The sequence below is a fragment of the Mustela lutreola genome, chromosome 1 (assembly GCF_030435805.1).
Source record: "Mustela lutreola isolate mMusLut2 chromosome 1, mMusLut2.pri, whole genome shotgun sequence".
Classification (NCBI taxonomy): domain Eukaryota; kingdom Metazoa; phylum Chordata; class Mammalia; order Carnivora; family Mustelidae; genus Mustela; species Mustela lutreola.
This window is the reverse complement of record NC_081290.1, coordinates 119,732,759-119,804,847: the sequence shown is the minus strand read 5'-3', so window position 1 is coordinate 119,804,847 and position 72,089 is coordinate 119,732,759. Positions and strand designations below refer to the sequence as shown.

Below are 72,089 nucleotides of genomic sequence, written 5' to 3'. Positions count from 1 at the left end.
GAAAAGCCCTTGACCCACCCTGTGACAATCTCCCCATTAGTGATGGAAAGTGTAAATGGCACTGGAGAATAACCTGATTTGAGGAAATCTGCCCCTGATATCCCAAGGTGAAACTCTGATGAACTCTTCTCATAGAGTTATCCTTCAACATGGCTGTCTGGTGCTACGTGCTATGAGAAGAGAATTTCACATATTATGGATCATTTCATACACACAAAAAAATACAAAGTATTCTAAGGTATTCATAGGAAAATGGCTCCTATTTTCCATCTTACAAATAAAACTTTGGTTCAAAACCCATATAGAACCAATATACAGAATATATATAATAACCACTGGTGTAAAAGCAATCATTTAAATGTTTACAATTTTTGCTTAGTTTTCAATTATATATATAAAAAAAATAACCCAGGTCACAGAACTATACTAACGATTCAATTCCTTAGCTGATATTCCTATATCAATGATATTAAGAAGACTCTTTGCCCCAATGTGAAGTACATCAAGCATTAAAGCCCCGTATAGTAATGATTTACTGACAAATCACAGCTGATAGGGTAAAACCAAGTACAGAACTAAAGATTACTTAAACAGACAGGTAAAGTTAGTTTTTTACCACTTAAAAAAGGAACAATTTTAAAAATAAAAGCCAGGGAATTGGTCTTAGTCAAACTATAACTGGACAGAAATGAAAACAAATATTTCACCTTCTAGTATGAGTAAAAAAGTTACACTCTTAGTTTTAATATTTATTAACTTTACCGCTTCATTAATTCCAGAAGCAATCACCAAAATGAAGACTGCTTTAATTTTGCTCAGCATTTTGGGAATGGCCTGTGCTTTCTCAGTAAGTTCTATATTAAAAACCTATAGTTATTTCCTTTTTTGCCATTTTATGTAAAAGATAGAGTATGTAATAATTAAATGTTCTTTCAAACAGATGAAAAATTTGCATCGAAGAGCCAAATTACAGGATTCTGAAGAAAATGGGGTAATTATGTTTAGCATACATTCTTGGTCTGACTATATTCTTCCTCTAGATTTATTATACATTAAACATGAATATGTCATTTATTTTGGTTATGCAGGTCTTTAAGTACCGGCCACGATATTCTCTTTACAAGCATGCCTACTTTTATCCTCCTCTAAAACGATTTCTAGCTCAGGTAAGCATAAAAAATAATTTTCTTTCCCACCCATTACAATTTAAAGGGGATCAAATTTAACTATAAAAGAACTAAATTCAATTCTCACTGAAGGTCAGCCAGAAAGATTTACTTATTATAAAAAGTTTGTTTTTAATACAATACAATAAAATTTATTCCTAAGTTCTCTTTTAAAGCAGAGATATACATATCATTTGGGCCCAATCTAGAATGATATAATAAAAGCAAACATCTTGGTACAGAGTCCAGGTATTCTGGTTAACACATTGATGAAATGAACACTTTATCTATTGTTGACAATTAATTAAGTCAGTGATGAGGTCACTAACTGTCATGTTATAGTTGAGACAATACTGTCATACAGCTGTTAACATCTGATAATTTAGAGCCCTTTAACTGGTAAGTTAAAGACTAACTTCATAAATAGCAGAGACCATTTTTTTTTAATTTTTTATTTTTTATAAACATATATTTTTATCCCCAGGGGTACAGGTCTATGAATCACCAGGTTTACACACTTCACAGCACTCACCAAAGCACATACCCTCCCCAATGTCCATAATCCCACCCCCTTCTCCCAAACCCCCTCCCCCCAGCAACCCTCAGTTTGTTTTGTGAGATTAAGAGTCACTTATGGTTTGTCTCCCTCCCAATCCCATCTTGTTTCATTTGGAGAGACCATTTTTAAAAACATTGCTGATAATCAGTGGTGATTGCTGAGGATTCTCTGAACCTCTGACCTGTGTTGGTCACGATAACAGAAGTGTGGCTCAGGAATTATAGAGGAGAGAGAGAAATTCATGAAGTGAATTATGAGAGTGTCTGTGAGAAAAACAAAACACCCTTAAAATTTGTAAACAAAAAAAGAAAATAACAAACACTAAAAATAAGAATTTGTGTTTTTACTAGGTTACTAGTGAAGAAAGCCTTTGAAAACTTGAGGGTGTGGTGTTGATTTAAAATACTCAACAAACCAGAACTGTGCTATTTTTACTACTATACAGTTTGGGTTCAGGGCACCAATTATGCACCATTTGACCTGGGACTCCTGAGATGCTAAAAGCAGTCAAGATGCTGAAAACGATGCCTCAGCACAGTGGCTTGGCAGAGCATCCTACCATATGTTGGGCTAACCCATTTCTAACTCATACAATGATAGGAAATGATAATCTTAAAGTATTTATAGCACCATAATAATTATGGGGAATGTGTGTGGCCACAGAAATATGAACATAGATGATACAAGAGTTGTGGGTTTTCAGAATTGTCTTCCATTCTTTGGTACACTTCAGACCCATAAATAAACAGTGCTCATTTGAATGTTTGCCTCATTCTCTTTCTTAAACTAAAGGGAAATGATAAAAATTTAAATTTCTGGCTAGCTCCACAATTTTTCTAAAATATCACATAGAGATATTCCCATCTGTAAATTTTTATAGATATATAAATGTGATCCAGTTAAAACAGCCATAGTGAAAAGATATTAGGAGATGTTATATTTTTTATTACTGATAAATTCAAAGTTCAAAAATCTCTGGTTTTTAATATACAATATTTAGAGAAATTATATGCAGACAAACTCATTTCAAGTAATATATAATTTGTTAGTAAGACAGTTGTATTTTAAAAATATCTGTGGGCAGGATGCCTGGGTGGCTCAGTCATTAAGCGTCTGCCTTCCACTGAGGTCATGATCCCAGGGTCCTAGGATTGAGCCCCCCCACAATCGGGCTCCCCTACTCAGCAGGGAGCCTGATTTTCCCTCTCCCCCTGCTTGTGCTCTCCTGCTTTCTGTCAAATAAATAAATTAAAATACTCAATAAAATATATGCCCCAATCCAACAGTCTGGTCTGACCTAGTATTGATGATTTATTCTCCTACTTTACAAAGCTTGATTTCCAGAATTTTTTCCCCTTATATGTCTACTTATATATTTCCCATAGCTCTGTATTATTTATTCTGCTAAATCTATCAAGTATTTGGTGCTCAGATTGTCACCCCAAAATGCATTAAGCTGTATTGGCTTTGAAATTTTTGTTTTATTCAAACAAATCTGTGTTTACATATAATATCTTTTTTCTTTTATTTTTTTAAGGTTTATTTATTTATTTTAGAGAGAATGTGCACAAGTAGGGAAAGGGGCAGAGGGAGAGGGAGAAAGAGAATCCTCAAGCTGATTCCTGCTGAACATGGAGCCCGACATGGGACTTGATTCCATGACCCTGAGATCATGACCCAAGAGGAAATCAAGAATTGGCCACTTAACAGATAGAGCCACCCAGGCACCCCTACATATAATCATTTCTAAAATACCAACTTCCATGAAATAAGTCATATCAATTATAAAGCTATAAACAGTCTACCTATAGCTTATCTATCTGCTTGGCTATAGAAATGGAAGCATAAATAAGCTTAACAACCTAAGCATTTTTAATTAAGGAAATGCCTTCTTTCAGGAAGCATATGTTGTTTGAATTGTATGTGAATTCTTTGAGGGCAGAAACTTTAAATTCCTTTCATTGTACTGATCTCATCTATCATAGTCTCTGATAGGGAAATTGTCCACGTTTCCATCTTTCTCTCTTGCTACCATCCTCATTCTCAAAATAATGCCTGAAACATATCTTTTGGGATTGAATAAATGGGAATGACAGAAGTTGAAAGGAGTAATGGTAAAATACATATACATACATATATGTGTGTGTAAGTGTATTTGACTTCCGGAAGAAAAATATGTCTTAGTTACAAATTGGCATAAATAAAAGAAAGGAAAAAAGAAAATGTTAAGGCTCCCGGGCATTTCATGAAGCTTTAAAATTGTTCTCACTGCAGACACTAATTGAAGAGTCATGTAGTTGGGACAGCAAGAAGGCTAGGGGTCAGGAAGCTTGTAAAAAGATTCAAACACTCCCACTGAGACAAAATACGTTGCAAAAATATGCTGTCCTCCACTGAGACAAAATACGTTGCAAAAATATGCTGTCCTCTCTATTAACTAACAAGGAAAAATAGTTTACTGTAATACCATGCTTTATTTACCCTCTAGGCTGGGAAATTATAACAATTAAGGTCATGGAAGTGGAAGAGCAGGTCTAATTATTCTCTATTCCACCCAAGGTTATTCTTGGCTCAAGGGGACAAGCATTCCCTTTTCTTGGGTGGATGGCATGGCCACTGAAGAATGAGCCCTACAGAACAGCCCTGGGCAGGACTGGAACATGAGTATTTCCTCATATCTGATCCCTAACCCTGAGGTTCTTCTGCAGCTATATTTTCTAAGACTCACAGAACTTAACTAGGTCACCAGAATCAAAGCCAAGATTTGTAGTGCAGAAAACAGCATCTTAAGTCAGGTACCCATTTATCTACCTGGTACCATTAGAGGTAGTTGCAGAAAGAAAAAGAAAATTTAATTTATCAAGATGAAAAATCTCCTATACTATCTTAAAGTTTCTGATAACAGGTGTTTAGACTTATATTTTCTTTTTAAAAAAAGCGAAGCTTGTTAACTTATATTTTTATATGCAGACTCCTTGGTTTAATATATTCTCATTCAATATTGAGCTCTTTAGAGGGATGATACTCTATAACTCTCCTAAATGAGTAAGTGAATTAATTTTGTTTTTATATAATTTTTACCTCATATATATATAAAATCTCATTTATATATATAGAGAGGCTTATTTTATGAAGCAGCTTTAATTAGACTGAAAGATACTAAAAATTATGTGTAAATCTAATTTCAAATCAAATTCTAAGTTAAATTCATCAAGAGCTCATTATTTAAAAGAATCGTTCTTTTATAAATAAATAAATCATTTATTTTACAATAAGCCTAATCATCATTTCCTTTATGTTTTATAAAGAAAATAGAATAATATGATCTATGTGCTAGTTCACTTGCTTTGAACGGGCTGGAGAAGTCACAACTGCTCTGGGCTTGATTCCTTCTCTATAAAATAAATTGAACCAGATAATCCTCTTGTTCTTAAAGAGTTAGATAATTCTGTGATTCATTGCTCTACAAAATGTTTCAACATATTTCCTGTGTATCTCATTTCATATCTTGATACCTAAAGATGCCTTTTTCTAACCTTATTTTATATATCCCTAATCTCCTTTTATCTCTCAGATTCATATGAGAACTGTTCTAATAAATCAATCAAGATGGTAATTATCATTAGGGTAAATATTTGTATGTATTTTATCTTAATTCAATCAGCAAGAAATTTTCCTTGGTGTTGGAAGTATGTGTACATAAATATGTACATAGATATCCATATATATATGAATTCACATATATATACACTTTTTTTTAGAGCAGTAGTGACTCATCTGAAGAAGATGGAAATGGTGACAGCTCAGAAGAGGAGGAAGAAGAGGAGGTAAGGAATTTCTGCAGGATTTTTCATAACAAACCAGGCACCATAAAAACAAATAGGAAACTGGTCTACTGTAGCCTGGACTCAGCAAACAGCCGTTGCCAGTTTACCAGCTACCCACAGTCTTCTATTTTGGACAAGGGGAATGTTATTGAATTAGAATCAACTAAATGACTTGTTTAAAATACTACTGCAATTTGACATTAAAGTAACCTGTAAGCTGTACACAAAACCAAAAATGTCTCCATTATAAGTGTAATTATAATTACATTATAATATCTCTGTTATAATGTAATTATAATTAACTTACAATAAATTATAATTATACTTTATAAATTCTGTTAAAAAGAAAAGAAAGTATTATTTATACTTAGGTGGACAGAACATGATGGTAAAAGACGAGTACCTAAACTCAGTGCAATACTTGTATTAAAAAGGATTAAATTTAAACTCAATTTACTAAGTGGGTAGTATATGAAAAGCTAATTTATATCCTCTACAATGATACTGCAATTCATTGGTCTTTCTTGACCCACAAAGTAGGGTTGTTCTTATGTGGTAATTATGTGGGAATGTTCTTATGTGGGAATTATACGGGAATTTCATGTTTTTTTGTCTAATAATAAAATTTGTGTTCTTATAGAAATCTGAATACTCAAGATGTCTAAATATATATAGCATTTTATAGTACTACAGATTCTACACATAGTACTGCCCAGTTCTCTATAGTACTACAAATTAGTAGAGTTCACAGTTAAAATTCATCTGTATATCGTGGAAATTGTGCTAACATGTTTATAACTGACACACTTGCTCAATATGCTAATTAGGTATATTTTCCTGGAGAGTAAATTATAGCTATCCACTTCTTTGGGGACCTTCTAAATTTGGGTATTCTTAAGTACTGCTTATGAATGGGCAGTGACAGTCAAAAATGGATCATATATAAATATCTGTTATCTTGAAAATAAAATAGTGTGGGAACTTAAAATGTGACAAATAATTAGTTTGATTTTTTTAACCATAAAAATCATTTTTATATGGTTTGATATGATATGATAGTTTTAAAAAGTATCATCTCCAGTACTATAATTTACCCTAATAGCATAAGGAAGACCTTACAAGAATATCAAGCCAGTACAGGGAAAATGCCACCTACAAAATCCCACAGAATTTTACCCAGAGTTCCATTTAGTAATCTTACACAACAACTAAGCTGAGGTAATCCATTTACTACAACTGTTAGCTGTACAGTGATCACAAAATTGCCTTGCCAACTGGATTTCCCAATTAGATTGCATACCTTTTGGCAAAGGTTCTTCATTTGCTATGACAGTGGTTGGGAATGGAGGAAGATTAGGACTCCTTTAAAACTGTGATAAAATCATGCACACTCAGAATGTTGCCAACAATCTCTGAACATTTATCATCTTCCCAAAAGTAATCTGAAACTTCTCATGACCCAGAGGACTAGAGACCATATGTTTCATCTCTGGTTTGGGGAGAAGCAGTGCTGTACTCTCCTTACACCTCCTCACATTACCTAGCACAGTTTCTTATACAATATATGGTATCCAAAAATATCTGGGAGTTTGGTTTTGAAAACTTCAGAGAATAAATACTCCAAACATCATTTATGGAAAGTGACCATAGGAAAGTGGTTAAATAAGCCTGGAGGCTTCTATCCTGAAGAGATTCTAGAACTTCCTTTTTCCCCATTTCCTCCCTAAAATTTCATTGTCAATTCAAGTTAAATACATAGAATCCCCAGGAATTATATTCATATGAGAGGATACTAGGGAATGTTTTCTATTTGGCAATCTAACATTTTTTTCCACTCCTAAACCCTCAGCCTCACTTTAAAAAAATTTATTTAAATATAATATACACAAGGGACGCCTGGGTGGCTCAGTTGGTTAAGCAGCTGCCTTCGGCTCAGGTCATGATCCCAGCGTCCTGGGATCGAGTCCCACATCGGGCTCGCTCGGCAGGGAGCCTGCTTCTCCCTCTGCCTCTGTCTGCCATTCTGTCTGCCTGTGCTCGCTTGCTCTCCCTCTCTCTCTCTCTGACAAATAAATAAAATCTTTAAAAAAAATTAAATATAATATACACAATTATCATGTGTATAGAGGTCACTGAAATTTCAGAAACTGAACACACAAGTGTAACCCATATAAAAAAGCAGCACATACACTGTGCTCCATTTCATTCATTAACCAAAACCGTCAAGTGTAACTGCTATTTTAAGTCCTAACAAGATACTGGCTTTGCCTATTTTTGTTTATTATGTAAATGGAATCACACATTGTACATTATTTTGTGTGTTTTCTCTTCTACTCTCAACTTCAAAGGCTGATCTGAATTGTTCTACGACTGTATATCATTCATTCTCACTGTCAGTATCTCATGAAGTGAATGTACCAAAATGTATTACTCTCCTGTTGATGGGCATTTGGGTAGTTTCCAAGTTTGGGCTATTGTGAACATTCTACTACTCCTTCTAGTGAACATATGCATTTATTTCTGGAGGCCATTTTACTTAGAGGTTAAACTTCTAAGTCAAAAAGTATGCTTATGTTCAATCTTAGTAGAAATAACCAAAGCAGGTATACTGTGATCTCCCTCTATCAGTGTATCAGTTGCTTCACATTCTCACCAACACTTGTTTCTTTCAGTCATTTTAGTCATTCTAATAGGTTAATAATACTTTTTTTTTTTTTTTTTAAATTATTGCTGGGATGCCCGGGTGGCTCAGTTGGTTAGGCGGCTGCCTTCGGCTCAGATCATGATCCCAGCATCCTGGGATCAAGTCCCGAATAGGGCTCCTTGCTGGGCAGGGAGCCTGCTTCTCCCTCTGCCTCTGCTGCCACTTTGCCTGCCTGTGCTCACTCGCTCTCGCTCTCTCTCTCTCTCTCTCTGGCAGATAAATAAATAAAATCTTTTTAAAAAATCATTGCTAATTTTTCTATTCAAAAAGACATTTGATGCTTAATGCCCATTAATAGACTGACCTGTTTTCCTTTTTAATTCACTGTAACAGGATATCCTTAAATAAAGTATCTAATAAAGAAAGGGCTTTGTAGGAGAAAATACAGAAGTTCATGAGTTGAGAGTTTGGATCTTTAATCATGACCTCACCACTAATGAACTACCATCGATTTGATGGGTTTTTCATGTGTAATATGACAGTACAGAACCCTAATTGTATGTTCTAGTCTAAGAATCTTTCCTCTTTCTCCCCTGAAAGGTTTAGTCTGTTGGAATAAAGCATAAATGTGAAAAAATAAACAGCATGGTGTTTGTGGGTTATTTGACACAATTAGTTTAGAGACTGTTTTGGGGTGAATTCTAGCAGTCCCAAAAGTTTACTGGAACAGTGGAATTTACAAATTTGATGAAAAAAACATATTCTTCTTTAGTCACTTTGTTTTAGTAATAAGGCAGCGTGAATCTGGGTTGTGTTTATTTTTAAATTTTTATTCTTTATATAAACTCATTTTCTTCTTCTAGTATTTTGTTTTGGAATCTGTGGATTATCTTAAGTTTTTATTTGAATTCCAGTTAGTTAACATAAAGGTAATAAGAGCTTCAGGTATACAATACAGTGATTCATTTCTTTCAGTGAAAAGTGTTCATCACAAGTGCCCCCCTTAATCTCCATTGCTTATATAGCCCATCCTCCTACCTCCCTCACCGCTGGTAACCATCAGTTTGTTCTCTGTAGTTAAGAGTTTGTCTCTTGGTTTGCCCCTCTCTCTTTTTTTCCCTTTGCTTGTTTGTTTTATTTCTTAAATTCCACATATGAGTGAAATCATGTGGTACTGTCTTTCTCTAACTTATTTCATTAGCATAATACTCTCTAGCTCCATCTACATCATTGCAAATGGCAAGACTACATTCTTATTCATGGATGAATAGTAATCCATTATATATATGTATACATGTATGTATATGTATATGTGTATGCATCACATCCTCTTCATCCATGCATGTTTTAAAGTCTTGACTTTTAATATTAGCTATGAATCACATCAGACTAACTCCATTAACAAACAACTGCCTAACAACATAAAGGCCAAGAATACAATGTTAAATAAGATTATAGTAATATTATAAGATTATAATAAGCTTTGATTTGAGGAGTGTTAATTCTTTTAAAACATCTTTCTTCAATAACTTTATATACCACTAAAAATTTCTTGGAGTGTTTACTTTCTTCATTGCATGGTAAAATTGATTGTCAAATGCCTAAAGTTTTCTGAATATTGCATACAATACAGAACTAGCTTATATGTTGGCAGATGACTTCTGAATTAAATTTTTTTTTGTCTAGATACACTTGAAAGCATTATGAAAAATGCTCACTTTTTTTGCCAGTAAATAAGAATTCCATAAGAATTCCTTTCAGAAAAAATATCCTAGTTGTAGTGTGGACATTCATATAAATCCTCTTCTTCATCAAAAACATCACAGTGCATTACAAAGGGCTCAGCTTTTTAAATTAGAAAGATACAGCTTCATCACACATAAGAACTTAAGCAAGTTATTTAGCTTTTCTGAGCTCACCTTCCCTTTCTAAAGTGAATAATAATCCTACCTTGAAAAACAGGTCTAAGTTCTCAGCTGATTTGTCAGCAAATGTAAGAATCTATTTGCTACCATGTTTTAATAGTACTGATAAGACCTTAAGAGCCTTGGGGTGCCTAGGTGGTTCAGTCATTAAGCATTTGCCTTCAGCTCAGGTCATGGTCCCATGGATCTGGGATGGAGCCTCACATCTGGCTCCCCGTTCAGCGTGAAGCCTGCTTCTCCCTCTCCCACTCCCCCTGCTTGTATTCCCTCTCTGACTGTGTGTGTGTGTGTGTGTGTATCTCTCTCTCTGTCAAATAAATATATACAAAATCTTAAAAAAAAAAAAAAAAGACTTTAAGAGCCTAAGGCATCCAGGATATAATATGAGGATATCGTCAGTTATGCTGAAATTATTATAAAAGCATATTTTCTTGGTTAAATAGAATACAGAAATGTCTAAAACAGACTACAGTGAGATAAGCAGAAAGAGATAACTGAGTTGAGTTCTAATAAGTGAGAAGTGTAAATGGCACAAGAGGAAGAAACTGTTAGCATTAGGTGATGAGCTGCCGGAGGAATACAATGTTTTTCTCAATTGTGGCTCATGACATCAACAAATTTTGAGTTCTCTTCCAACCAAAATAACTTCTTTTGCTCTGGATATTTTCACCAGGAGACTTCAAATGAAGAAGAAAACAATGAAGAGAATGCAAATTCTGATGAAAACGAAGATGAAGATGAGGCTGAGAATACCACCCTTTCTACCACACCTGGCTATGGAGAGACCACACCTGGAACAGGGTATATAGGTTTAGCTGCAATCCAACTTCCCAAGAAGGTAATCATTCCTCAAAAATTTAAATCTGATTTCACTTCTTTACTGAAATCAAAGGTTATTTAGACACCAAACAGGATGTTTTACATTATCTTCATTAACTCATTGGAAAAGCAAGAGCAGGGGCACCTAGGTGGCTCAGTGGATGAAGCCTCTGCCTCCAGCTCAGGTCATGATCTCAGGGTCCTGGGATGGAGCCCTGAATTTCTGCTCAGCGGGGAGCCTGCTTCCCCCCCCTCTCTCTGCCTGCCTCTCTCCCCGCCTCTCTGCCCACTTGCGATCTCTGTCAAATAAACAAATACAATCTTTAAAAAAAAAAAAAGAAAGAAAAGAAAAAGCAAGAGCAGACTCAATATCTCTGTTTATAAATAAGGAAAGCTCTTTTCCCACGCAAGTTCTCATCCCAGGTTATTACACTGACTTCCTACATTATAGCAGAAAACTAAGGACAAGCAAGCATCTTAGCAATGAATAAAAGGTCCTGCAAGATGCCACTGTATTTCAGGGAAGAGGGCTCTAAGACAAAGTCAAGAGCAAAGCTATAAGAAGCATCTCCCACAGAGAAGACTTATTTATCAAGTACATTCTTCTCCGTCAAAACCCAATTTCAGAGGTACTAATCCTGAATTCTTAAAACACCCACCGAAGGTGTTTTTGAATTTTTAAAACACCCACTAATTCTTTTATAAATTAAGCTAGCTTCAATTCAAAAATATATCTAGAATAAGGCCTTAGTATAGCCTGAGTTGAATGAAGTTAATTGTTTTAGGTTTTTACATTTTCACACCTAGATCTGGATTCTTTCAAACTTTTCCTTACAGGCTGGGGATAAAGGACACAAGGCTACAGAAGAGGAGGAAAGTGATGAAGAAGAAGAGGAAGATGAAGAAAATGAAGAAAATGAAGCAGAAGTGGATGAAAATGGGCAAGGCATAAATGGCACCAGTAGTAACAGCACAGAGGCAGAAAATGGTAATGGCAGCAGTGATGGAGATAATGGAGAAGAAGGTGAAGAACAAAGTGTCACTGAAGCCCAGGCAGAAGGAACCACAGTGGCTAGAAAGCAGGACAATGGTGACTCTAAGACAACAACCTCACCAGATGGTGGATTTGAACCTACAACTCCGCCACCAGAGTTCTATGGGACTACCACCCGACAGTCTGGGGAAGCCACTCCCACCGGATATGAGGAAGAGTATGAACAAACAGGCACTAATGAATATGACAATGGATATGAAGTCTATGAAAATGAAAATGGGGAACCTCGTGGGGATAATTACCGAGCCTATGAGGATGAGTACAGCTACTATAAAGGGCGTAGCTATGATGGCTATGATGGTCAAGATTATTACTACCGCCATCAGTGAAGGCCCAGCCTGGGATGAATTCCTCCATTCTGGCATTTCATGTGGCTACCATTTTCAAAGTTCAACTCAGGAAGGTGCAATATAACAAATGTGCATATTATAATGTAGAATGGTGCTACTGTTCCAAAGTAATTTTCTGTAATTGCTTCTGCAAGTAATGGGCTTCTTACTGCTTTTCCCTGGTTTATTATTGAAAGGTTATTGTAAATTAGGGCCATTTAAACCAATCCATGAGATGGAGTTTGATTACCTGTTTTGAGGTTGTAGTTCTATAAATAGTATTTTTAACATGTTTGTACTATTATTAACTGCTAAAACTACTCTTCATGCAAGACATGCTTCTATGAATTAACATTAATGACACTATATATAAAATATGTGTAGTTCTTTAATCACCTACCTACCCAACACTGTATATTATGTTTAATTATCAGCTTCATGTATTTTTATGTGATCTTTATGTATATTCTATCCATGGGTTGTATCACAAATAAAAATGCAGTCTTTCAAATATGTTATAATTTTTAAAAAGAGAGAGAGAGAGATTCAGAATTGAAAACGATGAATCCAATGGGGAACAACTAAGCTAAACGAAAAAGCTTATTTCCAGTATGGTTTAAAACTCAGAAGAACTGTAAGTATTTTGTCATGGATAAATCAATATAACTAAGATTTTGGCATGTTTGTGGGCAGGGTCAACCATATATATCAGGAGAATAAATGGCTCTTATTAGAGTTGCCAGGTTTAACAAAACTATAGAATGCCTAGTTAAACTTAAATTTCAGATAACAATGAAAAACTTCTTAGTTTAAGTATGTTCCATGCACTACTTGGCCTCTGTGAATTATTTGGGACATATTTATACTAAATAAATCATTCTTATTTATATAAAATTCAAATTTAATGGAGCATCCTATTTTGTATCTGGCAACCCTACTCTGATTTGATCTGGTTTTAGGTGGGGTAGGGAGAAGGATGAAGTAGAAAACTCACACACACACACACACACACCATTATAGAGTGGTTGCAAACATCATGACATCATAATGCTTCACCCCTATATACTTCAGTATTTAGTATAAAAACAAGAAATTCTCCTAAATTGCTACAATACCATTCTCATTCTCATTCTAAAGAAACTAAACATTGCTATGATAGTATTTTATAATATACGGATCATATTCACATTTTTCCAATTATTCTAATAATTCATTCAATCTTTACAGAACTCTATTAGGTAGTTATTTTTGTCATCCCCCATTCTATTGATGAAGGAACTGAGTCAGACACAAAGAGATACACAGCTTGCAAAAGGTCACAAGTGGCAAAGCTAAGGGTAAAACAAAGGCAGACTGGTTTTAGGATCTGTGCTCCTTACCATATATTCTATTCGTTAGTGTATATTTGTCAGTAATGGATGTCGAGCCATAAGTGAGCAGGAAATCTTTAATGATGGGAACACTGGTGAAAAGAAAGCTTGCCCTATATCACAATTTTCTTAGCCAGGTTTAATGACTTGAGCCCTAAAGAATATTTTCTTTTTCTTTCTTTTTTTTTTTTTTTTAAAGATTTTATTTACTTGTCAGAGAGAGAGAGAGCGGGCACACAAGCCAGCAGAGTGGCAGAGGCAGAGAGAAGCAGGCTCCCTACTGAGCAAGGAAGGAGCCCCATGTAGGACTTGATCCCAGGACCCTGGGATCATGACCTTAAGGCAGTGGCTTAACCGACAGAGCCACCCAGGCATCCCGAAAGAGTATTTTCAAACCAAGGGTCTTCTCATATTTTGGCATATGTTTTTACATATTGTGCAAAGTGCATGAACTCTCAAGTTAGATGGGCTTGAGTAATGGTATTATTGAAAGTAAATATCCTCCTCTAATCCTCATCACCTCATCTCTTACATGTGGTGTGTACTCTGTAGTTGCTGTTTAGAGCCCAACATGTTAATGAGGTGCTCAGGATCGTCATCTCTCTCCTCTCCACTCCCCTTCCTTTCTCCATCTTAACACTTGGGTGCATCCAATTGTTGTATAATTACCTGGTCCTTCCGAAACTCAAAGAACATGTTTTTTCTTGCCCTAATGCATCTTTGTAAACAAAAGCTTTTGATGAGATTGAGGCCTTGGGTATAGTCATCTGATCAGCAGCATCAGAAATGCAAATTGTGGAGCACCACCCAAGACCTACTCAATGAGAAACTAGGAGTGGACAGGTGATTCTTGTGCACCTTAAAGTCTGAGTGCCATGATTTTCTTTTTTTTTTTTTTTTAATATTTTATTTATTTATTTGACAGAGAAACAACAAAAGAGGGAGCACAAGCAGGGAAAGTGGGGAGAGGGAGAAGCAGGCTTCCCGCTGAGCAGGGAGCCTGATGCAGGACTTGATCCCAGGACCCTGGAATCATGACCTGAGCTAAAGGCAGAAGCTTAACGAATGAGCCACCCAGGTGCCCCGAGTACCATGATTTTCATTGATATAGGAGCTAATGCTTATTATACACCTACTGTGTGCCACTTCTATTCTAAGCATTTTACATATATTACCTCATTTTTACATACATTACCACATTCTCAACAAATACTATAAGTCTACCACATTTTACAGGTAAGGAAACTGAGTTACAGAGACATTTAGTAACTTGCCTGAGATGATGCAGCTATGAAGTGGAGAAAAACAATCTGCTCCAAAGTCCACATCCCATATATCTCTCACAGCTTCTTTCTTTATAGAGAAAAGTCACCTTTTAAAATGGGTGAACTTAACTGGGAATCAAAAGAGGAAATTTTGGATAAGAGCACATGCAGCAACCCTATCTATGTTTTTACTTCTTTGTCCTTTGGTATTAATAAAAAGATATAATTTTACAGGTTTCATGTTCTGCTCAGATGATCAAAAAAGGATCTTTTTTTTTTTTTTTAAAGGTTTTATTTACTTATTTGACAGACAGAGATCACAAGTAGGCAGAGAGGCAGGCAGAGAGAGAGGAGGAAGCAGGCTCCCTGCTGAGCAGAGAGCCTGATGCGGGGCTGGATCCCAGGACCCTGGGATCATGACCGGAGCTGAAGGCAGAGGCTTTAACTCACTGAGCCACCCAGGTGCCCCCAAAAAAGGATCTTTTTGAGAACAGAGACTGTGAGTAAACAAGGAAAATATCCCTTAATGCTGTTGTCAAAATAGGACAAAACTGTCAAGCACTGCCCAAAAGGCAGTGTGATGTGTAACAGGGCCCTAAGGATCTCAACTGCAGCTGCTAGGTTTGCATGTCATAACCACTGATTCAGCCAGCAGGGAGATACCAAGCTCAAATGAAGTTAAACAGTTTGTTACTTTCACAGAGAACAAAAGCAGGATCAGCATGGTGTCAGCTCTCTGGGCCCAGAGGATGATCACTGAGCCAAAAGGTCCAGATGACAGATAGCACAGGGAAGTAGGTCATTCCACTGTGGAGGAGCCAGCTCTCACATATGGCTAAGTAGAGAGACTTCCAAGGAAATCTGCAGTGGAGCCTTAAAGGGGAAGAGGCTGAAAGTCTTATGATCAACGGAAACCAGGGAGATGGATGAGAAATAGCTTCGTGACCAACTCCCAGAAGATGGAGAGGTGGGAGAGCAACTGTCTCTGGAATTTCTGCTCAGGGCTGCTTATCCCTCCTTGCTCCAGAAGGAATCACAGGGTACTTGGCCAAGCCTCAGGTCAGACTATAGTCAACCTTTGCCCATGTGGTCCATATGGAGACATGCCAGGTTCTCAGGAAGTGGCGATAGAGTTCTTCACCTACACATCTCTTCCAGATCCCAAAGTCTGGGAGGTTTATAAGTTTCTTGGATCACATAAAGAAGGCTGGCCACATAAAGGAGTTTGGGTAAATTAAGATAGGTCTTAAGACATGAGGAGGAATACTTCTACAAGATGAGCAAACATGCGGGCCCTCACCAGGCAACGGTAAACTAAGTCTTCTCAGCATAGGCCATACTGTGGGGGTGCATGGTCTTGGTTATTAGGGTGGCCACAGGGCAGAGAGGGACTCTGTCCCTCTCTCTGTGGTCACTCTAGGTCCCATCTCCTCATTTCAAGCCCTTCCTATCTCCTTCAACATGATGCCTCTCAATCAATATACTCCCTGGATGGCAGTCAGGTAACCCACATTTAATCAGTGGAGAACACTAAATATCACCCTGCCCCGCTTTTCAATTTACTATTGTGACATATTCTACACCCTGCTTCTTTCATGACTAACCCTGATGATTTTCTATTACCCTTTCTGAACCGAAAAACCAAACTTTAACTTTCCATTTGGATTTCTTTCATTAAAAATACAAACAACAAACAAAACCCAGTCTATCTCTAGGTAAGTGAATCCCTCTGAATGACCAAGAGAAGAAATAATGAAAGTGGGGAAAAAAGCAGAAAAATATAAAAACACTTTGTTGGAAAGGATAATATAATGTCGGGAAATATGAGTCTCACTTTAAAAAAAAGAATCAATACTAGTTAAAGGGAAACCATGAAGCAATCACTCAGACTTTTGTTTAACCAAGTGCAAATATTTGTAAATATTTCTGCCCTTGTTTAAACTATTCAGTGGGTTATGAACTCATTAACTGGACTTGTTGGTTTAATTGTAAAAGTTCCCATGCAAATTACTCTGGTCTTTCTCAGGTCTCCCTTCTTCAATTTTATGACTGCTAGAGTACCAAAAAGATAAGACCTGTATCAAACGACAGATGTTGGCAAAGATACAGAGAAAGGGGAACCCTCCTACACTGTTGGTGGGAATGCAAGCTGGTACAGCCACTCTGGAAAAACAGTATGGAGGTTCCTCAAAACGTTGAAAATAGAGCTACCCTATGACCCAGCAACTGCACTACTGGGTATTGACCCTAAAAATACAAATGTAGTGATCCAAAGGGGCACATGCACCCCAATGTTTATAGCTGCAATGTCCACAATAGCCAAACTATGGAAAGAATCTAGATGTCCATCAACAGATGAATGGATAAAGAAGATGCAGCGTGTGTGTGTGTATCACACACACACACACACACACACAATGGAATGCAGCCATCAAAAAAACTAAAATCTTGCCATTTGCAACTAAGGGTATTATGCTGAGCAAAATAAGGCAGTCAGAGAAAGATAATTAGCATATGATCTCTCTGATAGGAAGAAGTTAAGAGGTAGGGTGGGGGGTTGTGGGGGCTAGGGAGGAAAAAAATGAAACAAGATGGGATTGGGAGCAAGATAAAGCATAAGAGACTCTTAGTCTCAGGAAACAAACTGAGGCTTGCTGGGGAGTGGGGGGAGGGATAAGGTGGCTGGGTTATGGACATTGGGGAGGGTAGGTGCTATGGTGAGTGCTATGAAATGTGTAAGCCTGATGATTCACAGACCTGTACCCCTGGGGCAAGTAATACATTATATGTTAATAGAAATAAAAGATAAGACATGCATCAGAGTGAGAACATGTCATCTCTTTTTAAAATACAAATTTAACCCTCACTATTTTACTCAGGGGTCACCAAACCTTTCTGTAAAGCAAAAGTCAGTAAACTTTTTCTTTAAAGGATCAGTTAGTAAGCATTTTTGGCTATGCAGTTCACATGGATTCTGTCACAACGACTCCAATCTGTCATTGTAGCAACAACAGCCATTGATGTATGTGAACAAACAGATACAGCTGTGTTCCAATAAAACTTTGTGATGATGGAACGGATTTGGTCCACAGCCCATAGATTACTGATTCCTATTTTAGATGATTATATAAAGTCATAACCATGATAAACTGTTTAATTTGGGGACACTTGGGTGGCTCAGTGGGTTAAGCCTCTGCCTTCTGGTCCTAGGATCAAGCTCCGCATCAGGCTCTCTGCTCAGCTGGGAGCCTGCTTCCCCCTCTCTCTCTGCCTGCCTCTCTGCCTACTTGTGATCTCTGTCTGTCAAATAAATAAATAAAATCTTTAAAAAAAACATTTAATTTTAAAATTTAGCTGCTTTTATCACTTAGGATATAAACAAACTATTAGTAAATTGATGATCTTTTCTTTTTTTTTAACTTGAAGTTTGGCCCTTTATTTCCAACTGTACTTTAAAATTCAGTAAAATTTCTGGTGTTTGATACAGCAATTCTGAGTCAACAGAGGTGTCCGAATGAAATATTATCTCTAAGTAAAACTCAGTAAGATTAGCACTTGAATATGTGGACTTAGTAGGTTGTCCCTTTCAATTGGTAGGCATCATCCAACCCACTTAGGGCCAGAATAAAACAAAAAGTAGAAGGAGGAATTTGCAGTTTTTGGTTCCTACCTGGCTGCTTGAACTAAGAAATCTGTCTTCTCCTGCCCCTAGAGTGGGTTTTATGCCATCTGTTCCCCTGACTCAGACTGGATTTATATCACTGGCTTTCCTAGGTTTCCAGGTTGCAGATGGCAAACTATGGGACTTCAGCCTCCATAATCATGTGAGCATATATGGAAATAAACAAACAAACAAACACACACGCACACATGCAGACACATACATACATATATGGGCTCACATTCATATGAATAAATATATATCTCCTATATGGTCCTGTTTCTCTGGGGAACCCTCACTAACACAGGTATACCAAACATTCTGAATTGAATGCCTTTTGAAAGCTCAATACCTGCACTGTATTCAGAGATTGACTTGGGCACACTGTAGTCTCCAAAAATGATTCCTATGGTATCCCCATTCTACAAGCTCTTCGGCAATGGGACACTGTCACTTCTCTACATCAAGGCATGGAAAAACTACTTCCGCAATCCTCTGGATCTGATGACTTTGACCAACATAATGATAATGACTCCATAACAATTCCAGGCTTAACTCACAAAACTGGCTTAACAACTTCTTCTGTCTGGTTGAGACCTGGAATTCATGAAATAAAAGAGGAGCCCATCTGAGAAAGAACAGAATATGATAGAATGTTATTTGCATGGGAATTTTTATTAAGCCAACAAATCCAGTTAATGAGCTTTTAGCCCACTGAATATTTTAAAGTACTGAGCCACCATGTAAGAAGTCCAGTCTGTTCTACCAGAGAGAGAAGAGGTCATATGGAGAGGTCATATGGAGAAGGCACCATCTTGGATGGACAGTTCAGTCAAGTCTTGGATAACTTTGAATAAGACTTTGTGCTTTCTCCTCTCTGAATATTCCAAATGAAAGATCCCAAGTGAGGATCTCATAGCTAAACCAAATCACACTACAGAACCTTGAGAGAATATAATATATTGGTTTTTGGTTTTTTTTTTTAAGATTTTATTTGTTTATTTGACACAGAGAGAGAGAGAGATTACAAGCCAGAAGAGCAGGAGACAGAGAGAAAGAAGCAGGCTCCCTGCTGGGCAGAAAGCCCGACATGGAGCTGAATCCCAGGACTCTGAGGTTATGACCTGAGCCACAGGTAGTTGCTAAACTGACTGAGCCACACAGGCAGCCCTATATTGGTATGTTAAAGACCAATAGATAACCAACAAATAACTGGAACAGGAGTTGACAAGCATAGAGAAAATCTGGGTTCATGAGAAGTAAGAAAGTCATGAGAGAAGAGCTAAAATGAAATACTAACACTGAAAACTAAAAACTGAGAAGAGGGCATATGCTCCAATTTGGTAAGAAAATATTAGTATGTGCCCAATGCAATGAATAACTAGCTGGTAAATGTTGTCATATTCTGTCTCCTAAGGACAAGATTCTCAGTCCTGAAAAACAAAACGGCAACCTCTGAAAAACACTATTTTGAGAATGAAAGACATTTCCCCTCCTTGAGGTAACAACAAAGTTTTACAGCCACTTCCAGCAATGTCACCATGTCCTGAAGGAAAAGACTGGTATCATTATAATTATATTTTAACTACATCCTCTGAGTTACATTTTAAGGTGTAATAAGACATCTTTCTAATATAAAAATAAAAGTAAATTATATTGACATGTCTTCTCTTTGCTACTAATAGCTGAATGAATAAACAAATAGCCTAGAGAAATGAACACAGCTAGCTTCATGCTGCTCTGTGACCCTCCATGTTTCCCTATCTGGCTGAAATTTTTATGTACTTCTGTTGAAATTCTCAAATACTGAAAGGAAAAAAAATAAAAACTAAAAATAAAAATAATTTTAGGGTAGATGAGAAAATTGGTTGCAAGTGATATTTTAGAAAAAGTGGCATTTTTCTGTAATTTAGGATGAATATTGATATACACATGAATTAACATATTTAAAACAAAAACCTTTTCTTCTCTAAACACAGGATAAGACTCCCAGCACACCCATTCTGGACTCCATTCTGAAGATTAAGGGGGAATAAATACTTCTATGAAAAGCCTAAAGCCTTGACAAATCTTTAAAATGTCTTCTTATAGACATTTATAGGTAAAAAGGAAATAACTCAACACCGCCCCTATTTTCTAATCACAACACTGTACTGATACCCCACTGAGTCTGGAGAGGAAATGTACATGTGCTGTGTAAGTAAATTAGAAAAAAGGAATTACTATATATATATTTATATACTATATAATTTCTCCCTCTCCCTCTCTCTGTGTGTAATAATATGTTTACCTCTAATTGCCTAAGATGATACAGAGAAATGTGTTGCAGAATAGTGTTAAAAATAAGTTAGGGAAAAAAATAAGTTGGGGATCAAGATACCAGAAGATAAAATCATTTCCTGTAATATTTTTTTAAAAATATCTATCAAAGCAATTGGGCTTAGAGCACAAGTACAGGGAAGATGGGTGGAACATTCCAGAAATAGATGGGAACACAAGACAAAACAACTAAAACCTTACTCCCAGATGAGGGTCCAATAGCTGGAACTGATAGTGTAGGTTCCCAGTTAACTAACATTTTATATGACTGCACTCACTCAAGTGAAGGGTAAGAAATGAAAAAGCCACCACAAAATGCAACATTGACATGGGCTCCTTTCATCTTAAAATCTCTTCGAGGAGCGACTCTGGGTCAGTGTGACCCAGGAAAGCCAGGCTAGGTATATAATCTGTGGAGGTGTCGTCCATTCTTCAACTGTCAGCCAAACACCAGAAGAAAATCCAAGCGTCCATTTCTTGCCTTCTCTACTGCTTCCTAGTTTTGTGTTGTTTTCCAGTTAAATAGGGATGGTGTGAGAATAATTTTTTTTTTTTTTAATAGAACACTGCTCTTTATCTCTGGTTATTTATTCCTAGCAAATGTTATAGCAAAACTGTTCATGACACAAAAACGTCTAGAAAACTTACGCTGAATTTTTGTAGTTTAAGCTTAACTCGGGGCAAGTCAAGAGGGTAGAAGTAACAACTCCACCTCAGAAAACTTTAGCAAATGATCGCTCTTGGTTGTCCCCCACCCCCACCCCCCGCCGCTGCAGTTTCTTCTCTGCAACCTTAAAACCGGAATAGGCTCTTTTTTTTTTTTTTTTCTTTTGTCAATTGTAGGTTCTAAATTTAAGGCCCAAGTTGATTTTTTTTTTTCCCCCCTGAAGCTCTGAATTCATTTTAACTTTGGGAGCATATATATTTAGCTACTGCCAGTTTACTCCTTGTTAGGACTAGTAGCTAAGCAATTTTTTTCTCTTAAAATTCAAAGAATTTTCTCTTATTAAACACGATACATCTAGATAGAAGTAAACATTTTCCCGTCAGTGACATATAGGAGAAATACCTCACAGGTTCTAGGCAGCTTCACCCGGAACATCTCCGCGGCAAGCATGTCCACCGCAAGCATTTTCCTCGCATTCCTAACTGACCGTAAAGCAACTTTGCCGTAAAAGATACAATCACGAAAAATAAAAGGGGCATTCATTAGAGGGGGCATAATGAAACATGAAAAATGAATAACAACATTAAAAACACTTTGCTCCAAAATATTAAATATTGAGTACATTCAAAATGTATAGTGCAGATTTGGGCTAATATTGCACAAATAACTGATTTTATTCTATAGATTATATCTAGGCCCGTGTTATCAAAACGTCTTCCATTCATAGAATTATATATATATATATATATATATATATATATATATATATTTTTTTGGCCTGAAGATTCATCTCATTGGCATCACATCTTTTCTTTTTTCACTAAAATTTTTTCCTCCATTAAGAGAAGTATAAGGGGTTGGGGGGCCTGGGTGGCTCAGTGGGTTAAGCCTCTGCCTTCGGCTCAGGTCATGATCTCAGAGTCCTGGGATCGAGCCCCGCATCGGGCTCTCTGCTCAGCAGGGAGCCTGCTTCCTCCTCTCTCTCTGCCTGCCTCTCTGCCTGCTTGTGATCTCTGTCAAATAAATAAATAAAATCTTTAAAAAAAAAAAAAAAGAGAGAAGTATAAGGGGGCCTGGATGGCTCAGTTAAGCATCCTAGTCCTTTTTCTTTTTCTTTTTTTTCTTTGTTTGAGTTTGGAGTGGTTTATTATGAGGTACTGCTGTAACAAAACGGATAGATACATGTTTGTAATACTAAACATGGAACCGTCAACAAGCATCCAATCAACTGTAAAAAAAAGATTGATTTAAGTAAATCATTACTGTCATCACAATACTGATAATTGTGTTCCCTTTTATTTTTTAAACTTTTACTTTTCTAAATGAGAAGATGATATTCATAAAAAAATTTTTTTCAGAAGATACTCAGATTTGTTTTCACATCAGAAACTAGTGATTTGAAAACCAACACTTCAGTGCAGCTGTTCCATATCATATGAAACATCTGAGTCTTGATTTTGGCTCAGGTCATGATCTCAGGGTGTGAGAAGGAACACTCCCCCTCACCAGCTCCATTCTCAGGGGGAGTCTGGTTGAGATTCTCTCTCTCCCTCTCCTTCCACTCCTCCCTGCTGTGCTTGCCTATGCGCATGCACTCCTACTCTCTCACTTTCAAATAAATAAATAAATAAATAAATCTTAATATCAGTTTCCAAATACTAGGATGCATATTATAACTAAACTTTGTGTCCCCTTGTGAAATCCTTCTACACTGTTGTTTGTTTTTGGCATATTGTCACATGTCTGGTGGTAAATGTCTATTAAGTTCTGTGGGAAATGTAGGTTCAAAACTCTTCACCATTGTATAGACAATTATGAGGGTAAGGTTTAAATCATATAAAAATGAGAGTACTGTCATCAATGGAGAAATCAAACCAAATGTTTAAGCCAAACTGTCAAACAGTAATTATTTTTATCTTTTTTTTTTTTTTTACATTGTCTCTTCTTTTTTTTTTTTTTTTAATTTTTTATTTTTTATAAACATATATTTTTTATAAACATATATTTTTATCCCCAGGTCTGTGAATGACAAAATTGCCTTACAGCCAATTCCTTATGTGGTGAAAATGTTTTTAAGGACAATGCTCACAGCAAAGTTATCATTCAGTGAAAGTTTAGCTTGTGACTATGCTCCTCATTTTCAGATGAAGAAATGGAAGTTCAGAAAGATCCCATTTAGATGCTTAGGCAACTGAGCATAACAAACAGGTGGTAGAGTCAGTTCTTTTATTTTATTTTATTTTATTTTATTTTATTTTATTTATTTGACAGATCACAAGTAGGCAGAGAGAGAGGGGAAAGCAGGCACCCTGCTGAGCAGAGAGCCCAATCCCAGGACCCTGAGATCATGACCTGAGCCAAAGGCCGAGGCTTAACCCACTGAGCCACCCAGGCGCCTCTAGAGTCAGTTTTTGAACTCAGGTCTGTTTGACTCCAAATCTACTGGATCTAAATGTCTCTGTCATTAATGACAACCCTCAAATATTCTAATATCCATGGTTGAATGGTGAATCAACAATAGCTCCAGTCCAATAGCTCAAACTCTAGTCCTGGCGAGTGTTTTAAAAACCAGCTCCAGAACTCAAAAAGGATCTGCAGAATTTTGACAGAGCAAAAATAGGGATTCAGCCGGAACTAGAAAAGACACCATTCTCTCAGCTAAAGCTGTCCAAGGGTTGTTTTTTTGTTTTATTTTGGCTTTTTAAAAAATTTTTTTAAATTTATTTTCATCATAACAGTATTCATTGTTTTTGTACCACACCCAGTGCTCCATGCAATCTATGCCCTCTATAATACCCACCACCTGGTACCCCGACCTCCCACCTCCCACCCCTTCAAGACCCTCAGATTGTTTTTCAGAGTCCATAGTCTCTCATGGTTCACCTCCCCTTCCAATTACCCCCGACTCCCTTCTCCTCTCTATTTTGGCTTTTGTCTGTTTCAGAAGTTGGGAGAAATGGGAAGTTTACATTTAAATCTCATTATTTATTATTTATAGTTTGTTAAAATTGTGTTTAACCAATTCTTATCATTTGGTATGGATTAAATAATTCTTACATTATTGTACATTAATGCTTCATATTTAGTTCTAATGTAAATTATCCCTTCAGGTATTGTAGTATTTTTAACCCGAACTATTGCAATCATTATTTTGGCACACAGAATGGGCAAAAGAGGAGAGAGCAGGCAATTGCCCCAGAAAGGCTTATTCTAATATGGGTGTACTACCTGTTTCACTGAGAAAGTCAATGTCCTAAATTGACCATTCTGTAATATTCATATCCAAACCAAAACTCTCAATGTTTCTCCCCAAACCACTTCTTCTACAGTTTCCTCCATATCAATAAAAGACAAATTCTTCCTTCTGGTTGCTCAGAGGAAAAGACTTTGGAGTCACCCTTAATTCTTGATTTTCTCTCATACTCCACATCTGGTATGTCAACGAATCCTACTGGCTTTACTTTCAAAATATATCCAGAACTTGACCAGTTACCCAACCCCGTCTGTCATCACTCTGATTCCTAATCACCATTTGCCTGGATTACCTTGAGAGCTTCCTAGCCCATGTCTGCCTTTTCCTACCTCAATTACTCTACAGTTACTTCTCTGCCTAAAACGTCCAGGGGAACCTTCTCACTCAGGGTAAAGTCAAGAGCCTTGCAATGATCTATAGGCCCTATGTCATCTGCCATCTATGACCTTTTTTTACTACTACATTTCCTGCTACTCACTTCATTCAGTCTTTCTAACCAAAATGCCCTCTTCTCTATTTCTGGAACAAGTCAGCAGTCTTGTCTCTGGGGCTCTCATCTTTCCCTTCCTTCTACTTAGAATGTTCTTCCCCTAGATGCCATGTGTTTACATGGCTCAAAAGTCACCTTCTCAGTGAGGCCTTCTACTATTTCAACTCAGTGTCTCTATGTCCTGACCCACAGTGTTTGTCATCCCCTCTCCTTACAATACTTTCTCTTCTTAGAGTTTGTCTTTTTCACTATCTACACAATATATTTTACTTATTTTGTTTATTGTCAGTTTCCCCACCAGATTATTTTTTTCTGTCTGCTTTGTCACTGCTGTTTTCTCAGTGTCTGTCACATATTAGGTACCCAATACATATTTGTTAAGTGTTGCTGGGTTTAATACAGAAAAAATTGAAATTATAAACTTTCTACACAAAAGGATAGCTAAAATGTTTCCACTTACAAACTTGTTATTCAGAGAGTCCTAATTAATAGTTCTGAAATCAATTTGAATTATCTGACAACATCATACACCAAACTGAGGTATTTATATGTTCTGTTTATCCTACTTTCTGGAACATTTGATAGCAGCTTTTCACCACAAAAACATTTTTAGATTAAAATTACTTTGCCCCCTATGGTTATCTGTGGGCACTGGTAACAAATTGTTTGCTAGTGCTAAGTGAGTCTATGCTGATTGGCCATTGGGAACTCTAACAAACTTTAAATTTCAGCAAATTTTTCCCAGAGACTGCTAATCCTGTGGAAGAAGCCAGGTATTCTGAAGGTAAAAGATACCAGGTAATTTGGCTCTCTTGATATTCTTGATAGCAAATAGCTTTATAACATAGTTTACATTTTCAAGGTATATGGTATATGGTATATGGTATATGGTAGGGAGATTGCTTTTGAAAATGAATGTATATTGAAAGTATTCTCTGCTCAGCACAACTGTGTAATATTTAGTGCTTTGTTTTATGAAATATAAAATGTGTTGCCGAGTTCTGGAAATCATCAACTAAAACTGATAGCTTGATAGCAACTTCTTCTTTGATTAAGTCTTAGCATTATCAAGATTCACCATAATTTAAAGTTACTAATTTTACTCTCTACCTTCACTTACAAACCAGAATAAGGATAATGTGATCACACTCATAGTTTTAAACCTCATCTGTGCAGACATTTCTACTGAGCAACACTAAATCATTTGATAAATTATTTGTAATGTCCTTATCTCTAAAATACTTGGATGGCTAAATTACAGTTAAAATTAAGATCTTGAAAATTATATTCTTTAGAAGAGAGTAGACTAGAGCTTTAGAATATATTTAACAGTTACATTATTGCTTCAAATAAAAATTTTTACCTTGAAAAATTTCAAGATAGCAACAGTATTTAGATTATTGTCATTAAGAGCATTTTCCTCAGATAATCTCAAAGAGTGGTGTAAATTTTTTTATGCTCATATTGGTTGCTATATGTCTATGTGGTAAATGCTTAATATTACTCGAAACCATGAGATTAGTAATTCACAGTTATACTGACATTCTTTTTCTATAATGGCTACTTGACTTAAATGAGCTCACTAGGTCCTTTTAGAATATTCACCAAAGTATAAATATATACATTTATCCATAGCTAAATGTTAATGTTTACACCTAATTTTGTTGAGCTCAATATGAAATATTATTTGCCTTTAAATCAACTACATGTAGACTTTTCTGTAATAAGACGAAAGAATAAAAACTTATTCAAGATGGCATAGAGTCATCATTAAGACTACTGGCTCTGTAGTTAAATTGCTTGAATATTAATCCCAGTTCTGCCTCTTAATACGTGGGAGTTCTAGGGCAAGTTATTTGATTTTCTATCTATTTCATACTCTAAAACAGCCATCAAAAGAAATGAAATCTTGCCATTTGCGACGATGTAGATGGAACTAGAGGGTATCAAGCTTAGCGAAATAAGTCAATTGGAGAAAGACAACTATCATATGATCTCCCTGATATGAGGAAGTGGAGATGCAACAGCGGGGGTTAAGGGGATAGGAGAAGAATGAATGAAACAAGATGGGATTGGGAGGGAAACAAACCATAAGTGACTCTTAATCTCACAAAACAAACTGAGGGTTACTGAGGGGAGTGGGGTTGGAGAACGGGGGGGGGGGGGGGGGTTATGGACATTGGGGAGGGTATGTGCTATGGTGAGTGCTGTGAAGTGTGTAAACCTGGTGACTCACATACCTATACCTCGGGGGATAAAAATATATTATATGTTTATAAAAAATAAAAAACTAAAAAGAAAAAAAAAGGAAGAGTAATACCATCGAACTCATAGGGTTGTCATGAAGCTCAATAATTGAATATATGTAAAACTTTTAGCACAGAGGTATTTTAGTACTCAATAAATTTTAGCTATTAATATATGGATTACATAAATTGTTTCACTCTCCAGCCCATGGATGGTTACTAGCTCAGAATATAACGAATATAAGGACATATATTGGGGAACTATCCTGGTAGCAGATAAGACTTTATTCCTCACAGTGAGACCTGCTTTGCTGGCACCCATATAAAGAGTCTGTTATGAGTTGTTACATTAGATTAATATTATTATGAATTATAGAAATAATTAAATTAAATTATCTCTAAACACAAAAGGAAAAGTTTGGACTGATAATATAACAAGTAATTATATCTATAAAATTCATTTCTATCAACTGACCTCATTGTTTTAATAATATTCGCCAATTTTCACTTTCACATCAGAATAATTAGGCATACGAAGGCTCTTAAAGTATCTATACTTGGATATAAATTATACATGTTTTTTTTTAAACAAGGAAACGAACTACTGGGAGAAGGATGTTATTTATTCTTAGGAATATAGTTCAAACTTGACAATGCTTTAGGGTAAAATATTATTATCTTTTTTGCAGAGAGTCTCAAAGATGCAAATTGTCTGTTTGGGACTGCTTCTTTTCGGCGTGACCTGGGCAGCACCAGTAAGCATTTATAAACTCATTTATGCATCATATTATCTTCTGGTCTCTTTATTTTTTCTAAGCAATATTTTTTCTTTTTTTAATTAGTAACCCTTACCTAGTTCAGTTGCAATAAAGTACCAAACAAAAAGAAAGCATCCAGCACTTGATGCAAATGTCTATCACCAAGGAGGACCTCAATAAACATGTGCTGAATTATAAATGTCAACATATTGCCTTTTAAGAAATGCCAAAAAGTATATTTTTGGGAAAACTAGTCACAGTGTTTCAAATCAACTGTTAATGAGTAAATGCTCAGAGACCCAAATTTTAACACATCTAAAGAGATTCTCGATATTTTACTAAAAACTGAAAAAAATTTGACTTGGCAGTTTTACAGCTGGCCAACTAGATTTTGTAAATACGTTGGCAATAGAAAGAAACCAGACCTTTTCTCTTATTCTTGTAACCCACCAATACGGAAATCCTGCTAATGATTTTCTCTTCATGTGCAAGGCTAAAGATGGGAAGAAGGACCCCTAAGCTTAACATAAATTGAGTTGCAATTTCTTTTTTTTTTTTCTCCCTCTGATTCACCCAGATGAGTATTCAGGATGTGACTAAATTATCTTGTGAAAATGCTGAGTGTTACCGATATTTTCTGCTGTGCAGACACAGTGCTAATTAGACAATGTCTGAAAAGCATCCTAGCCTTTCAGAACAACCATTTCAGTTGGAGAGCATGGAAACAAGTAGTCATTCTGTTGCCGGAAGTGCTTAAATATAGGTCCTGAGCCAGTTGAGTGACCAGTTGGGAAACCCGGTGATGAGCATGAATGATGCCATCCAGTAAGGACAGCAGAAGTTGAGGAAAGTATGGCCCCTCTTAGCGCATATCCTTTGGCAGTCCTGCAGTGGGCCATAGTGCTTAAAAATAGACATCTGCCAGGCCCAATTCACACAACTCAGCTCAACCACGACCACAGGGGCATGTGCTTAAGCATGACAGAGGTTGAGTGGGTCTTGCTGACCCGGCTCAAACCCACCAGCTGAGGATGAATCTATTTTGAGCAACACATTCCAAGGAGCAGCTGAAGTGGCACCTTCTGACCATTTTCCAGTAACTGTTATGTCAATATCAATTCAGTGACCACTGGTCAAGAGAAAAAGCCAGCAGGCCACCCTCAAGCGTGGGAGAACAGAAAAGTGGGTGTGAGGGGTGGTGGGAGGGATGCATATTTCAGATGAAAAAGGCTCAGCAAGGACATACATAAAATTTTGAATTATGAATGACTAAATGTGATGTTTACCTAAATTGTTTATTAATAGATTGTGGTATCAGAAATTGGAATATATTGAGTCACTTACATCTGTTTTGGAATTATATTCTAAATTCAAACTGTAGGAGAAAAGAAGTTTTCCTCAATCCTCTTTGTGTTCATGGCTCTGTCAGAAAATTAAGCTGATAAGGACAGATTAACAGGAGAAAAAGCATACAAATGTTATTAAATTTCTACATGTGCATGGGAGCAGTCATGAGAATGAAGACCCAAAAAGGTAACCAAAGCAGGAAGCTTTTACACCTTTTAGACGAAGAAACAAATTTGTGAAAAATTGATAAGACAAAGGAATTTGGGCTAAAGGTAATCCAACCCGGTCTAGGTAGTCCTTATATTCCTTACTGAGAAAGATTAGGATTAGTTTCACAAGATTTGTGGATTCCTCCAGTGTCATCTCTGAACTGCTAAGAGCTGGCCACCAGTAACAAGACACTTTGTTTCCTACCTTTAGGCAGAAAAGGGGGAACTTTTTCTGCATTTATGACTTAACTGCCTTCAGTTCAAAATAATTCTTATGTTAAAGAAGCATATTTTGGGAGTTACATTCTGGTTTCCTTCAAAGACAAAATTTGGAAGTGGAAGAAAACAAAAGATGGAAATTGGGCCATTCAATTCAATTAATATTCATCAACATGCAATTAGACTACAAACACTGTTAAAATTTACTTTGTTGTAAGTTCATGACTTATTGCTGCCAGCTTCATTAAGGTACTCTATACTAACAAGTATGTTTTTAATTCATGGGTGTGTGTGTTCTATGAGAAGATGCTGAATATCCCAAACAATTGCTTTTTTCTTACTTAGTATCTAGTCATCTCATTTTTATGTTTTCTTTTTCCTATAACCCCATATTCAAAATTATTTTAACTGTTTTGATATTTTTGGGAAGTGATACAGTGATCTAAATTTACATGCATAAAAGAATAAAAAAAACAGCATAAGAAAAAAGTCAGTAATGGATAGAATTATAAAATATACCTTGAGGGGCCCCTGCCTTCGGCTCAGGTCATGATCTCAGGATCCTGGGATCGACCCCCGCATCCAGGTCTCTGCTCAGCGGGGAGCCTGTTCCCCCTCTCTCTCTCTGCCTGCCTCTCTGCCTACTTGGGATCTCTGTCTGTCAAATAAATAAATAAAAGCTTTAAAAAAATGTATACTTTGAAGGCACTTAATGTAAAATTCAGAAACATTTTCTCTTATTATTAATATTTTTTGGCAGGTAGCAAGCCATTTAAAAATTTATTATTTTAACCCTGGGAATTTGAGACAAAGGTTTTGGTTAAAATATCTCCTTTACTTCTATAACTGCTATTGCATGTTTAAGTGTAAATAATTTTGTTTATTCTACTGCCTAACTCATAGGGGTTATTATGGGAATCAGATGAGATTAGGTATACAAAAACAGCTTATAAACTGTAAAGTGCTGTGTAAACAAAAGGTGTTATTCACAAACTATTTTTGTTTCTAGGATGTAAGGGACTGTTAGGCAGGTCTGCCTTGGAGCCAAGCCAGTAGGGCACTTTTACTAAAGTAAATTTCATCAGTCAGGATCCAGTCAGGACAATAAAATAAAATTCCCATGACAGAAAGTTCAGTAGAGGGATTTTATTTGGAGAATAGTTATTAAGTATAGGACAAACAGAAAGAGCAAATCATGGGTAGTGAGGCAACCCAAAGATTAAAACTACTGTGCCACCCCTTGGGCTGAAGAAACAAGGAAGGAAGTGGTGTTCTCAGTGCCCTGAGTGGGGAAGGGACCCAGCAGAGAGGCAGGACCCCAAAAGAGATGTGTCCAGTCCTAGAGATGCAGCCCCAAACAGAGAGAGCAGGAAAAGACATACTTGTTCACTCTATCCTTCTACCCTCCAATCTCAGGCTAGGCCTTCTGTCAGCCAACCCAGACTGAAGCCAGATGGCAAAGTTGCTCAAGAAATGTAGTTTGTAGAGGTCATTCCTGAGAGAGCAGAAGCACAATATCTGAAAGGATAATTGCCTATATTTTATTGCAGAAAAACCCAGAACATTAAGGTTTATTCAGGAAGAATACTCTCTAGGTGATTAAGAACTTTTTCTTTCAGCTTTCCCTTGAGGGGTTCTCTCTCTTCTATGACTGATACCACCATGACTCCTGTTTCTACTTTAGCACGTGCATTTAAACACAAAGAAGTCCCACCCACTGGTTCCTCTTCCCAAATCTGAGATACACTAGGAATTTCAAAAATCAATAAGAAAATTGAAATACAGGAGTGCCTGGGTGGCTCAGTAGGTTAAGCCTCTGCCTTTGACTCAGGTCATGATCTCAGGGTCCTGTGATTGAGCCCCGCATCGGGCTCTCTGCTCAGCAGGGAGCCTGCTTCCCCCACCCCCACCGCCTGCCTCTCTGCCTACTTGTGATCTCTCTCTGTCAGAGAAATAAATAAAATCTTTTTTAAAAAAATTAAAATACTGGGAACAAAAGAATTGTTGTGTCTGTTCTTTTACAGCAAACTTGCTCCAAAATTCTCAGGTCATCTTCTGTGTGCTCTCCTGTGACACGAAAATTTTAGCCCAAAGACCTAGAACATGCAGTCTGGATCTATTCCTTCCTAGTTTCTGGCCTTTCTCCACCTCAATAGCTACCTCTCACCCCAGGTATTCTCAAGATCTTTGGACATGTCTGTTGCAGATCAAGAAGAGTATTTGTCCCAATCCGTAGGCCACTCCATTTTCCTTTCCCTGACAGAAATCTCTGCTCAGGTGACTGGCAACAACAAAGTCTCATCCTTGGACATGATCCTACACCTTATGGACAGAGCTATGGTTTTACTTTTGCTGGACCACCAGCAGCATCAAGTCTTTGCTTGTATAGCAAACTCTAAATTCATGCAATTTATGCAAACATAATTCTCATCACAGGACTCTGATTTTGGTTCATTGATACTAAACAATTTCCAATGTGTCAGTGAAAATTTATTTTTCAGTTGATATCAGCAACATCCAAGCTTCCACATCTGGAGTGACACCCCTCCCCAACTTGGCAATTCTGTGCATGAGTGTGGTTCTAATGCTTATGTCATTGTCTCCCTCTGGTGGACGAATGCTGGCACCCTGTTTTGTAAGACTAAAACAAATATTATTGTAATGTATCCATCTTCTTTGGTTGGAATGATTTTCCACATTGAATAATACAACCCAGTAAGAGAAAAATAAATGAGACATTTATTGTTGGCAGAAATGGACGAAAGAATGAATGTTTTGTGAAGTTGTATTTCTTGTTTCCTTCCAGACATTTCTGCCACAAACTGAGAAAACTAAGGAAGACTGTGTGGAAGAACAGAGGGTAAACAGAATTATTCTTCTCAGATAAATCTATTTCAACTCTTTTAAAGAAAAAACTCAGGAGAGGAAATTTTTAACTGTCAAAATATTCCTGTGCACTTAGAATGGAAATGCAAAATTACACCACATAATTTTAGCACTTAATTCAGACAATGTTTGATAGAAAAGAGAAACATTCTGAATGGGGATTTGTTTCTCTTCACTGTGATTTCTTTCTCCAGAAGAAGTGAATAAAAATCCTGGTGTATTATTAGCAAGCTATTTTCGCACACATATACACGAGAACAAAACAACAAATGAGGGAGGAAACAATGGAAAGGGAGTTAACGAATCTTAATGTGGAATTCCATATGCATGTAGAAAGTAAAACAACTATCCTCAGCTTTTCATGTCACCAAATTGCAGCCTACCATGGTTTCTCCTGGCAGCCTCAGAAATTCTGTTCTAGGACCTAACAATCTTCTGTTCTTTATCTCAGTTGAAAATTACAAAGGCAAAAAATGGCAAACAGCAGAGTCTGAATGATCATGCTGTGTCTTTCCAATTTGACATCAGACATGAATACTGTAAAACCCACATTTCTCCTTTCCTTACAGCCCCTCCCACCTGCAAATATCTCCACATGCTCCCTGTCCATTGAAATTTGTTAATAAAATTAATACGCCTTGGAAGAGAGAGCCATTGATAGTCATCCTTAGAGCAAACAGACTTACAGACATGTAGAAAAGAAAGGGACAAGGTTTATAGGTGCTCTTCTGTGATTATAAGAAGAACTACCATTTGTCAGAAGCAGAATTTGACTTCACTTAAGTTAAAGAATATCTTGTACAATCAAAAAGAGAGCCAGACAAGTTAATAAGATATAAACACATCTTAATACAATGTTATGTTTTTGTAGATAACGTACAAAGGCCACCATGAGAAACACGGGTATTATATTTTTAAGTATGTTTACACATCATCTGGGAGGAAAAATCAAAGTGACATAAAGGTAAGCTAAATCTCTGAGAGAAGATCCTTACCATGAGCCAAAATCTGGACTAACCACAGGGGAAAATGTAGAGGAGACAAATTTATTTTAATTACTCTGGGTTTCTGTCTGGTGGGTGCTTTTGCCCTTTTTCTATAGTCCCTGGCTTCTTAAACAACTTTGTTATAGAACTCACACAGATGGGCCACCCTACAGCTTAGCCCAAATCCTGCCCCGCTTCGGGACCTTCCCCAGCAGGTGTGATGCTGGTGGACCTCTAATGCCCGTGACCTTTGCTTATTGCTTCCAAGTAACGTTTGATCTTTTATAAGGAGGGTTTCTGAACATAATCTATCATGTGTTCTAATGATGAGGATTAGAAGACTAACAGAAGAAATCACTTTAGCCTAAAGAGTGACATGTTTTAGTGTCCCTTAAATTCATTCCACTGATGACTCCATTCTGGGTCAGAATGCTTGGAAGAGAAAGAATGAGGGCCTTGTCCCTGGAATAGGACAATAATTCTTTTCATTCAGCCCCTTTTTGCAGATTCATTGGCCGAAGAGCTGGAAACAGCTTAAAATGCCATCAGCAAAAGGACTATTTACTTTTTCCAAATCTGGCTTCATTTCCCATGAAAGTGGTAGCTTCTCTTCAGAATGTTATTTTGTTCTGCTCATTATTCTTTAGATGGCATCTCTAAGACTAACTGCCTGTTAAGCTAATTTGTTACATTAAGTAAGTTAAAACTTTTTGGTATAATAAATGTATGTTGAGCTCTTCCTATTGTGCAAGATACTATGTGAGATTAAATGATTGAGAAAACTTAATTCTTTCTCTCCAGGAACTTAGAGTTAGAAAAGAAAAAAAAATGCATTTATAAAATCATTATAAAACTCAAGACAGAATGTGCAAAGTGCTGTGAGGGTAGTACCCCCAAAAATATGATTTTAGGGGCTTAGAGTAGAAAAAGATTAGCTCTTAGTCTGGTGTTTAGGGAAAGCCTACATAATGGAAATAATTGAGCTGGGCCTTGGAGGCTGAGTACAATTTAAGCAAACAAGTGGATGAGAGAAATTTGAGCAAACAAGTAGAGGAGAGAGGCCATTCCAGACAAAAAGAATAATATGAACTAGGGCATGGAGATAGAAAGACAGAACACAGGAAATCAGACCAGCCAACTGATATAAGGACCACCATGCAGTTAGCGATGCAACCAGAAATCATTTAAAATAACAAATACAAAAAAGATTGACCATCACATTCCACAGTTTAAAAGTTGCTCCATGTTTTCATCTATAAAAGAGCTCTATTCAGTCCTTAGTGAAATGCACTTAATTCATTAGTATACATGATACTGTTTTTAAAGCAGTTGAAGCACCAGAAAGAAAACAAACTTTCCCACCGCAGAGTAAGGGGAGAAACAAAATTAAAAGGGATGATCCCAAACTACTGATTTGTTAACGCATCTGTTTAACTCAAAAGACTATATTCACAATGAGCAAATAAACTTGATTTCAAAAGAAAATATAAATGTCCACGTGAAACTTTCCAAGACTCAATGACTTAAAATAAGTCAAATGTTCAAAATACTTTTAATTCAGCAATAATTCACTATAAAGTTTGTTTCTATTATATTTTTCCCCACAGAAAAATCTTACTTATTTTCAGAACATTCTGCCACTATAAAAGATCAGGCAATATCATAATTCCCACAAATAAATAATTTCAAATTGTAACTTAAAGATATTACAAGTTCTAACTTTAGCATGCTGTATGTAAGCAGTTTCCTAAAGGTAGAAGGCATTTTCATAAGGTATTTTTAATCTTGAGATTCAAGAATGAGCTGATTCAACACTTTCCCCCCCGTTTGCAACAGTGAGATACATGTATGAAAACAAGCAGTCCTCCAGGTAAAATGGTATTCTTATTTTCAGACCAAAGAAAGAGATTAAAAGGAAGATCAAGCAAAATACATTTAGGATAGCATAGTCTCAGGGGTCGCAAGCTCGCAGAACCCTCCCAGAGGGTGATATTCAGGTAGTACATGGATAGAAGGGTCCAGAATTCATCCATCTCCATCTACCACCACAACAGTTAAGGAGGGACAGAGCCTGGGAAAACAGCTGTGCATCCAATAATCAAACCACTATCATTCCCATCACTCACAATAGGTAGGGAAGCAAATGGCCATTTGATAAAGGGTTGTATATGGTTCTGTATGAAATGATAGTTACCATCATTTATATAGAATTCATCTTACACATAGACATTATTTTAGATACTTTATACACATTATAACATTTCATAAAACCATTTAATTCTCCCAACAATCCTGAAAGACAACTATCATTTTTCTTATTTTCCTATTAAGAAAGCTGAGCCACAGAGAAGTAAAATAAGGTTTTTAAGGTCACATAGCTCATCAATGGCAGGGTCGGGCATCCAGTAACCGTGATCTTTCCATAGTACACCTACTTTCAATGAACCCTTGACTGATGGATCAAGAAAGACCATTTGACTCCTCCTGCCTCCTGTTCCACTAAATATGATTCCCCATTATCCTGACTTCCCTGAATGTGGGCTTTCCATCTCCTTTATCTTCCCTATACCCTCGCTGTGTGCGTGCAAGCCTCCAACCTGTCTCTACTTTCTTCCTCCATCTGGGAGCATTTATGTATTTGCACATATTTAATTAATACATTCAAGAAAATGTCTATATGTTCAATAGCAGCCAACAGACCAAAGTGGTGGCCAAAAAAAGTGGGACAAAATTAAGCTGTATTAGTAAAAATAGTTAAAAAAATTTGTAAAAATTAGTAAAAATAGGTGGTCAGGGCAAGGAAGCTACTAGAAGCTGTGTGCCCAGGCTACCCAGGCCACATCGGAGTCTGGGGCCATCTGGAACCCCACAAGCTAAAGGAAATCTGTAGTCAGATGACAGTCCTGAACATAGTGACCTAATAAAAGAGAACCACAAGTGTTAACTTGGAGAAGAGAAAGAAAGCATCCAGTGAGTTTAGAGAAAATCTTAACTTTTCCAGATATTAAAAAGATTGCATATGAAAGAGGAAATAACCTTAATTGTTGCATCAGTTACTAGGTGCAGGTTACAAAAAACTTGAAAAATAAAACACAATGAAAATTAGAATATAAATGAAAAGATCTCACATAAAACGTTACAAGCAATTTGCCTGTAAAGTCTTCAAGGAAGGAACAGCTGACCATAGGTCATGAAACTGGGAAGGACTTGCCCTGGGTGACCCTGTGAGGCTGGGATACCTGACCCTTTCTCTAACTAGGTATTGTTTTTTGAGCTCAGGTGCTACATTCTCACAGCATCAATCTGTCCGATATTAGAGTTGTTCTCTTTCTCTCTTGTCTTCATTTTTGCAGATCAATATTCCAGTCCATTTTAGTTATTAACCCACCTTCTGGCTGAACACCAGTAGAAGGGTTTTTTTTTTTTTCCTTTGTAGTGTTTTTCTCTGGCATAATCCAAATCCAAGCGATTATATCTCAGCCTTGAACGCTACAAATCCTCCTAACTGTTCTTTCTTACTGCTATTCCTCCTGAGCTGTTGATTTTTATTTTGTTAATCCCTTGCTCATAAACCTTCACTAGCTCTTCACCCTTTGCAAAATAAATCCAAATTCTTTACCCTCGAGTCTCAGGTTCTAGAATGCTCCAGTACCCTGTATGTCTGTGAGAACCCCAGTTGGATATGAGGTCCCTGTCCCACCGCTCTACACCCCCGTCTTTGGTCCTGCAGGTCTACTGCCTCTGCCATTCCATGAGTCATCAGGTATTGCTTAGTACATGGGGCATCCAGCCACATTTCCTACTTGCCCCTGTCCTTCGATTAATGCCTCTTATTTCCATTTCATATTACTCACCAGTTCAAAAGCCTATGTCATGGTGTTGTCAATTTTACCTCACCTTACAATTTGGAGGTAGAGAGAAAGTATCTTATTTATTCTGTTTATAATTGTTCTGTTGCTCAAGAGTTCCTACCCAAAGGGTAATGAGAGGAAGGGGGGAGTCTACAGAAATTAATTTAAATTCAGCCTGTTTAAACTTAAGGCTATCAAATCATTATAATAGTTCTTTAAGTAAGTCCTTTAGTTTGGGTAAAAACACTCAGATACTCTCTTTCTCTTCTCTAATATGGCATACAGATATATGAGACAATAGGGTATGGCTTATATCATCCACTACATACAGTATACCATATGTACAAACATGGCTTCCACCACAGTGGAAGGGAAGATGTGGAATCCTCAGACATGCATGGGCAATGTTGCTTGACCACTTGTATGCTATCCTGCCTGCTTGTATTATAAAATGAGGTCTCTGGCTGCCATAGCTTAGGATCAGCACAGTATAGTCTTGGTTGGGGCCCAGTGGTGTTTCAGTCTCTCTTGGCTCTCGTAAACAATTTAGACCCCTGTGTGTTTGAGTATGACTCACCTTTGTCCATAGTGTATATGTTCCTTCTACGTGACTCCCTTTCATTGATTTAGAGCCACCTCTGATTCCAGAGGGTATCACTGTGGAGGATACCCTCTGGAAAATTCCCGACCAGACTCTCACTTTCATATCTAGCTTATGCCATAGAAATACTGTGAGTGTCATGGGCAAAGTTGCTGTCAGCCCCTTTTTCTTTTTGACCATATTGTTCTGCCAAGCTTATTGCAACTTGGCTGCACCTCAAGTTGGTAAAGTACAGCCTATGAAGCAGCCTTTTTATAGGCTCCCCCCAAAAAGGACAAATGGAGATACATGTATAAACACTTCACTTTCCTTCTTCACTTTCTTTTTTTCATCCCATTATCACTCAGGGACTTTCCTTGTCTAGATCTCCATATTTCACCTTATGATCTAGAACTGTAGTTCTCAAATACAGTCTATCGACCAGCAACTATCAACATTACCTGGGAAATGTTATTGAATGCAAATGCTAGAGTCTCACCCCAGATATACTGGATCAGAAACTTTGGCCATTGGTTTCAACAATTTTTGTTTTATCACCTTCCAAACAGTTCTGATAAATGCTAAATTTGAGAACTATTTATCTAAACTATCAAATTTAGTTTATTACATGACAAACAGGGAAGAAAAGAAAGGTAATGAATCCTTTTTCTGACAACAGCTGGGTTTGTAACACTCGCTGCAAATCCTTTGTTTGAATGTCAGAAGCTGAGTATTACCTAGATTCATCTATTGGTCTTTTTTCTAAAAATAAGGATTGGGGGAGAAGAAATGAAAAGAAAAAGGAAATTTCACTCTAGGCAGATGAATATCTCTGAAGACCAGGGCAAGAACACACACACACACACACACACACACACACACACACACACACACAGAAAGGAAGACAGAGAGAATAATTATTTTTTAAAATATGAACTCCATTTCACTTGCAATGGCTTATGCAAGATGAGACAGCATTTTTTTTTGCTAAAAATATTATCAATCTTCATTTAAACATCTTATTGTTTAGAGCAGTAATCATAAAAATTTTAGTAGTGAACTTCCACTTTAGGTCCAAATATTTGTCTTTGTCTCAACAACAAATAATGTTGTCATTGAAACTTTAATCATGGTTTCAATTTCTTTTATTTTAGCAAATATGTCTCTGTGTTTAGGGGGACCACTCTTGAATCATATGCTCCTTAAATTCAGATCCTCCTTCAAGATCAGACACTTATCCATATTTCCAAACTTACTTATTTTTTGCTTCTTTAGGATTTCTCTTTTCAAACCATGGAGTTTTATTCGTATTATCTTTCAAATGTTTCCTGTTTCCGGACATTGAATATACCACTTATTCTTAAAATATCCTCACTACTATCCTATCACATATTTGGATCCTACCCATTCTTCAAAGCTTGCTCATTCTTTATCCATGAAACTTGCTCTGATCATTTCTAAATTATCTCTACCAACAAACCTCTATCGAGTTAATAGTCTTTCTCTTACATATCTGGTGGGTAATTCTTTTTAAATTGCTTAGGAATTATTAATTTTTTTAAATTTAACATAAAATAATACTTTATGTTGAAAATTACACTTTAGCAGGAAGAAAAAAATAAAGACAATATTGCTCTTCAAAATTTTGGTAAAAGAAGAAATCAAGAGCCAGCACCTAAAGAAAACATTGCCCAGGAAAGAGAGAAAAACTCTTCCATTCTTGGAGCCAATGAAAATTACCAAAGTAACAAAACCGAAACTCTTTTTGAGAACAGACAGAAAACAAATGAAGATGATAGTATTAATAACCAAGGAAATGCCCACAGTGACCTAAAGATGTCCATTTATCCTGAATCCACTGGGAATAAGGGGGCTGAGGATGAAGACAATGTTGTGAACAAATTCCATAACCAAGAAGAATATGGTGCAACTCTCATCAGAAATAATTTGCAGTATATAATGGAGCCAAGGACTGTGACTGAACTCTTGGCAGAGGAAAACAAAGAGAACAAACCCAAGAATGTTCTAAGCAAAATCCCAGCAAGTATGAACTATGTTAAAGTCTCCTCAAAAGATAGAAAGAATTATCAAAGAGATTCCCAAGCCCAGAATATTCCAGTTAAAAGCAAAAGCACCTACCATACCCAACACAACATTGACTATCCAAAACAGCTCCCGAAAGTCAAAAAAGTCCCCAGTGATTTTGAAGGCAGTGGTTACCCAGATCTTCAAGAAAGGGGCGACAATGATCTCTCTCCTTTCAGTGGCGATGGTCAACCTTTTAAGGACATTTCTGGTAAAGGAGAACCTATTGGTCCTGACTTAAAAGGTGCAGATATTCAAACAGAGTTTTTTGGCCCAACTGAAGCCAATACCATCAGTCCTGATGCACGAGGGCCAGGTTATAATGAGATTCCAGAGAAAGAAGAAAGTGGCAGAAGTACCATTGGAACCAGGGATGAAACAAGAAAAGAGGCAAGCACTGCTGATGTAAGTCTAGTGGAAGGCAGCAATGATATCATAGGTAGCACCAACTTTAAGGAACTCCCTGGAAAAGAAGGAAACAGAGTAGATGCCAACAGCCAAAATGCTCACCAAGGGAAAGTAGAGTTTCATTACCCTCATCCTCATCTACCCTCACAAGAGAAAAAGAAAGAAGGCAGTAGAGATGTTGCTGAAAGTACGAATTATAATGAAATTCCAAAAAATGGCAAAGGTGGTAGCCGAAAAGATATGGAGCATTCTAATAGGAATCAAGTAATCTCAATTGAAAAACAAAGATTTCCCAATAAGGGCAAAAGTCGGGGCCAGCTTGCTCCTTCTCATGATCTTGATAATGAAATTAAAAATGAAATAGGTTCCCATAATGGCCTCAGCAGAAAAAATCATTATGTACCCCACAGACAAAATTCTACACGGAATAAGGGCGTGTCACAAAGGAAAGGCTCCTGGGGTTACAGAAAACCCAATTCCAGGAGAAGGTTTAGCCCCCCTAGAAAGCATGACAGTAGTGAATCATCTGACAGTGGCAGTTCCAGTGAGAGTGATGGTGATTAGCTACTAGAAATTCCCAGCAGGATTAAGGTTCAAATATCTAGTCATCTGTAACCTTACAGAAAAGGAGAGCCACCTGAGAGCATACCAGGTGAGAAAGGGCAGAGCAGAGAATTGAGTAAGCCAAGAAACCTGGCCTCCTGGGGAGATTTGTTGTTATTGTAAAAGTCACAGTATGAGATTCTATTCAAAATTACCATGCTCTTTTTTCAAGAAGAAAAATTAATTAAGGATATGTGGAATAGGTAACATTTGAATAGATGTCATCAAAACTAGTTTGTAAATGTCACAAAAGCCTTTGTTGGTTTGCTCTATAGATATGAAAAGCAATAATATTGTTCATATGATAATCTATAATTAAATAATCTATTAAAACGTCTGTTGTCTGTGGTGCTTTATTTCAGAGGCAATGAGATTAGTTCTCCTTCTGGCAAAGGCAGTGTTGCGAAGTTAATCTGTTGAATAAAGCTTAACCACATTCCCTCATCCCACTGTGCTTAAACCCGCATTTCCTTCTTCATCTGACCTCCCTGTGCTGTACCAGAGATAACCCGCATTTCCTTCTTCATCTGACCTCCCTGTGCTGTACCAGAGATATCCTGCTTCGTATCTTTCTACACTTCCTTCCCGTGTTGCACATTTATAACTTCTTATAAGGCAAGCTTTCTTTCCTAAAACAAAGGTCTATGTTATCGCTTTTCCAGACAAAGAAGGAAATAGAATAAACAGGGGTGAAGGGAATGGGAAGAACAAGGAGAATGAGAAGGAGAAGCGTGAATGCAAAGACCAGACCAAAACTGACTTTGGTGGAGAGTTTTCATTGGCGGATCCCAAATCACTTCCAGTTTTTTTCTTTTCCCCAATCTTTCATCTAGATGCTTTTCCAACTAATGGCCTTCTGACACTCTTCTGGAAATTAGACGCAAGCTGCCTGGTAAGGGAGAGGAGTGAGGTTCTTGGAGGACTTTTGCTCTTCCTGATAAGAGAAGCTTTTACAGCTTTTTTACCCTAGTTCTTTGCTTGACATGAACATGATGCTCCGGGGCACAGCAGCATTTTGTAACCATGAAGAAAAGGTGTGAGACAACAGAAAATATACAGATTGGTCTCTGCTCCGGTTCTTGGCATAGGACTCTGAAAACTCTTATAATTTCCTAAGTGATAAAGGCACTAGGAGCATCTTTTGTTCTAATATTTGGTCTTTGACCCTAGTTCCTGACACTGAGCTCCTAAATCCCTTGGAATTTCGTGGAACTTTTGTTCTAGTGAGGTGGCTCTTGGTGGGCTCCTAGATGGGGGCTGGTCACCAAAGAGGCCAGATTAAAAACTTGAAATTTTCAATCCTAATCCCCCATTCTTCAGAGGGAGGAGGGGCTGGCAATGGAGTTAATAGTTATGCCTATGTGATGAAGCCTCTAGAGACACCTCAAATGTCTGGTGTCCTGAGAGCTCTCAGGCTGGCAAACACATGGAGGGGACAGGAGGTAACCTATCTGGACAGGACGTCGAAGCTCTGTACCTCTTCCCACGTACCTTACCCTTCACCTCTCCTCCATCTGGATGTCCATCACTATCATTTATCTTATTCTTTTACAATAAACTGGTAAACAGGAAGTAAACTGTTTTCTTGAATGCTGTGGGTTGCTCTAACCAATTAACTGAAACAGAGGAGGGGTTTGTGGGAAAGTCTGATTTATGTCCAATAAGTCAGAACCATAGGTGACAACCTAGACATACAACTGGCATCTGAATTGGGGAGGGGGCAGTCTTATGGGACTGAGGTCTTAACCTGTGGGATCTGAGGCTATCTCTAGGTAGATAGTGTCAAAGATAAGTTGTAGGACATACAGCTGGTATCACAAAGTGCTTAGTGTGAGGGGAAAACTCACCTGGCTTGTGTCAGAGGTATTGTGAGTGTGGTAGAAGTGTGAGAGTAAAAGAGACACACAGAAGAAATGTAGGTCTTCTAACACAAAAAGACAAAATAATCAGAGATACCACTAAACTAGCTCCCCAGCTCCATCAGCCTCCTGCCCCCAGAATGCTTGTTCTGTGAATAAAACAATTTTCTCTGTGTTAAGCAACTGTTCTTTTTTTTTTTTTTTTTGATAGCTGAATTGAATTACTAATTCATATACCTTTCTGTTTCTGATATTCTTCTAAATGAGAAGGACCAAGAGAAGAAGAAAGGTAGAAGGTAGAGAAAAGTGCCTACTACTTCTCTTGTCTCTCTAAGATACGAGTTTCCAAAAAGCAGAAATCATGACTGGTATATTCTGGACAGCACCTAGATTATTGAGTTGAATAATGTATATAACACAAATGAAAAACAGCAGTGTCAATACAACACCATCATGCCTTAAAAAAATCTAAACTGTACATTAGGTTGATAGAAGGTACTTTTTTTTGCTAAATAAAAATTGCAATATAAGCTATGGAAAAAATCAGATTCTCCACATACACCCAAATAATAATCACTAAATGTGCTGTGCTCTGCTACAATCATTTATCTGCACACCGTCTGACTATATGGATACCATTACTATCCCCAATTTACAGTTGAGGAAACTGGGCCACAGAACTGTAAGTGTCCCAACCAGTAAGCTAGGATTTGATCTTAAACAGTCTTTTGCTCTTAAACAGTCACTGTACTGTCATACATCACATAGATAGACATAATACAGAATATGCATTCAATATATGGATGGATGAATATACGAACACTATACATGGACAGTGTGTGTACACATGCATATGCGTGTACACACACAGACACACAGCAAGAGAGAACCTGCAAGTTGAACCTGAAAACAAGAAATATCTTCTTTCCCTCATTTAGTCTCCATCTTCCAGGTACAATAGTAAATAGTGTCCATGAAAAGTTAACATATCTCCTAATAAATTACTCACCAACAGAATTCCAGAGTAAGCTCTTCCTAGTACTTTGCTTTTTTATTTTTTTATTTTTATTTTTTTAAGACTTTATTGATTTATTTGAAAGACAGAGATCACAAGTAGGCAGAGAGTCAGGGAGAGAGAGAGGAAAGAAAGCAGGCTCCCTGCCGAGCAGAGAGCCCCATGTGGGGCTCCATCCCAGGACCCTGAGATCATGACCTGTGCTGAAGGCAGAGGCTTTACCCCACTGAGTCACCCAGGTGCCCCGTAATTTGGTTTTTTAAAGAAAAAAGACAATTTTGGTGCACACGTGCACACACACACACACACAAACCCTGAGCAGTTAATGAAATGAAGAAAACTACTTCAGAATTTAAATTGCAGAAAAAATGAATTGAAATCAACCCTCTACTTATATCCCAGATTATATCAGACTTTTACAAGTAAATGGACTGTTCACATGAAAAACACTTGGTGTTGTAAAGAAAAGAAATGAACTGGTGGAGAAAACGGATGTTTTCTTTGGGTAATTGCAGGCAGAGTTTCCAAAGGCCATCAGTCTTAGTCTGCTATCTAGTGGAGAAATTGCACATTTCAATTCTCTCAGATTTTCTTCTCACCAAGCTTGAATATTGGTGCACAGTCACTTAAAACACTGACAATGTTCAGATTTTCATCCATTTAAGGGAAACTGGAAAAGTTTCGATTTCTTCGATGCCTTGCCAAGGGATCCAGACATAGAGGGCTGAGACCAAAATTGAAGGACCACAGATGCGGAAACACAACCTGCAGTCAGGCCATGGATCTGTGTTGTATCCAAACACAGATTTCAGCCATCAAGCTCTACTGCTTCACTTTTTTTTTTTTTTTTTTTAAACAAACATAGATTTCCAAAACGGCAGAAAACTCCAGCTTCACAAAGGGGCCTTTTATGCAATGATTGATGGCATAAAATGGGCATATTCTGCCACCTTGTGCCCAAAAAGAAAAAAATTGCTCTAGGTTCTGGCATTTATTCCAATGCTGGCTACTTCCCTCCAACCTCACCATTCTACATATCTCTGCTTAAAAATATCTACCTTGATTTTGCAGCTAGAGTTCCTCTGTTTTTAGCAATCTAGCTAGTCAGGACGATGTATCTGATTCTGCTTGACATAACATTCAGTTCTGTTGTAAAACGTTTACTAAATGACTACATCTCACAAAATTCCAAGGGGATCAAAAGGAGAGAAGAGATGCTCCTGGCCCTTATCGAGATTATTATTTAGTCAAGGAGAAAGGCCTACAAAAGACACAAGATAATTGTGGTAAATTCAATGATAGAAACATAAATAAAGAGATTATAGGAGTTCTGAGGGAAGAGATGACTCCAGCTGAAGGTAAGAGCAAACATAAAGTAAATCCATTTTCCTTAAGGTAATATACATTCAGAGGTGCTGCAGACAATCAGTTCCAAGAGACAAATGAGGGCCTGATAGTCAATGACCTTAAATGATAGTATTTTAGAGCTTAAGAAAGATCACTTCAACTATAGGATGGGGAAGTGGTAGTGGGTGAGAAGTGTAGGATGAATTGGAAGGCAGAAGACCGGCTGTAAGAATATCCATGGACAGGGTGCCTGGGTGGCTCAGTGGGTTAAGCCTCTGCCTTCATCTCAGGTCATGGTCCCAGGATCCTGGGATTGAGCCCCGCATCTGGCTCTCTGCTCAGCAGGGAGCCTGCTTCCCCACCTTCTCTCTCTGCCTGCTTCTCTGCCTACTTGTGATTTCTCTGTCAAATAAGTATTTGAAAAATATATATATATATCCATGGACTATTGCTATAGTCTAGAAAAACATAATATTATCTCTTCACTCAGCATATTAGGATCTGCTTTGAACTAAGTAGGTACTCAAGATGGCAACAGTGGCAAAGACATTATGATGCTTTCATAGAAGTCCAGATTTCAAAAACCAACTTCTAATAAGGTAAACCCTGCTAGTCGAGATATTGATATCTGGAATCACAGGTGTTAAAATATAATATTAGGGGAACCTGGGTGGACCAGACAGTTGTGTCCATCTCTTGATTTCGACTCAGGTCATGGTCTCCGGGTTGTGAAATCGACCCCTGCATCAGGCTTTATACTGAGTATGGAGTCTGCTGGATAGTCTCTCTCTCTCCCTCTGCCCCTCTTCCTGCTCGCTCTCTCTCTCTCAAATAATAAATAAATAAATCTTTAAAAAAAAATACCTAGGGGCACCTGGGTGGCTCAGTCCTTAAGTGTCTGCCGTTGGCTCAGGTCCTGAGCCTAGGGTCTTGGGATCAAGTCCTGCATCAGGCTCCCTGCTTAGTGGGGAGCCTGCTTCCCCATCTCCCACTCCCCCTGCTTGTGTTCCCTCTCTTTGTGTGTCTCTCCCTGTCAAATAAATAAGGTATTTAAAAAAATAATAATAGTAAATTAAAAATAAAAAATATATAATATTAAACAGTCCAAAGAAAAAAGAGAAGAAATAGATGGGTCTGGATAAAAGTCATGGAAAGGGAAATTGGGAACAGAAGGGTAAGTAATGAATAAAGGCTTACAAAAAACTTACTGAAGAAATATGAAAAGAAGGAAGACAGAACTCCAATGTAATCTCAAGGCCAAAAACCCGATGAGAAAAAACTAAAAATGATGAGTGGATTAACCCAACATCTGTAAGAAAATCTACATGAACATATGTGGTTTTTGCTTTACAAAAGAACAGGAAGAGCTACAAGTGGGCTGTTTTATTGAATGGACAATACCTTATAAATTCATGAGGATAGTGTAGAATAGCATATGTACTCCATAATTAGGAATATGATCATTGCTATATTTAATATTAAGTAGATTATTACTATTGTTAGGTTAACAGATTAGTAATAGAATTTAAACAAGTATAATTTTACAATTTTTATTTAAAGCAGTAAGATAGAGAGAAGCCTCTGAAAGATCTCAGAGAGAAACAAACTGAGGGTTGCTGGGGGGAGGGGGATTGGGAGAAGGGGGTGGGATTATGGACATTGGGGAGGGTATGTGCTTTGGTGAGTGCTGTGAAGTGTGTAAACCTGGCGATTCACAGACCTGTACCCTTGGGGATAAAAATATATGAAAAAAAAAAGTAAAGAAAACTGCTAATGAAAATAAGAATATAACACTGGGTAAAATAGAACATAAAAATGAAAACAATTTTGTGAATATAAATTAGAATATTTCTATGAAGTAGCCTTTTCTGGGAAGATACAAATCCTAAAGAAATCTTAAAACCTGAATATATTATTAACCAGGAAAGAAATTGGAAGATGTTATCAAAGAATTACTTCTCAAAATATCCCTATTGCCAAATGGATTTGCTAGTATATTCTCTCATAATTTCAATGAATAGATAATTGGAATGATACATGCACTTTGCACTGTTTTGGTAGTAATGAGAAAGATGGAAAGCTGCCCACTTCATCAAGTAAAGCTAAAATGACCTTGATATCGACCCCTTAAAAAATGAACAAAATAAGAAAACTATAAGACAGACATCACTTATGAGCACAAATTGGGAAGTCCAAGCAAATTTAATTGCAAAAGTACTTAAAAATTTGTTTTACCTTTTTAAATTTGAGTATGGTTGACACATGTGACATTAGTTTCAGATGTACAACTTAGTTATTTGACAGGTTTATACATTATGCTATGCTCACCACCCATGTACTACCATCTGTCCCGTTACATTGCTATTATGATATCATTGACTATATTCCTTATGTTGTACCTTTATTCCCATGACTTATTCATTCCATAACTGAAAGCCTGTATCTTTTATTCCCCTCCACCCATTTTGCAATCTCTCCACCCCTCTCTTTCTCTGGCAACCATCAGTTTGTTCTCTATTTAGAGGTCTGATTCTGCTTTTTTGTTTATTTATTTGGTTTTTTTTTTCTTTTTACTTTCCACTTAGAGTAGAATGATTCAGTATTTGTCTTTTTCAGTTTAACTTATTTAATTTGATATAATACCCTCTAGGTCCATTCCTGTTGTCTCAAATGATAGGATCTCATCCTTTTTTGGATGGCTATGTAATATTTGACTCTGTGTGTGTGTTTGTGTGTCTATATGTATCTATATGTAAATAATAGATATGCCACATTTTCCTTATCCATTCACCTGTTGATGAACATTTAGGTTGTGTCCATGTCTTGGCTATTAGAATAGTGCCACAATAAACATAGGGTGCATATATCTTTTCCAATTAGTGTTTTCATTTTCTTTGGGTAAATTCCCAGTGGTGGAATTATTGAACCATATAGTATTTCTAGTTTTCATTTTTTGAGGAAACTTGATACTATTTTTCACAGTGGGTACCTATTTATTTATTTATTTTTTTATTTGACAGAAAGAGAGCACAAGTAGGCAGAGCGGCAGGCAGAGATAGAGAGGGAGAAGCAGGCTCCCCGCTGAGCAGAGAGCCTGATGAGGGACTTGATCCCAGAATCCTGGGATCATTACCTGAGCCGAAGGCAGACTGAACCACCTAGGCACCTCTCTACCAATTTATATTGTAACAAACAGTGTGTGAGGGTTCCTTTTCCTCTACATCTTTGCCAACAATTGTTATTTCTAATCATTTTGATCGTGGCTATTCTAACTGATATAAGTTGATATCTTTTTGTGGTTTTGATTTGCACTCCCAGTGATTAGCATATTCTCATGTGTCTGTCATCTTATATCTTCTTTGGGAAAGTGTCTTTTCAGTCCTCTGCCCATTTTTTGCTTGGACTGTTAGTTTTTTAGGTTGAGTTATATAAGTTCTTTATGTATTTTGGATATCTTTTTGGATATACCTTATTGTACATATCATTTGCAAATATGTTGTCCCATTCACTAGGTTGTCTTTTTGTTTTACGAATGGTTTCCTTTGATATGCAAAAGCTTTTTATTTTGATGTATCAAAAGTATTTTTTTTTAATTTTCAGCATAACAGTATTCATTATTTTTGCACCACACCCAGTGCTCCATGCAATCCATGCCCTCTCTAATACCCACGACCTGGTTCCCCCAACCTCCCCCCCATCACTTCAAACTCCTCAGATTGTTTTTCAGAGTCCATAGTCTCTCATGGTTCACCTCCCCTTCCAATTCCCCCCAAAAGTACTTTTTAAAAATTGTTTCAGAGGTAGAATTTAGTGATTCACCAGTTGTATATAACACCCAGTGCTCATTACATCAAGTGCCCTTATAGAGTCATTCAGTATGACCAAAAAGAATTAATCCTGGATGTGCAAAAGTACTTCTTTAAATAATATTATAGGGCACCTGTGTGGCTCAGTCAATTAAGCATCTGCCTTCGCCTCAGGTCATGATCCCAAGGTCCTGAGATGGAGCCCCACATCAAGCTTCCTGCTCAATGGGGAGTCTACTTCTCCTTCTCTCTCTACCCCTCCCCCCAACAGTGCTCTCTTTCTCTCACTCTCTCTAAAATAAAAATAAATAAAATATTTTAAACATAAATTATAAATATGTAGTATTATAATATTAAAATATTAATGTTCAATATTATACAATCTAATTCTATAATATATCACATCAGTAGCTCCACTTTCACCAAAAAACAATGACATTGTTATTCATTCAACAGATGGTTGAATTGGGTTGAACTCAGATCAGATCTGTTGACCACCTACAATATGCCAGATACTGTCATCAGTGCTGAGGATGCCCTCACAGAACTTACATTCTAATGAAAGAAAGACAAGCAATATACAGATAAAAAAGGAAAAGTGTGTTAGATAATAATGAATGTTGTAGAAAGAAGCAGGGAAGGGTATTAGGAATTGCCATTTTTAAACTGAATAGTCTGAGAAAGCTGCACTGGGTGGACATTCAAGCAGAATGAAGGAAGAGGAGGGAACTCATATGTAGATATGAAGGAAAGAGGATTTCCAGGAAGAATTAATAGCAAGTATAAAGGCCCTGGGGAAGTATCCTGCTGGGTGTACTGAAGAAAGCAAACATGGTTTGAGTGGATGCACAAATGGGCAGTGGTAGGACAGCAAGTCAAAGCAATGGGAGCATAAAAGACAGAGCCTTGTAGACTAAGGAATGAGACAGGAATCTAGTTAGAGATTGCGGACAAAAAGTGGATGGCCAGACTTGTCTTAAAAGGATAACTCTGGCTACTGTGATGGAGAACACAATGTAGTCTGGCAAAGATAGAAGCAAATTAAAGTCTGAAGGCTGTTCTAGGTGAGGGAGGTGGTGAGAAGTAGTCAGATTCTGTGTGTGTGTGTGTGTGTGTGTGTGTGTGTGTGTGTGTGATGAAGTAGACACAATTCACTGATGACTGGATATGAGGTTTTAAAAGAAAGAAAAAGGGCACAACCGATTTAAATTTTTGAACTGAGAAACTGGAAAATTGCAAAATGCCATTCTCAAATACTCCACACTAATTTCTGGTTTTCAGATTATTAGTAAACAAGAAATACCAGGAAGTAGTGTACTTCCTGGTATTTGATATGATAAAGAATGATAAATATGATATGAAATGATATGATATATCATAAATATTATATTCACATTTAAATATGATAAAGAATGTGTATTTTAAAAACAAATAATTTTATGAACAACAGTGAAATACCAGTGGCATTCAGATTTAATTTTAAAAACCAAAAAAAGAATTTTTAATGGAGAAAAACCCAGAAAACACCAAATATCCTTCATAAGTAGATTGAACAAATTGTGGTAGAGTTACATAATAAAACTTTTAATGGCTTAAAATATTTAATACTGTGGTAAAAGGATACCTTAAGTTAACAGAACAGGATACCAAACAGAATATAAAGTCTTATATCAGCTTTTTTTCTTTTCTTTTCTTTTTTTAGTGTTTATAGTAGTTTATTTACAATTGCCAAAACCTGGAAGCAAACAGGATGTCCCTCAACAGGTGAATGAATACAGAAACTTAGGCACATCCATACAATCAAATATTATATTTAATGATAAATAGACATGAGTTAATACCAGTTTTCTTAAAATGTATATAAATGTATGCCTACAGAAAGGACTGAAGGGAAAATGTATTGATGCATCTGTGATTTTTCCTTTGAATTTTTCTTTTCTTTTTTTTAAATTTTCTTTCTTTCTTTCTTTCTTTATTTGAGAGAGAGAAAGAGTGTGTGTGTGTGTGTGTGTGTGTGTGTGCATGCACAAGTGCAAGTAGGGAGAGGGGCCATGGGAGAGCGAGGGAATCTCAAGCAGATGTCACGGTAAGAACATAGCCCAATACAGGGCTCGATCCCAGGAACCTGAAAGCATGCCCTGAGCTGAAATCAAGAATCAGATGTTTAACCAACTGAGCCACCCCAACATCCCGAATTTTTCTTTTCTTCTATGATTAGAAAAACTATAAACATTATTTTGACAAAAAAACACATGCAAACTGATTTAAGGCTTACTCTCAGATGCTTTTAGTAAGTGATCAAGAGTAAGCTAAAATAATAAAATCTCATCTACTCGAAACTACATCATCCCTGTAAACCATAAGTTGGAGAGTCAGAGTGGAGACTCATTTCCATTGGCTATAGGGAGGCTTGGGTAGGCCCGAGGGGGGCTTTCACACCCAGCTTTCTCTATTTTCAATGATTCCTCAGTCTCCCACCTAGATGTTTGTCCAATTGAGGGGCCTTCCATAGAGGAGACTCATTCCTTTCAACAGTCTGGTTCTCTGTGAAGAGAGAACTCTAATGCTAAACAGGTTGTGAAAGTCAACTCTGTAGGAGAACACTACAGACTCACAGATTATTGCTTACAGAGTCTGCTAAAGGAAGATTCTATTAACAGGAGATAGCTGCCTAGAACCCCAACCTTTGGGAAACGGAAAGGAGCAAACACATCTCAGATCAGCCCATTGTGAGCTTTTGCTCCTTTTGCACTTTCAACTTTTCCATCTTTGGTTCCTTCTTTGTTTCCTTATTGCACTTTCTGTTCTCTTTTACAGAGACATAGGGTGCAGTCACATCCTGTTAGAATGACTGATTCGTACGTGACATGATGGCTTGCCATAGCTCTAAAGCCACCAGATTACTTTCCACATGGTGGCCACGTCAACACACTGGGAACAAGTTGAGTTTCACAAGAGCTTGTCTCAAGTTCCATGTTTGAAGAGTGTCTGGAAGTTGACTTTAAATCATATTTTCATGGGCATGCTATCTCTTCAGTTGAGACTGAAAACATTCCCACAATGCCAGATTATTACAGAGGAAGAGCTGGACTGGCCACAGACCTAGAGGAAGCTGATTTGAGGGTACCTGGGAAGATGCCTATGCTGATAATTTCAAACGTTGATTGTATTAGAATCACTTGAGGAATATGTTAAAAATGAAAATCCTTAAGTTCCATCCATGGCCTTAGGTCACAAATACTACTCTCTCTACTCATTAATGCAGTGTTTCTAAGACTGACTCTAGATCATTGACTCAGAATCACCTCTGCTAAAAATACAGCTGCTTTTTTCACATAATACATCTAGGGTATCAGCATATATAGAACTATCTCATTCTTTTTATTTTTCTAAAGATTTTCAATTTATTTGACAGAGAAATCACAAGTAGGCAGAGAGGCAGGCAGAGAGAGGGGGAAAAACAGGCTCCCTGCTGAGCAGAGAGCCAGATGCGGGGCTCAATCCCAGGACCCCGAGATCATGACCTGAGCCAAAGGCAGAGGCTTAACCCACTGAGCCACCCAGGTGCCCCTACGTCATTCTTTTTAAATGGTCATTTCAGTGCTTGTATTTACTGTCGTTTTTTTTTAGGCAAACCCTACCGATGAGCATGTGCCTAGTTTTTAGTCAATCGTTATTAAAACTAGTATTACAGTAAACATCTTTGATTATGTATCTTCAGGTATAGAGGAGGGTCAATTCTAGCTGTGCGAAGCCTATTTTGGGATCAGAAATACAGAGATGCAACACCAAGTTGCATATGCCTAAAACCTGGTTTTTGGAGCAAGTAGGTAAATACTGTACTTCCCATAAATTTGCTCCTGCAGCACTAAAGCCCACACACAGCACATTCCCAGGGCAATTAATTCCAAACACTGGTGGTAAACTAGGCCCAGAGTAATCATCTGAAGATATTTAAAATAAAGCAGAACCTCTGGAGCCCCATATCCAAAGATTCTGATTCCAGCTTCAGGTGGATGTCCGGAATCCATAGTAGGGGAAACTTCCAAGCGAGACTAACATAACAACCAGGTGTGAGAACCCAGAGCCTCCTAAACTGAAAACCGGAGAACAGTCACTAGATGGCAACCTCACTCACTTTTTTTTTTTTTTTTAAACTGGTGCAAAATTAAGCAGAATACTTGAGACGAAGAGTCTTTTTTCTTCTTATTCGTGTTTCAATTTGCAGACATCTTCCTATAGGAAGTTATTTTTTAAAATATGTGAGCAGGTGCCTCTCTTTTACAATGCTCATATCCCATTACTTATCCTAATGAAAAATACCTGTTATTTGTATTAATGTCTGGATCTCATTAAAGGCAAAGACCAGCTGTGCTCTGTTTTGTGAGATTAAAGCCCTGATTAACACTTCGCCATTCTCTTCTTAACTCAGCCTATAAAGGTCCATAGATTCATGGAAGAAATGACCTCAGAGGTCATCTAGTCCAGTGTTTACCTAAAGCAGGATCACTTTTTTTTTTTTTTTAATTAAATCCCTGATAGCTGGTCCTTTTTCCATTGCTTAAATACTTATAGTAGCAGGGAACTCACTATCTCTCACTTCTCGCAGAATGATTTATTCTTTTTCCACATGGCATCTTTCATATTCTCTACCCTTTTCCTCATCAAATTAAACACTTTTCAATGGTCTTTCATGTCACTTGTCACCAGGTTTGTCACCTCCAATTAGTTGGGCACAATGCCCACATATCATCTACACATCTTAGCATACAATGTTATAATTACCTCCCTATTCTGGCCACTCCCTTCTGTTAATATAGATTCTGTAGCATCTACAAGATGCTATGGCAGTGCTTGTCCCCAAATGCAAGCTGAATTAATAATGGCTTCGTTTGTTTTCTAAATTTCTAATCACTATCTAAGCACTATCTTCCTTCCATTTGTTGTTTGCTTGTTACTTGCTCCGTAAGAACCAATACCAGACCAACACTGTTCTTTATACTATATTATATAATTTATTTTGTGAATCAACATGCATAATGTAATATTTATGATATTGTTTTATCAACGTTTTTTGGATCTTGATTTTATGATCCTGTGTATTAACTACTGCTGCCAGTTTTTTGAGATGCAAATGTCAAGGAGCAAGAATTTCCTGTCCCCTTCAAAGGTCCTTCTAGCTGGATTAAGAATCATATTGACAATAGAAAGTCAAATTTAATTTTGTAGGTATGAGGATTCCACACAGACATGGAAATTCCAAAGAGTCTGGTAACATGAGGGTATGGGGGTAGGTATCTGGGACTTCAAAGGGAAGGAATGCAATTTGCAAGAAGATGAAAAAGAGTAAATGTTTGGTAAACAAATGTTTGCTGGGCCACCAAGAAACAATGGCACATAGAGGACTTTGACCAAACAGGTGTAGCTAGGTTCCTCTGTCTACCATGTGTAGTTCATAATGTAATGTAGTTATCTACAGCTTCCTAGAGTAGGTCCTATACATCTCAATTCTTTTTAGGCAGTTGAAGAGGAAGCAAAGAGCTTTTTCTGAATCGTCTGGGTCTTGATTACATTTTAACTCAAAGTAATCTTCATGCCAAAGAGGCCCTCTTGGGGCCACCTGCTCTACCAAATATATTATTGTCTTTTAACATTCATCTCAGTTATTTGTACAAATTTTGAACAAGGTGGAGGCTAGGGCAGTGCCCTATTACATGCTAATGTTGGCTCCTCTGTGCTCTTCCAGATTTTTAAAATCCATACGACCAGTATTAGTATCAAAATTAGAATGGCAAAAGAAAAGAAAAGAAAAAAATGGCAAAATCAGAATCGTGACAAAACTATGCAAAAAAATGGTGATAATGTAGATTTAAATATCATAATATCCTCTTTCACCACTTTTTTTCCAACATCATATGGGAAGTCCTTACTAATGCAATAAAGCAAAAAGGAGGAAAAGATATACATATATATATACACACTAGGAAGAAAGAAATAAAACTTTTTCTGTTCACAGATGCCATGATCATCTATATAGAAACCCAAAGAATCAACCAAATATCAAAACAAAAATGAACTGCTGAAATTGATAAGCAATGATTAGCAAGATTGCAGGATACAACTTAACATACAGGAAATCAACTGCTTTTCTATATAGTAACAATGAAAAAATGGAATTTGAAATTAAAAATGCTAATACAATTTTCATTAGTACCCCCCCAATTAAATATTTGGGTGTAAACCTAATGAAGTATGTACATATCTATATGAGGAAAACTACGAAACTCTGATGAACAAAATCAAAGAAAAAATAAATAGAGAAATATTCCATGTTTATAAATAGGAAGACTTAATCTTGTCAGGATGTCAATTCTTCCTAACTTGATGTATAAAGTCAATGCAATGTCAATCAAAATACTGTCAGTTACTTTACGGGTATCAACAAGCCAATACTAAAATTTATATGGGGAGGCAAAAGACCCAGAAAAGCAAACACAATACTGAAGGAGAAGAACAAAGTGGAGGACTGACCCCACCTGACTTCAAAATTTACCGTAAAGCTACAGTAATTAAGACAGTGTGGTATGGCAAAATAATAATAATAATAATAAATAAACAGGTCAGTGGAAGAGAATAGAGAGTCCAGAAATAAACCCACATAAACATAGTCAAGTGAGCTTTGAAAAGGAATAAAGACAATACAATGGAGCAAAGATAGTCTCTTCAACAGATGAGGCTGGAAAATTTGGGTACCGATATATAAAAAATTGAATCTAGACACAGAGTTTATACCCTTCAACAAAAATTAACTCAAAAATATATCAGAGACTTACATGTAAAACGCAAAACAATAAAACTCCTAGAAGATAATACAAGAAAAAACCCAGACGGCCTTGGGTAGGGTGAATACTTTTTAGATAAAACAACAAAGGCATGATACATGAAAGAAACAATTGGTAACCTGGACTTCATTAAAATTAAAAACTTGAGCTCTACAAAAGCTGTCAAGAGAGTTAAAAGACAAGACACAGACTGGGAAAAAAAATTTTACAAAAAGACACACCAAATAACGGACTGTTATCCAAAATAAGTAAAGAACCCTTAAAATTCAACATAAGAAAACAAATGACATAATCAAAAAATATGTCAAAGATCTTAACAAACACTTCACCAAGGGAGATATGCAAGTGGCAAACAAGCATATGAAAAGATGTTCCATGGCATCAAGAAATGCAAATTAAAACAATGAGATATCCCTATGCACTTATTAAAATGACCAAAATTTAGAACACTAATAATATCAATTCCTGGCCAGGATGTGGAGCCACAGGAACTCTCATATATTGCTGATAGAAATACAAAATGGTACAGGCACTTTGGAAGATAGTTTGGCAGGATCTTACAAAACTCAATATACTCGTTTTATCAGCCAGCAGTCACTCTCCTTGGTGTTTGCCCAAAGCAGTTGAAGACATATCCACACAAAAAACCAGCACAGGGGATATTTATAGCAGCTTTATTCATAACTGCCAAAACTCGGAAGCAACCAGATTTCCTTCGGGAGGACAATGAATAAATGGTGTTACATCCGGACAGTGGAATATTATTTATCACTAAAAAAAAAAAAAAAAAAAAAGAGCAATCAAGCCAGGAAAAGATATGCATGAAACTTAAGTTCGTATTACTAAGTGAAAGAAGCCGATCTGAAAAGGCTATTGAACTATATGATCTCAATTATATGACATTCTAGAAAAGGCAAAACTATGGTAACAGTAAAAAGACCAGTGGGAGAAGGAGAGATGAATATGCAGAATAAATAGAATTTTTAGAGCAGTGAAAAATACTCTGTATGATGTTATAATTATGGCTATATGTCATTATGCATTTGTCCAAACCCACAGAAATGTATAACACCAAGGGTAAACCCAAAGATAAACTATGGACTTTGAATGATCATGATGTGTCAATGTAAACTCATCCTTGATAACAAATGTACCATTTTGGTGAATGATGTTGCCAATGGGGGAGGCAATACATGTGTGAGGGAAATGGGTATGTGGAAAATCTCTGTACCTTCCTTTCAACTGTGCTGTGAGCTTAAAACTGTTCTTAAAAATAATGATAGACGAATTTCACTTCTGAGAAGATGGAGTACAGGTATCTTCCCCTATTCCTTCCATTTACTACAATTAAAATCCCTGGACATATATGTAAAACAAACCAAACAATACTCTGAACAATGGGGAGAATTAAACAGACTGGCCAGGGACCATGAAATCCAAGGAATGACAAGGTTTTAAGTTTCCTCAGTTTTATTTTTACCTCATACATGTCAGACTTGGAGCTGGAGATACTGGCAACCCAGAAATGCCAATAATAGTAGACAAAAAATTAAATATAAGCCCCAACAAAACCCTGCACTCTCTAGTCAAAGGAACAGGAATAGGGAAACCTATCAAGACTGAACATTACAGATAATAATTACTCTACTTCTTCCAAACACTACAGAAAAATGTGTGGCCCTACTCCCACAGATGCAAGCCAAGGCTAAGTGAGGATTCTAGACTTCCACATTGCAGAGGCTATAAGAAGGTGTCCCATGCTCTCACCCGTACCACTGGGGTGGTAACAGAGAAGGCTAAGAAGGAAAATGAGACTTTGATTTTAGCCAGCCTGTGAGAAGCTTCCCCTGTGGTATCCCTAGGAACCATGAGGGGAGTATAGATCCACTTCCATCCTGCACCTCTCTACTGAAGTGATGTCAGAGAACATCTAATGGAGAGTTAGAACTTTCACCACTACCTAGTGCTAATGATGTCACCCACCTATGGTGCCAGTGGAGACCACATGGGAAGCCAGAAATTTCATTGCCTGGAGTAATGTGGAGCCACAGACACACAATCACTAGATGTTATCAGAACCCACATGGGAAACTGGAGCTTCTACTTTCCCCTGACCCTGATGAGGCAGGGCATACCTCTCCTCTTTTGGAGTGGAGTCAGAGAAAGTCAACCAAAACAGAAGTTAAATGAGGTCCAGAGTCTCATAGTTTATTATTAAAATATCCAGGACTTAACTGAAAATCACTCTCATAAAAAGAAAGAGGAAGATCTTGAATTGAATGAAAAAAGATATTCAATAGATGCCAACATTGAAATGACAAAGATGTTAGCATTATCTAACAAATAACCTTACAGCAGTCATCATAAAATTTTTCAATGAGAAATTTATAAACATATTCCAAACAAATGAAAGAAAGTCTCAGAAAACAAACAGAAATATAAAGAAACAAATGGAAATTTTAGAACTGAAAAATATAGTAGTTGAAATAAAAAACTCAGTGGATGAGTTCAATAGAATGGAAGAGACAAACAGAAGAATACATGAACTGGAAGATAGGACAATAGAAATTACCGAATCTCAACACAAAGAGAAAAAAGACTTTGAAAAAAATAGTCTCAGGGACCAGTGGGACTATAATAAAAGTTCTAACATTCATGTCATAGAAGTTGAAGAGGAGAGAAAAAAGAAGCCAGAGATGGAAAAGTACTTGAAGAAATAAAGGCAGAAAACTTTTCAAATTTAGCAAAAGACAAAACTTAACAGATTAAAAAAGCTGAGTGAACTACCAACAAAATAAACCCACAAAAGCATACAGCAAGCTAGAAAGATCATACAAGTGTCGCTTTTCTAAGCGAACAGAGTGAAAGAGTCTGATATACCCAGTAGCTTAGTTCATCTAGACTAAGGTCTAGAAAAAGCCTTCCAATTAATGGGTATTCTATTTCCTAACCCAAGTGGAAGGTAGGCTGAACCTGTCATCAAAATATTATTGCATTTGCCTAAGAGTGAATCTTTCATGCAAGGTACTTTTTGGAAACACCTAAAAGAACAGACAGTGAGGTCTTCTTGTGCCTTGGTTGTTTTGTCTGTTTGCTAATCCATCCTTAATTATGTTGCAATTTCTATCTGAGATTGTTTTCACTATAATATAGTACTATGGTAACAAGTTTCTGGAGAAGGAGTCCTGTAACTCCAAGCCACTCCTAGTTATTGAAGACTACCAATACTTAGGAAAACTTGAAAATTATGACTAGCTGAATTGATGTATGTCATTCACAACATGGTACAAAGCACACCTATTATAGGAAGCAGCCTAAATAAGTAGGCTATTTTCTATAGGTTACATACTTAGAACATATTAAGTTAATCTTCTTTATTTAATGATAACATTACTGTTAGCAAATCTTAAATAAGAAGGTTAAGTCATGTGGTTTAGATGGAGGAAGGGATAGGATATATTCATCAAATATAATTAAGCCCTAAGAGTAGGGCTTAATTCTTAAATATATGGGTAGTAATTAGGGACATATACACTTCAGTAGAGATCCCTTTAGGAATGTGAAATTAAAAAGTGTTAGGAACCAAAGGAAAATTTTAAAATGTAAAAACAAATGTATATTTGATTCAAGATAATATATCAATAAATATTGTTAACTACCTTAAAATTTATGGGCTCAAAATGATAACAGTTTTACTTAGCTCATAGACCTTTGACTTGACTAGGTGGCTCTTTCATATTAGACTGCTCAACTGCTCTCTCCTGGGTTCTCTCAGGCCACTGTTGTAAGCTGGTTTATTAGCTGAGTGTCGGATGATCTGATACAGCCTCACTCATGTGTCTGGTGTTTGGCAGGCAATATTGCTTAGTTCTCTTCCTCATCACCCTATGTCTTCCAGAAGGCTACCTCTGTCATATTCTCCTGAAAGTCTTACATGTAAGTCCTTTCCAATGCCCTGCTTGCCTCATGGTTGCTAAAGACGCATTGGCAAAAACAAATCACAAAGTCAAGTCCTGAGACACACAACTTCCCAAGTAACAACTACTTAACTAAGGTTGTGTTTAAAGAAGGGGAAATATTGTAGCCATTTTTCATCATTCTCAAAAAGAGTGTGCCAACTTGTGCCACTGTACATGTTATACCAAGTAATGTTAATCTCTTCTACTGTCTTGGTAAATAATTTTCTTGCCATGGAGAAATGGCATTTTCTTCCATTGTCAGATATGGCATATGAATTAATTTTGAAAGGCTTTATGATTCAGATTTGAATAAAAGGAAAAAACCATATGATCATCTCACTAAATGCAGAAAAAGCATTTGACAAAGTACAACATCTATTCATGATTTTTAAAATTCTAAGCAAGGTAGGATTAGAGAGAACATACTTCAGCATAGTAAAGGCCATATGTGAAAAGCCTATGCTAATAAATACTCAGTGGTGAATTCTTCTAAGATTAGGAACAAGACAAAGATGTCCATGGGGCCCCTGGGTGACTTAGTTTGTTGGGCATCTGACTTTGATTTAGGATCTGGTGATGATCTTGGGTCCAGAGATCAAGCCCTACATCAGGTTCTATGTTCAGTAGGGAGTCTGGGATTCTCTCTCACCCTCTCCCATTCCCATTGCACTTCCCCCTGTTTGCATGCTCTCTCTCTCTTTCTCTCTAAAATAAATAATCTTTAAAAAATTTTAAAAAGACAAGGATGTTCATTCTCACCAGTTTTATTCAAAGTTGTACTGAAAGTCCTAGCCACAGCAATCAGACAACAACAACAACCAAAAGAAAAAAAAAAAGGCATCCAAATTGACAAGGTAGAAGTAGAACTTCCACTATTTACAAATAACATGATATTCTATATAGAAAACCCAAAAGACTCCACCAAAAAACTACTAGAACAGACAAATGAAATCAGTAAGGCTGGAGGATGCAAAATTGATATGCAGACACTTGTTGCATTTCCATACACTAATAATGAAGTAGCAGAAAAAGAATTAAGAAAATAATTTCACTTACAATTGCACCAAAAAGAATAAAATCCCTCAGAATAACTTAGTCAAGGATGTGAAAGACCTGTACTCTGGAAAATATAAAACATTGGTGAAAGTAAGTGAAGATGACACAAACAAATGGAAAGATATTCCAGGCTCATGGATTGGAAGAAATAATATTGTTGAAATGACCATACTACCCAAAGCTATCTACAAATTGAATACAATCTTATTAAAGTACCTATAGTATTTTTCACAGAATTAGAGCAAATAATCCTAAAGTCTGTGTGGAACCACAAAGCAATTTTGAGAAAGAACAAAACAGAAGGTATCACCATTTCAGATTTCAAGACCTACTACAAAGCTATAATAATCAAAACAGTAAGGTATCAACACAAAAACAGACACATAGATCAATGGGACAGAATAGAAAGCCCAGAAGTGAACCCACACTTCTGTGGTCGATTACTTTATGACAAAGGAGGCAAGAATGTACAATGGGGAAAAGACAGTCTCTTCAATAAATAGTCCTAAGAAAACTGCACAACTACGTATGAAAGAATAAATCTGGAACATTTCCTTACACCATACATAAAAATAAACTCAAAATGGACTAAAAGACCTAAATGCAAGACCTGAAACCAGTAAACTACTAGAAGAAAATATACGCAGTAATTTCTTTGAGATCACCCCTTGCAATATTTTTCTAGACATGTTTTCTAAGGCAAAAGAAACAAAAGCAAAAATAGGCTATTGGGATGACATCAAAATAAAAAGCTTTTTTGCAGCAAAGGAAACCAACAACAAAACAAAAAAATAACCTACTGAATAGGAGAAGAAATTTTCAAGTGATACAACTGATAAATGTATTGGGATTAATATTCAAAATATATAAAGAACTCATCAAAATCAAAAGCTTCTGCACAGCAAAGGAAACAGTCAAGAAAACAAAGAGGCAACGCACGCAATGGGAGAAGATATTTGCAAATGACAGTACAGATAAAAGGTTGATATCCAGGATCTATAAAGAACTCCTCAAACTCAACACACACAAAACAGACAATCATATCAAAAAATGGGCAGAAGATATGAACAGACTTCTCCAATGAAGACATACAAATGGCTATCAGACACATGAAAAAATGTTCATCATCACTAGCCATCAGGGAGATTCAAATTAAAACCACATTGAGATATCACCTTACACCAGTTAGAATGGCCAAAATTAGCAAGACAGGAAACAATATGTGTTGGAGGGGATGTGGAGAAAGGGGAACCCTCTTACACTGTTGGTGGGAATGCAAGTTGGTGCAGCCTCTTTGGAGAACAGTGTGGAGATTCCTCAAGAAATTAAAAATAGAACTTCCCTATGACCCTGCCATTGCACTACTGGGTATTTACCCCAAAGATACAGATGGAGTGAAAAGAAGGGCCATCTGTACCCCAATGTTTATAGCAGCAATGGCCACGGTCGACAAACTGTGGAAAGAACCAAGATGCCCTTCAACAGACGAATGGATAAGGAAGATGTGGTCCATATATACTATGGAGTATTATGCCTCCATCAAAAGGATGAATACCCAACTTTTGTAGCAACATGGATGGGACTGGAAGAGATTATGCTGAGTGAAATAAGCCAAGCAGAGAGAGTCAATTATCATATGGTTTCACTTATTTGTGGAGCATAACAAATAGCATGGAGGACATGGGGAGATAGAGAGGAGAAGGGAGTTGGGGGAAATTGGAACGGGAGGTGAACCATGAGAGACTATGGACTCTGAAAAACAATCTGAGGGTTTTGAAGGGGCGGGGGGTGGGTATTATAGAGGGCACGGCTTGCATGGAGCACTGGGGTGGTGCAAAAATAATGAATACTGTTATGCTGAAAATAAATAAATAAATAAATAAATAAATAGAACTCATATAACTCAACACCAAAAGAACCCCACCCAAATAATCCAATTAAAAATGGGCAGAGGACTTGAGTAGACATTTTTCTAAGGCAGGCATACAGATAGCACAAAGACACATGAAAGCATGCTCAACATCAGTAATCATCAGAGAAATGCAAATCAAAGCCACAATGAGGTATCACTTTCCAATTGTCAGAATGGCTAGAATCAAAAAGACAAGAAATAACAAGTGTTGATGAAGATGGGGAGGAAAAAGAACCCTTGTGCACTGTTGGTGGGGATGCAAATTTGTACCACGACTGTGGAAAGCTGTATGGAGTTTCCTCAAAATATTAAAAATAGAATTACCATATGATCTAGTAATTTCACTACTGGGCATTTACCCAAAGAAAATGAAAACACTAATTTGAAAAGGTATATGTACGCTTGTGTTTTTGCAGCACTATTTACAGTAGCCAAGATTTAGAAGCAACCTAAGTGTTCACTGATAGATATATGGAGAAAGAGGAATTGGAATATTACTCAGCCATAAAACAGAATGAGATCTTGCCATTTGTGACAACATGGATGGATGTAGACAGTATCATGCTATGTGAAATAAGTCAAAGAAAGACAAATACCATTTAATTTCACTCATATGTGGAATTTTAGAAGCAAAACAAATGAATAAACAAAAAGGACTTAAAGAATAAACAAAAAAGACTTAAAAAACAAACAAACAGACTCTTACATACAGATAACAAACTTGTGGTTACCAGACAGGAAGTGGGTGAGGGGATAAGTAAAATAGATAAAGAGGACTAAGAGTATATTTACTGTGTTGAGCACTGATTCGTGTATAGAAATGTTGGGTCATTATATTATGTACCTAAAACTATTATAAAACTGTATATTATAATTCAATTAATAATTTTTTAATTAAAAAAGTAGAGTACTATGAATTTTATTCATTTATTCAACAAATATCTATTGAGAGCCAGAAAAAGAAAAAATACCAAACATTGAGGGTAAGCAAAAATTCCTGCCTTTAGGAGCTTAAGATCTAGGGTAGATACAGGTCATAAATAAGTTAAATAAATTAAAATATATAGTATGCTATATAGCGCCAAATACTAAGGGAAAAAACTAATTCAGGAAGGAGAGTTAGGAATGTGTGGGAAGGGCTAACATTTTACATAGGGTGGCAAGGAAAATTTTCAATGAAAAATAACTTTTGACTAAAAAATGAAGGAGGTTAGGAAGCAAGCCAAAATGATTTCAGGTGAAAGAACACCGCTGACAGAGGTGACAGCAAATACAAAGGCAGGACTGTGCCTGCCTAGAATGTTTCAGGAGCATTAAGTATGACTTATATGATTGGCAAAAAGAGAGTAGTCAGAGTAAGAGAGGAAGTCAGAGAGACAATGAATTTAGGGCAGGAAAGTGCCAATACATAACACTGTTTAAGTCATAGGAAGTATTTTGGCTTTCACTGAGTGGAATGCAAAAGTATCTGAGTGTTTGAGCAGGGAAGCTCCATTATCCAGACCTACATTTTAAAAGGACCTCTTGGCTGTCTGGTTAAGACAGGTGAAAAGGTAGAAGCAGTGTGACAGCTAAGGTGGCTATTGGGACAATCTAGACAAGAGGTGATGGTGGCTTGGAGTAGTGGTGGAGTGAAAGATTTGGATTCAGGGTGCATTCCAAAAGTAGAGAGGACAGAATTTGCTGGATGATGGGATCTGGAGGATGAAGGACAGAAAAGACTCAGCAATGACTCCAAGGTCTTCAGTCAGAGCAACGGAAGAAAGTTGCTGCACTTCTGAGATTGGCAATTCTGTTAGAAGCGTGGGTTCGGACTATCAGAAGACAGGTTAAGTTTGAAGTGTCTGTGGCAGAAGTGGTTTATGGTCCTCATCTGTCCTCTTATCCACTCCACTGTATACCTGCCCAACTTCCATTTCCAGAAATTTACATCTTTGCCTGATGATGCTCTTTTGCCATAGGAGTCTGCTTTCCACCAAAAGTGGCTGGATGTGCTAGGGAATTAATATCCTCCAAGAGCAGCTGTCAGCCAGTAACTGACAGGATTTGGGATATAAATACCCCAGTTCCCTCGCCCTTTAAGGGGACTAAGTGAGGCTTGTGTTTTACACTGGTCTCCAGAATTCTCCCAGCATTCCATTTGCCCAGAGGGTAGCTGGTTTGATAATGAATCCTTTATTGGATTTCTTCATTTCTTTTTTTCATTTCCCCATTTCCTTACCTTGATTTCCCCTACTATAAAACATAACAACAAAAATATAACAACAGAAAAAAATCTGCTAGTATTTGAATCCTTTCTGGTAGAGCTGAACTGAAGATAATACCTATTAGACACCCAAAAGGCAATGTCATGGCAGCAGCTGGACACCCAATCTCTAAAACTTATGGAAAAATCAGGCAAGAGATATAAATTTGGAAGTCATCAGCATATAGATAGTTTGGAAGTCATAAGAGAGGATGAGATCATTAACAGTGAGAAAAAATAGAAATGCAGTCTAAGAATGGGTTGGAACCTTTGGTCACGCTCAAGTTTAGAGGTAGGAGAACTGGGGAGGAACCAGCAAAAAATGCAAAGCAGCAGCAGCCAGGGAGGTCAGAAGAAACTTGGGCAAATGAAGAAAATATTTCCCGGAATTAATAGTACTGATTCCTGGGTCTCACTGCAGATCAAAAGAACCAGGGTCTGTCTCAGTTCACACAGGAAGCTTGCAGTTTTGAAGCCCTATCAGGTATTTTTTTAAAACACAATAAGATTCAAGAAACAATGAATCTTAGAAACTCCTATCTTCTCAGGGACACCTGAGTGGTTCAGTCCATTAAGTGTTTGCCTTCAGCTCACGTCATGATCCTGGAGTCCCAGGGTGAAGCCCCTCATCAAGCCCCACCATTGGGGTCCCTGCTCATGGGAGTCTGCTTCTCCCTCTGCCCCTCACCTCTTTCTCTCTCTCTCTCAAATAAATAAATAAAAATCTTACCAAAAAAAAAAGGAAAGAAAGAAAGAAAAAAAGAGAAGGAAACTCTTACCTTCTTTTTGGGGGGGGAGGGGGAGTTGTGGTGTAGCTAGCATGTCACAGATAAGCCCTTATTCTTTCTTGGTGAGTCCCCAACATTATAGGTGGGTATTTAAATTGACTTCTCTAAAGCTCATCCTGCTACTTAAGCATATTGTATCCTTATAATTAGAGGTTATATCTATGCACAATTTTGAATTAGCTAAATATGGATCTTTTTCTCTGTAATTGAGGTTATCCCGAGTCTATAATGTTAGTTGCTAGGTGTTTCACATTCTTTACCCCAAACAGGTCTATAGAAAATTTGGGTCTTTTTAAGATGTAAAATCAGATCAGAGAGCAAGATTTCAGCTTACTTTAATTCTACAAGTAACTTTTTTGTAATCATGACTAATAATTATAAGACTGAGTTGTTAAATTATCAGTATTTATACATCCAAGTGAAATCTCCTTGAAGATAGTCCTCTAGGAAGCCATATGCTACATTTATGAAAATCTTTAGAAATACCCTCAGTATCCATGACAACTACATCTGACAACTACGTTTGATTTTAGAATTACTTATACTGATACTAATGATAGTTAACTCCTTTTCATGATTTCCTATAAACTGAATGTGTGCCCCCAGATTCATATGTTGAAACCTAAACCCAATAAGATGGCATTTGGAGGTGAGGCCTTTGGGAGGTGGAGCCCTCTGAAAAGGAATTTGTGCCTTTATAAATGAGAGCCCAGAGAACTACCCTACCCCTTCCCCCATGTGAGGTTATAGGAAGAGGGCTGTCCCCAAACCAGGAAACAGGCTGTCACTAGACACTGAATCTGCTGGTGCCTTGACCTTGGACTTCCTACCCTCCATAACTGTGATAAATAAATATTTGTTGTTTAGGCATTCACTCTATGGCACCTTTGCTATAGCAGCCTGAACAGACTAGGTCAGTTATTAGTGTAAAATGACTCTACAGAGCAGCCTCAAGAAGGTTTGCAACAAAATGTTATGATACAAGTTTAATAGATGAATATAACCACTTCTCGGAGAAAACTCTCAATTGACATGCTGTTATTAGTAGAATAAAAAAAAAAAAAAAACTATAGAGTTCCCCAAAGAGACAAGAGCAGTCACATAATTTGCAAAGCCTCTTTTTTGCAAGGGCCTCTTATTCAGCGAGCAGGGGGAAGGTGTTGTTAGAAGTGTTAAATTATAAAGCTGCTCAAGCACACGCTCCCTAGCCCACCAGACTTCACTTAGAGAACACCAGTTCAAAGATAATCATTAATTTAAAGACGGCATCCGCAGAGCATTAGTCCCAGTGTGGGTCCCTTCCGAGTATGGTGTCTACGTGGCAACACAGGCCACTCACCCACGAGCCAACCTTCCCGTGGAGCCAGCCCCTGCAGGATCACTGCTATTTAGATACTAGTGGTTTCCCCTGATAGGAAAGTTAGAGACTTTGTCTTTCCCTCCTCTTTCAGATAGAAAACTTCTTGTATTTTTAATCTTCGTTTCCTTGTACTAAAAGAGTAAGAAGATTCGGGATGTCAAGAAGAGGTGTACTCGTTAGGGCAACAAAAGCAAGACCTTTACAGTGGGGTGAGAGGCAGGGAGCTACCTGGACATAGTACCTTCCGGGCTGGCTTGCTGAGGCAGGCCAGGAAGTCCAGGACATGGAAGTTTATTTTACCTCAAGTTCCAATAAAACAACAACATTTCCCCTGTGGGTGGGATTCAGCAAACATCCTAAAGGCCACTTAATACAAAATTTCATGGAAACACAGTGGGACAAAACAAGCATCACCCCTGCCCACTCTCTGTTTGTCCGACCTCATTTCCTAAGCTTCCTGTGGCTGCCATGTCTAATTCAATAGACAACCACAAAAATATGGGTTCTTCAACAACTTAAGGTTCATTCATAATCTCATCATGTTCTAGGTTTCTGCAAAAATACACCTGAGTGATTTAAAGGGGTAAGCTCTGAACCTAAGTTTCTCTAATTCCCTGATACAGTGCAGTTTCCTATGAGGACTGTCTTGTCAATGGTAATTTTCTCCCTGGGGTGAGGTGGAACAGTTAGTTCTTTTATATCTCCCACATTCTTTATTATAGCGCTAAGCATAGGACTAATTATATATTGAATAGATTTTAACTATATATCATAATTGGAGAAAATGTGTAGAAACTACACATAAATGTTCCCCTTTTTCCCCTCTTCTCCAAATGCAGATTGTTTTATTTATTTGTTTGTTTGTTTGTTTTAAACAGAAGGATGTAAGTTTATCCTCTGGTTAGTATTTTCTTTAAAGGTTTTATTTGTTTGTTTGACAGAGAGAGTGAACACAAGCAGGGGAAGGGACAGACAGAGAGGGAAAAGCAGGCTTCCTGCCTAGCAGGGAGCCAGATGTGGGACTCAGGGCTCAATCCCAGGACCCTGAGATCATGACCTGAGCCAAAAGCAGACATTTAATGACTGAACCACCCCTGCGTGCCGCGCATCCAATTTTAAATATAAATCTTGGGGTACCTGGGTGGTTCAGTCAGTTAAGCATCTGACTTGTGATTTCAGCTCAGGTCATGATCTCAGTTTGTGAGATCGAGCCCCAGATTGGGCTCTATGATGGGCATTGAGCCTGCTTAAGATCCTCTCTCCGCCTCTCCCACTGCTCCTTCCCCCAGACACTCTTCACTCATTCTCTAATAAATGAAGAAATGTAGATATTAACCCTGATTTACTTCCCTAACTACTACAGTACAGGACAATTTACAGTGTTACTCAAATCCGGTATATGCCAATGGTAAAAGAGTATTGGAGTGAGGTTACTATATTTCTGCCTACACACCATATAAATCCATCAATTTCTACGCCCATTTATGACACATCACAGACTTACTTAAATCATTGGGAAATATTTTCTGAAAATTTTAAAAGGGTCTCATAACAAAAGAAACTTTATCTTTTTTTAAAATTTAATTTCTTTTCAGTGTAAGAATTCATTGTTTATGCACTACATCCAGTGCTCCATGCAATACGTGCCCTCCATAATACCCACCACAGGACAAACTTTATCTTAACTGATATTAATCACGTTATAGTTTTAGGAGAAAATGAGGATATCATAAAATCCATTTTTAAAATATCAGGTATTCTTTCTACTTACATAGAATTCTTCTGTCACTACTTCACTCATATTAATACTAATACTGAATTGAGGTTGTGTCAGCTACACAACTTAGGTCTCAGCAATAAAGAACAGTATCTTTTTATGTGAGGGAAATAGCAATTACTAAGATAAAGTATGTATAATATACTAAATAGCACCTTAGGATGACATTGGGGAAGAAACTCTTAGACCAATGAGTGGAACTTTCCATGAAGGTTCTCAGACAAAAGAGAAGAAGGCAAATCAGTGAAGGAAGAAATTAGAACAGTAAGGACTAAAATTTCCCCAAAGTGAATATGAGGTAAAAGATTTTCCAGTCACAATGAAAATAGAATTTGCTGACAAGGTCATGATCACATCAGACAGCTCACAACTGGGAACAAGGAATTTACAAAAAACATTATTTATCTTTAACTATAAATTTGGAATGTTTCCAAGCTACATCTGGGAAATGTCCGCCTGCCCTTGACCATTATATTGCTCAATTTTCCCTCTTATATCTCATTTCTCATTTACCACACTCATGCCACCTTAAGGGTAGTAAGAAGTTCACTGACATGAGGTACCTAATATAGTAAAAGACTCATAGAAACAGAGTAGATTGGTGGTTTGCCAGAGGCCGGTGGACATGGGGACTTGCTCTTTGATGGGTATAAAGTTTCAGTGATGCAAAGTAATTTCTAGAGATCTGCTGTAAAATATCATGTTTATACTTATCAACACTATATTGTACACTTAAAATTTGTTTAAAAGGGTAGATCTCATATTAAATGCTCTTACTAAATTGTTTTAAACGTAGTAAGGAAGCCCTCAATTGCATTTAATTCTAGCCAAATTTTGCTTCATAAGTGGTAAAATTGATTCAGGTGATTCAGACATTCATCACTGGTAAGGTGTTCCTTCTTAAATGAATTGGAACATCTGTGCTCCTAATTTAATGCAAAACCCCTATGCCTTTCTGATCTTTGGGACTTGGCATTATTTTTAAGAAATCCAACTGGGTATTTGTACTGTAACTGATTAACACACATCCTCACACTATAGTTCAGAGCAGTAAACCTCCCCTGACAACTGAAAGGCTTTATTCACAATACAATGAACAAGTTTGAGTCCACCACAGACAGTGGGAAATGGCCTGTATTACTGTTCATTGAGGGAGGATCCTCTTGTTTTAAGATAGTAAATGGAATAAGGTGGACTCATTTCCCAAGAATGACATTGATTTGCAGGAAGATCTCTCTGAAGAATCATTTCTCTACCCTTAGAAGACAGAGTTCCTTCCTAAGGCCAAGAAAACACTTAGGATGCTTGTTTCCTTTGTAAGTACTAGATCTCTGGACGTCCCTGAACCAGTAGCATTCATGTAGATAGGTGTTTAAAGTTGCACAAAACACAGTTTAATGCCTTTGAGGCAGCTGGAAGGAACCGAAACACTCCCTCGAGACCATGTAGCCTTACTAAAGGGATTCTGGAATAATTAAATGAACTCCATAACCCAGATAAAATTCAGGATTCATGAGGCCTCGTCTCTTTGGGTGCTACTTTCAAAGAGACACAATTGTTGTGGCTTCTAAATAATACAGACTTAAGGAATTAAATTATTGGAAGGTTGCTAGAAGAGCCTATGGTAGCCATATTTCTGTGGCATTTTACACAAGCTTGAAAAAGATCAGATTATCCATCTCAGAGAACTGACTTTCTTGATGAAACCAGTAAAGTTCAAAAGTCAAAACTAGGTAGGTGTAATTCTAATCCTTACTTGCTTCTTCAGACAAGCATCAAAGGGAATTCAATTCACAATCCACATCAATTCACAATCCACCCTTTTTCCATGGAAAAACGGTCCTCGTTCCCATCTCAGCTGAGAATGCATAGCTACAACCTGGGTGGGACAGCAAAGGGGAGCGGGAACTGATGGGCAAACAGTGCCAGCTGACTGCAAGTTCCTTCAGGAGAATCCCAATTCTATTCCCTTTCTGTCTACTTTTTAGTCACTTGGGTGTACCACTCTAGCCCAGGCCTGTCCTAAGTAAAACTGTATAATCTGGTCTCCCTTCTTAGCTTCTGGCTTCTTTTATTTTTCTTGGATAACCAGTACCCAGCAAGACTTCTTTCAAAAGTCATTCTTAGGGTGCCTGGGTGGCTCAGTGGGTTAAGCCTCTACCTTCGGCCCAAGTCATGATCTCAAGGGTCCTAGGATCCAGCCCCACATTGGGCTCTCTGCTCAGTAGGGAGCCTGCTTCTCTTCCCTCTCTGCCTGCCTCTCTGCCTACTTATGACCTCTCTCTGTCAAATAAATAAATACAAATCTTTAAAAAAAAAAATCATTCTTACTTTTGCACCCAATGAATGTCAAGGCATTTGGAATCTCATCTCCTAGCTATCCTTGGGGTAATTTTTTGCATGTTATAGACTAATCCCACAAAGCTGATATCTACTCCTCTGGAAATCATTTGCATTTCCCTCAAAAAGGAAACCATCTCCCTTCCCCACAGGCATTAAGTTTTGCTGGTATTTCAGATACCATAGAAACCAGCAGGGAGATGACCTGGAATAAAATATTCTCTAAATATCCCTTAAATCATAAAAGAATAAATCAC

The 72,089-nt window shown here is 37.2% G+C and overlaps 2 protein-coding genes across 3 annotated transcripts in view; both read left to right on the top strand.

Moving 5' to 3' along the window:
* The window catches only part of IBSP (integrin binding sialoprotein), a 14,819-nt gene extending 1,742 nt beyond the window's left edge, over positions 1-13,077 (top strand). The window contains exons 1-7 of one of the 2 annotated variants that reach the window (XM_059154987.1): positions 1-107; positions 780-847; positions 941-991; positions 1,089-1,166; positions 5,487-5,552; positions 10,795-10,959; positions 11,778-13,077. The exon at positions 1-107 is cut by the window's left edge and continues 2 nt beyond it. In XM_059154987.1, coding sequence (XP_059010970.1) covers positions 794-847; positions 941-991; positions 1,089-1,166; positions 5,487-5,552; positions 10,795-10,959; positions 11,778-12,323 — 960 coding nt within the window. In that variant the 5' untranslated portion in view covers positions 1-107; positions 780-793 and the 3' untranslated portion in view covers positions 12,324-13,077. The remainder of the gene's footprint in view (positions 108-779; positions 848-940; positions 992-1,088; positions 1,167-5,486; positions 5,553-10,794; positions 10,960-11,777) is intronic. The other variant, XM_059154977.1, reaches the window with a different exon arrangement.
* Positions 13,078-28,295: 15,218 nt separating this feature from the next.
* Positions 28,296-41,683, top strand: MEPE (matrix extracellular phosphoglycoprotein). Its single transcript, XM_059154968.1, has 4 exons — positions 28,296-28,349; positions 32,934-32,987; positions 33,885-33,977; positions 40,036-41,683. The coding sequence occupies exons 1-4, from the start codon at positions 28,296-28,298 to the stop codon at positions 41,485-41,487; spliced, it is 1,653 nt and encodes a 550-aa protein (XP_059010951.1). The 3' UTR covers positions 41,488-41,683.
* Positions 41,684-72,089: the final 30,406 nt, after the last annotated feature.

Bases quoted from the DNA above. Each gene is read 5' to 3' on its own strand.
- MEPE (XM_059154968.1), top strand. From the start codon at position 28,296: ATGCAAATTGTCTGTTTGGGACTGCTTCTTTTCGGCGTGACCTGGGCA. The intron at 28,350-32,933 runs GTAAGCATTTAT...GTTTCCTTCCAG, and splicing joins GCGTGACCTGGGCAGCACCA to ACATTTCTGCCACAAACTGA. The intron at 33,978-40,035 runs GTAAGCTAAATC...ATTACACTTTAG, and splicing joins AAAATCAAAGTGACATAAAG to CAGGAAGAAAAAAATAAAGA.